This window comes from Cheilinus undulatus, linkage group 6 (assembly GCF_018320785.1).
Source record: "Cheilinus undulatus linkage group 6, ASM1832078v1, whole genome shotgun sequence".
Classification (NCBI taxonomy): Eukaryota; Metazoa; Chordata; class Actinopteri; order Labriformes; family Labridae; genus Cheilinus; species Cheilinus undulatus.
Window position 1 is genome coordinate 38,602,604 of NC_054870.1, and position 60,948 is coordinate 38,663,551.

The 60,948-nt window shown below is 39.1% G+C and overlaps 1 protein-coding gene across 1 annotated transcript; it reads left to right on the forward strand.

Annotated features, from left to right (window-relative positions):
- Positions 1 to 21,675: 21,675 nt before the first annotated feature.
- On the forward strand, positions 21,676 to 48,525 carry golga7bb (golgin A7 family, member Bb). Its single transcript, XM_041790197.1, has 5 exons — positions 21,676 to 21,749; positions 32,253 to 32,378; positions 34,784 to 34,936; positions 45,195 to 45,296; positions 48,184 to 48,525. Exons 1-5 carry the CDS (start codon positions 21,738 to 21,740, stop codon positions 48,265 to 48,267), a joined length of 477 nt encoding a protein of 158 aa, XP_041646131.1. The 5' UTR covers positions 21,676 to 21,737; the 3' UTR covers positions 48,268 to 48,525.
- Positions 48,526 to 60,948: the final 12,423 nt, after the last annotated feature.

The window sequence follows — 60,948 nt, forward strand, 5'->3', positions numbered from 1 at the left end:
CATGGCCCCCCAAACCATGGAAACTCAAAACACTGGACTTCAAGCACCTTGGATTCTGCGGCTCTCTGATCTTCCTCAGACTCTAGCACCTTGATTTCCAAATGAAATGCAAAATTTAGTTTCATCTGAAAACAGAACTTTGGACCACTGAGCATCGGTCCACTTCTTTTTCTCTTTAGCCCACGTGAGGCGTTATAAAGTTGTCTTTGGTTCCTGATTGTCTTGATACTAAGAGCATGTCCATTTCCTGGACCTGTCTGTGTATGGTGGCTCTGGATCCACTGACTCCAACCCCAGTCCTAAAGAAGCTCTCCTAAGTTCTTGAATTTGCTTTGTTTGACAGTCCTCTGAAAGCTCTTAACTGTTGCTTGTGTTCCTTTTCTTGCCACACTTTTCCCTCCCAGTCAGCTTTCCATGAATATGCTTTGATTTTGAGAACAGCCTGTCCTTTCAGCAATGACCATCTGTGGCTTAACCTCCTTGTTGAGGGTGTTAATGAATGTCCTCTGGACAAGAGTCAAGCCAGCAGTCTTCCCCATGATTGTGGCTGTGTGTACTGAACCAGAGTGAGAGAATGAAGCCTCAGGAACTAGTCGCAAATTGGACTTTTCCACAATATTCTGATATTTTGAGATAGAGGATTTTTGATCTTCATGAGGTGTAAGCCATAGTCATCCAGATTAAAACACAAAAGGCTAGATATGTTCAGTTTGTATGAGATAAATCTAGAATATATGGAAATATAACTTTTTGGAGTAAATCACAGGAAAGAACAAACTTCAACACGATTGTCCAACTTTTTTGAGATGCACCATATGTTAATGAAACGGTGCAAGGAAGCTGATCTCCTTATCTTTACATCAAATGAGATGCTGTCTAAAGGCTTGGTTATGCTTCCCGCATGGACAGCCCACAGAGAGAAACTAGATGCGGAACAGTGATGCAGAAACCCCTGGTACATTTATACAGAGCATCAGCTTCCTCCTCACCGCGAACAGATATTCTCCCAAAAGCTAGAGGGCAAATCACATCTGTAGCAAGGTTTGGCATTTGGCGTGTCCACGTCAGATGTCACGTTTGATGCGTGGACCCTTGTGACTCTATGGATGCATCACGCATAAATCAGGCTTAAAGTGTTTTGTGAATGATTTGGTATGTTTTGTCTTTAAAGATTCTCCTAACTTTACAAAAGGTTATTATATCTCTCTTTCTCTCTCTCTTTCTTCGTATCTCTTTCTTTTATCTGTCTTCAAGACAGCTGGAGAGACTGAAAATATGGAGATGAAAGGCTGGGAGATGTCATGCTCCGCATGGTTGCAGGCTGAAAACAAACCTGATTATATTTCAAAATGTTTGTCTCTGTATATTTTGAGCCTGCTCTCTAGACTACGCTCAGCCAATGCCCTTATTTGCTGAATTTTGAAATGAAAACTCTCGTCATAATTCTCATACTTGCAGTTATTTTTGTTTTTAGGTCACAAAAGTTAATTTCCTTTTTCAACATTCTTCAAAAGTCTGCACAAAACAGGGTTAATGCATGGAAAAGTGAACTTTTAATCCATCACACAGTGGCAGTTTTGAGCATTGCATCTTAAAATGTGTAAGATGGCACTGTTCCTTTAGTAGGAAAACAACAGCAGAGCCAGCGCAGAAAGGGTTTACTGCTGTAAGCAGCCCAAGTCTGATAACACAAATGTGCCGACTTGTCAGACGAAGAACTCAGTATTCTTGGCCCTCATGCTGAGAACTGAGGCGCTGTTTTCCTTTAATCGTTCCAAATGTGTGTTTTGATTGAACCATTAAAGCATTAATTGTGGCTCTGAAACAAAAGATGGTGGTTTATTAGAAACAGGCAAAAACAACCCAGCTAGATTTATTAAGTTCCTTCTGCATTTTTGCCCAGATGATAGAATAATACGAGCCCTTCTGTTCTTTCCGTTATTAGTCTCCAGTTTTGCTCCTTTTATGTTTCTCATTCCCAAAAAGCTGAAGCATGGAAAAAAAAATGCAGATACGATGCATCAGGTTTAAGTCACTGATCAAGTTTCTCTTTATAAGAGCAGTTAGCTGAACAAAAACCTGAACCACGCTACTAAATATTAGAGCAACTCCATGGAGATAGGGCTCAACTGTGGGACAACTGTCATTTATCTTTTCCTCTTGTCCTCATTTCTGCCAACTTTTGCTTGATTCATTATTCCTTTTATTTGTCCTCTAGAGGAAGCCGTGAAAAGTTTGATCTTTGGCTGCTGGTTGACCTCATCAACTTGGAAGACCCTGCCAAAGGGTGGCAATGCAAAATTATTAGGATCCCTCTGGAAATATGATAAGAATCTACTTGCCACAGGTGCATGTGTTTTTTAAATCAGAAATGCCTTGCTGGTCAAACATTGCTAAGTCATACTGGCTTTCACTAGAAAATGGCTAAAGGAGTTCTGCTGACAGAGAGCTGGATGACGAGCTGAAACATCAGCCCTCAGGACGGTGCCATCTGCTCAGCCATCTGAAGAAGGGAAATTGGTTGGCTTAATTTTAATGTCTACCATAGACTCCACCAGTCTGTTCTGTTCTTCAGCCACTGCTAGAAATGAGCTTCCCAACAGCCACAAATCCTGCTCCCTCTGTCGGGTGCAGCATGGCATTCTTGGTGTATAGCCTACCATCATTATGATATAATGAGAGTGAGAAAGGCATGGTTTACGAAGTTTTTCTGGAATCTGATTTCTTGAAGTGATAAGGCTAGTTTAAGGTTAAAATGTTAAATGTTGTGCCATTTTAGCTCAGTGGGTAGAGCTGTACATTTCAGATTCATTCCAAGAGTGTATGAACTTAAAATAATTGAAGATTAAAATACTTCTCAGCAGCTAGTGCTGTCAAACAATTCAAAATGTTTAATTGTGATTCATCTCAGAATTTCTGTAGTTTTTCATAAATGATCTTCCATTTAGTCACATTTTAAAAAATCAACTATTCGCCTATAAAAAATTTTTGTTTAATATCTGATATTGTTTTGTCTTTTACTAAGGGTAATTGACTTCCTGTTTGGATACAGAGATGTTTTTATTTTGGAAGAAGAAGAAAGAGACTTCAGGTAGATAAAAGATTGTGACATGAACTTAACCACAGAAAGAGGGATTTGTTATGGATTATCACTGATGTATCACTGTGGCTGCACACAGACATTGCAGTTGCTTAGCCCACTTGGGCAATAAATTATGAATCATAATTAGAAATTATAAATGGACTGATTATGAATCTTAATTGACAGTGAGTAATGCTGATAGTTGTATTAGAAACACACACAAAAAATAATCTCCTGGTAGGGCAGAATCACTCATTAATGTCATGTTTTGTTGTTATATAAGGTTTGTTCAGTTGGACTTGACCTCTGAAATTCTTAATTTAATAGTGTTTAATTCAGGGGTGTCAAACTCAGTCACAGCGAGGGTCAGATTCTGAATTTAGGTCTAACCTGAGAGCCCAACAGGGTCAACATTTACCCATAAACTGTCAACCTCATTTTCATCAGTAATGAATTATAGGGTGGGGGAAACTAAGCACTGATGGTAAATGATTTTGAGAATTGAAAATGTCAGAATTTTAAGTTTAAGGATCAAAATCTGAGATAAAAAGTCAAACTTATTGGTTCAAAAGGTCAAAACACAAAATTAAAAGTCAAAAGAATTTAAAGTCAAAAATATAAGCTAGAAGTTGATTACAAGTGTGTTAAAAGTCAAAATATGAGATATAATTTGAAATCATGAGTTTAAAAGGTCAAAATACGACTAATAAGTTTAATTTTTGCATCAAAATATGTGATAAAAAGTCAAAATTAAGAACTGAAAAGGGCAAAATTTTAAATGAAAAGTCAAAATCATAAGTAGAAGTTGTAATTGTGTGATTCACATCTGAATATATGGAATGAAAACAAATTAATTTCTTTTTCCACATTCCTTTTTTTATCTAATTATTTTTACTCTTGACTGAACAAGAATATTTTAAATCATCCTGGTTAAGTCTCCATTTTTATACTGGAGGAAATCTGCAGACCTCATACTGGTGGGCCAGTTAGAATAAAAATATGATATGATCTTGTTGGCCAGGTATGCGTAAGTGCATCACAGGCCATATTTGGCCTCCTTTGAGTTTGGCACCCCTGGTTTAAAGTAATTAACACAAATCTCTCATTAGAGTGGGTTTTACAATAAATCACTAATGTTTACCATGACCAAGTGAAAAATGTGAGATCAACTCCTGTAAAACTTTGAACTTCATGCATGAAGTAGTTACTTTTTATGGCTAATATTACTAAGTAACTCTGTTATCCTTTTACATAACCTTATTGTAGTTCTTTATAAAAATATTCACCAGATGGCAGGGAATTAAGTGTTGAGGGTCCGAGCTTTAGCTACTTTATGTCCACAGACTGACTCTATACTCCATACATCTGTGAAAGGAGAAATAATCACAGAAGTAGTAGTGAAATATTTTCTCACTAACAAATTTAGTCAGATTTATTCAGAAAATAAACTTTAAGAAGTCAACACAAATACACAATTAGTGAAGGTTAAAGTACACAGATGTCCTGTTGCATAAATACAGTATATAAATGTTTTAATAGCGAAATATATCAAATAGTCTAAAGTGGATGAGACAGAAAATATAAATGTAAAAGCAAAATATGCTTTAACACATTTAAATAAAAAATTCAGGCTCAGTGTAAAATGTTAAACTGCACTCATCACAGCTACAGGTTTAGATAAAAAGAATCAGGTTAATTAAGTTGGCTGTCAGCATAGCAGAAGTATAAAATGTTTCATTTTTTTAAATAAATCCAAGGCAGAGCATGTCTAATGAAAATGATGGTGGCCCTAATGTTCAGCTCTGAGGGATGCCACATTCAATGGAAGCAGGGATTGTAGGGTGACAGTTGACCACTAATATTATTTTAAATTTCCATACAATATATCCATCCCTGGGGTTACAAACTGCCTCAAACTGGCAGGAAATGGCATTACTTGTTTACTATAGTTATGATTTCCCTTCACACCTACAGTAAGTGCAGTAATTATAACTGTAAGTTACATAATATATACACAAATAGCATCATCTATTCTTTTAATTTTTCTTTGTTTATCCTCTTTCCATCTTTCTCCCTTGTCTTGCCTTGCTGTGAAACCTCAGTGAAGCTAAATCCTGCTTGAGTGGCAGTCTATTCTATGAAAGTTTAATATTTTAACCTGGTTATATTTAGTTACGTAAGTGCAGACAATGCATATTGCTACTTTGAAACCTGTAATTAACTATATACTTGTATAAAATGTGTGTTTTCTTTTAGTTTGTCCATATCTCACTTCTCCTGCAGAATGATCTGGATCCTTCCAGCTTGTAAACAAACAGCAGCAATGCAGATACCTGGCAGGCTGCTCTGCTGGATGTTTGATAGAATAAATGCATTTTAATCTGAGCAGAGTCTTGGCTGTGAAAAGCAGATCTGAAGCCAAACAGCACATCAGAACTTTGTGGGGGGATTTTTTTTTTTCACTCTCTCTTCCTCTGTCTTTTTCTTTTCTCTCCCATGACAGGCTCATTTTTCTCCTCTCAGTGGGACGGCTGCTGGTGCTGGTATCATTACACCGCACTACATTACAAAGCACTCTATCATGGGGCTCAATCCAGCAGCTTTCACACTCGCTGCTGTCAGTATAACTGACAGGGCTCCACTGAGCAAAGTCCTGAGAGCTCATAAATTCTGTATGTTTAACAAGTCGCCCCTTTGTGTCTGCTGTCTCACTGTGCTGCCAATGTTTTCAGAGCACCATGCAGGGACCAGGAGCTCAATGTACACAAAATGCTTAAAGCTGCGACTGTCATCAACTCAGTGAGAACTCTCTTAGTTCAGTTTTTCTTGTCCTCTGCTCACCCCAGTGTTGCTTCAAGATCCAGTGGACACGGGAGTCTTAATTCTCTCAAAATCAATTATTATGTAAGAAGAACAGTCCTCTTTCTTTTTTATCCCGCTCCCTTTCTCCCTCATCTCTCCTTCCTGGCAGTTAATACTAATGCAGCATCATCTCCCTCCTGGCAGGACCCTCACTCTTATTTAAGATCTGATCCTGATTATTGGAATGAGGCCCTCTTTTACCGTAATGTTCTTTTTTTCAGCATAAGTGGAGTTGCATGCGAATTTCTTAGCATTTGTGCAATGTATCCGAATAATTTACCCACTTGTCCTCATTATTATCAGTACTGCAGAGCATATTCTAGGAGAAAACCCACATAGGGTCAGTAGATACAGCTCACAATGACACTATGACACAATGACACTTTAATGATTGTTTTAATTGGACATATTCACAGTATCAGTGAAGAAGTCAGGAGTGCATGCTGGCAAGGAGAAAAGAGTATGAAGCAGCTTCGTAGAGGTTGCAGTACACTTTAAAAAGTCAAATTTAAGAATTTTTAAGAACCACACAAAGGAGAAACTATTGAAAAAAAATGGCATCACGTCACGTTGGTGCTTTTTGGTCTTCATATGTGACTCAGCAGCATTGATTCCTGTGTCCTTGTATTTTAATGTCTCTGCCAAAGCTGGAACCATTATGATTTTGGCTTGTCTGTCTGTTTGTGCATCCCAGCCATTTATGTGAATTTGATATATCAGGAATACTGTGAAGGAATTTATTCAAATATGCACAAATGGTCAGCCTAACTCAAAGATGAAATGAGTTAGGCCAGAGGTCAATGCTGCTGGGCCTCATGCGGATCCCATTCCTGTGAATGGAATAGTTAATAACCCACTGAGAGATTTTTTTCAAACTTTGCATAAATGATTTGTGATGGCTAAAGGATGATAATATATGGGACAGGATAGTATTGCATTGTTCCGTTTTCTATCAATCATGACTATTATTGCTAATTCTTCACATATTGCTACCATCATTATTGACGTTATACCCATATCCTACAAAATGGAAGATACGTTTATGGCCATGATTATAGCCATAGATTTGTGTTTCATTTATTTTTTTATTTTTTGTTTCTTTTTTTTCTATTCCTGCTCCCTTCTCTTGTCTCTTGCTGTTCTCCACCTACTTCCTTCCCCTTTCTAACCCCAGCATGGATTCAGTGAATGGCTGTCAACGTGAGCCTGGCTTTTAAAAGGAATGTTTTTCTTGCCATTATAATGAGGCTGTGGACTTTTTGATAACAGGTCCCATCAGAGTATGGTCTAGACCTGCCCTCTTTGTAAAGTGTCTTCAGATAACTTGGGTTATGAATTGGCACTATACAAACAAAGATTGACTGGTTTTTCATCCCTTTCTTGTTAAAACATCTCGAGTGCTTTAAGAGATTTTCATCAAACTTTCAGTTTTAGTTCATCATAAGGCCAAATATTATCAAACCTCCATCATCCCTTCTTTTTCTCTGTTTGTCTCCCAATGTCAGTTTGAGAACTTGAATATAACACTATTAAACCTACAGTAAATTTTATGAATTGTCACATGAAGTCCACAAAAATGGGTGCCAGTTTAGTTCAGTTGGTGGAGCAGGTACCCAAATGTAGAGGCTACAGTCCTCATGCACTGGTTGCTGTATCAATTCCCAGTCTCAGCACGTTTGGTGCATATCTTCCTCCACTTTCTCTCACCACATTTCCTGTCTTTCTTTGACTGTTCTAACTAATAGAGTTTTAAGAAATAGTCTAACAAATAATCTTTAAAAGAATAAAAAGTAGTACAAAAATACTATCTGGACAGTATAGATTAAACAAAGCATTATTAAGGATGTTCCATATTGAATCTAAAATTAAGTACCTCTCAAGAGTGAAATAAGGCTTGAAGATATTTTATGGCCTTAAATTTATTTGATGATTTTTCTCACCTTTATGTAGCCTGGTTTTCCTTTTAACTCCTTTGACAATTTCTCAAAAGATCAAGTTAGTTCCATATTGGTCGAGTGATATAAACACCTTCAATCCTGATTGCTCTCAGCAGATGAATTTTCTTAAATGCTTCCTGCTGTATCCACACATCCACTATCTGGCAGAAAAAAAGCCAGAGCAAAGTAGAGATGAAAATTATTTGTTAGCATTCACATATGCAGCTCAGCCTTGAATTTTCAGGAAGTTTACAGGAGTTGTGTGCATGTGTGAAACAGTGATATGGTCTTATTTTTCTAATCCTGAATAAACAGCAAAGAAATCCAAACATTTCCACACAAACCAATGTGAGTTCAAAGGATTTCATGGACTGCACAGCCTTGTAAATATGAAGTATACTTGACAGCGTCATCCATTAAGCGAAATAAAAAAGCCAAAGTTGCAGAATCCCCTCACGAAAGCATGAAATCACATCATTGCATTACAGCCATTAATGTGGTTTTCTGTGAGCCCATGGCTGCTGTTTAATAATCGTGCACAGTGGCTTTGATGCCTGGCTCTGAGGGATGTTGGTGTTGCATTTGATCAGACCTCACTACACGAGCAAAGACAGCGCAGACACAAAACCGTTATTTTTAGTTCCTATGGCTCAAATCAAACGGTGCTGAAAATAGTGCAACTAAACGGACAAAAAGATAGAGACACTGTCATGCAAAGCCGCAGTGAAACACCACAGAGAATGCTCTCTAAAAAGTTAGCTCATTAATTATTCATGAGTATATTTCCACTGCACTGTGTTAAAAAGAAAAACACCTCTAGTCTTATTTTTGGAACTTTTTGTTACATGGCACAAAAGCAGATGCTACCCTGAGTGAATCCATGGCAACAAAGCGCATGTATTTGCATCTAAGTGTGCTGTGAGTTCCACTAATTCAGTGGAAAGGTGGGTACAAGTGCCTCAGCACAGCACCGGTGTCATCAAAGCTTTTCCACATAGGTCCATCTTGAACCTGCATGAGCCAAGAGACCTGATTTTACTTGGCAGTTCTTTGAAAAATGTCAAACAAGAGAAAAAAAGTCTTCTCATCCCTGCAGCCACGGCAAGTTCATCATTTAATTGGAATCTAAAGTGAGAAAACAAGCCCTGAGGATTTGGGGCTTTCACTGCTCTGCGTGCTTGTTTACAAATCTAGCTTCATTATTTTACAAAGCTCCAGATTAAAGCCGGATAAACATAGACACCGAATGAAGATGAGCCAAGGCGTGTATGTTCACATTGTGACTGTGTTTCATTGGGGAATGACGGCTTTCCTCTGTGTGTATCTTTAAACAAAGCAGATTGTGTCTTTATATGGCAGTGCAGCAGCGCACATATGAGCCCTCTAGGCTGGAATCTTCCTGGTTCATCTCTCTCATCCTCTTTTCCTCTGGCTGTGGGTACACTGAAGGACCACAGTTGTCACTGAGGCATACAGAGGGATTATTATCATCCAGTTAGACAGTGAAAGTCTGTGAAACATCATTTTAATGGGACTGCAAGGATGTTATGGTTTGCATCTCAAGTGGTTGGGTCTGTATCAAAATATGGAGTCAAATCCGTTGCTCCAGTCTTGTCATTTATCATATTTAGCAAGAATGCCAGGCTTGCAAATCACACATTCACAGTGCAGAAGCACATCCAAAGGAAAATTTGTATGGTTTTACTTGAAGTCAGTTCATTACAAAAGCATTACAATCAGGTCACGTCTCTCCAATTGTACATCCATCCATTCATTGATTGTCTTCTGCTTATCCGGGGTCGGGTCACAGTGGCAGCAGGTGAAGCAAGTCAACCCAGACATCCCTCTGCCCAGCAACATTTTCCAGTTTCTCCTGAGGGATTCTGATGCACTCCCAGGGCAGACTGGATATGTAATCCCTCCAGTGAGTTCTGGGTGTATACCCTGGGGTCTCCTCCCAGTTGGACATGCCTGGAAGACTTCCACCGGGAGTCCACCAAGAGGCATCCTGATCAGATTCCCAAACCACCTCAGCTGGCACCTTTCGATGAGGAGCAGACCCTCCTGAGGATTTTCTTTTCCACTGCTTGTATCGGCGATCTCATTCTTTTGGTCATTACCCAGAATTCATGACCATACGGGAGGGTTGGACCGGTAAATTGAAAGCTTTGCCTTCCAGCTCAGCTCCCTCTTCATGTCAACAGTCTGGTACAGCGCCTGCAACACTGCAGATGCTGCACCACTCCACCTGCCAATCTCACGGTCCATTCTGCCTTCACTCATGAACAAAACCCCAGCATACTTGAACTCCATCACTTGGGGCAAAAACTTAACCCCCACCTGACAAAGCAATCCAACATTTTCCAGCCGAGAACCATGGCCTCAGACTTGGAGGTGCTAATTCTCATACTGCACTTGGCTATAAAGCTCCACAGTGCCTGCTGAAGCAACAGAATCACATCATCTGCAAACAGCAGAGATGAAATTCTGAAGTTCCTAAACCAGAAACCCTTCTCCCCTCTGTGCCTCCTGTCCATGAAAATCACAAACACAATCACTGACAAGGAGCAGCCCTGGCAAGGGAGGGTCCAGACAAAGAGCGATTCAACAAAAGTCCAGACTTTACGTAAACTCATTGCTCTTATATTTGAGCCCCCAACAACCATTGAGCTGCATGATTTTCAGTTTTATTAAGGGCTGTATTTCTAATATTAGAGCAAAGGTAGAGCATGTAGAATAAAAACAGTAGAGGCCCTAACAAAGAGCCCTTGAGGATGCCTCATTTGATGAGAGTAGAGGAATGATGAGCAACAGTGCAATCCCACAGTGTGCCTTCAATCAGGTATAATAAGTATAAACCAGTCCCCTGGAGTCAATGCAGTCTAGCAGGGGAATTTCATCTCTTGCTGCTTATTATCTCCCTCACTGCTTAATTAACACCTTTCTTACTCATGAGGGATTGCACGTGTACATCCTCACATCCTCTCATCTCTCTATTTTTCTGTTTTCATCTCAATTTTTTTCCTTTCTCCTCTTTTTCTTCCCTTGCAACCCCCTGCCTGTGGTTCCTCAGATGAGCTAAATCCTGCTGAGGTCTCTCCCTTGATCGGAAGTCTATTAGAGGAAGATCTGTTTGCCTTCAGGGGTGTCACTCTGCTTTCTCCAGCTGCTTGATTCTGTTCTATTGTGATATTTTTAGGTTGCTTAGTTGGAATAAACACAGACACATGCAGTACCCATGCAGATTAATATACAGTTGAGCTCTTCCCTGTGAGTTTTTTCCCTGTGTCAGCTGATGTTGACTGGAGTCATGAAATTCTATTTGGATTACTAATAAAGGATCCGTTTCTCGCTTCTGATTGTGTGTTAGACCATGTAAGACAGGACTGGGAGTAGAATTAGCTGAAGGTCACTTTGTAATTCCTTAAAATTTTCACTTTTTCTTTTTAAATAAGTCTTACACATAGGTGTACCTTGGTACTCATGGGCATCCTTGGTGTTGCCCTTTTTTGCACCATTTATCTCCACTATTAATTAACTCCCATCCTCAAGTATAAAACCATCCATCCATCTTTTTCTTTGATATAGACATCTTTATCCACAGAGATCTTCCTCCCCTTGGCCAGAGTGTCTATACTCTCCCTTGGGAGTCCTGGGTTTACCCTGGGGTCTCCTCCCAGCTGGGCATGCCCAGACATCTCCAAAGGGAGGCAGTCAGGAAGCATCCCAATCAAATGACCAAACAATCTAAACTGGCTCCTTTTGATGCAAATGAGAAGTGGCTCTAAGTCCAAATTCCCTTCAAAAGTTCAAGCTTCTCACCCTAACTCTTAGGCTGGGCCTGGCCACCCTTCAGAGGAAACTCAGTTGTCACTTGTATCTGCATCTCATTCTTTCAGTCACTACCAAAACTCCTGACTATTGTTGGAACATAGATCCACTGCTTAGTTGAAAGTTGAGACTTTCAGCTAAACTCCATCTTCATTATGGTGACCAGCACAATGTCTGCAGTACTGCAGATGAGTCACCGATTTGTCTGTCAATCTTTTTCTCCATTTCACTCTTGCTTGGGAACAAGACCCTGAGACCCTTGAGCAAGGGCTCAGTCAACACCTGCCCACAGGGTAGACTGGGCCCCCTCCAGTTTTAATTTATATTTATCATTGTATGTGTGTGGGGTCAGTAGAATAGGTGGTCGTGTCCTAGCTAATGGTTCTGCTGTTTCAATTATTTATCAATGCTGATTTTTAACTCTTTTATCGCTGTTCCCACCCATTTTTGCCAAATTTGTCTCCCCACTAAACCCAATTTTGTCTCTTTTAACAAATATTTTCTACTTTTAAACCCCTTCTACACTACTTAAGACACCAATTTTTGCCTCTTTTAACCCATTTTTTCCACTGTTAACCAGTTTTGCCACTTCTGAACCGCTTTTCACAATTTTATGCACATATTTGCCCTTTTTGCCTGTTGTAACCCACATATGGAGCTTTTATATATATTCTCTCCTTTTTTATCTCTTTTAACCAATTCTTGCCAATTTAAACCATTTTTCTACTCTTTAACCACTTTTCACCATCTATTTCTGCCAATTTCAGCCACTGATAAACCACTTTGCCAATTTCTGCCTTTATATGCATTGCATTATCTAATTATCTTTCCCTTGAAGTTGTTTCAATACCTTCTACTTTATTCTCAGGTATCCTGACATTTGTGAACACTTGATGGCTTAGCTATGAAGTCTGATATTTTTTCCAAATGGTTTTAACAATGTGTCCATCCATATTGTTAACATGACAAACATAAAGGTAATTCTGTTTTAAGAAAAGTGTTTTACATTTTGAAAATGCTGTATATGTAGCAATACAGCATAAACAGATAAAATTCTTTTTTTTTTTTTTTTTTTTTGTTCCTCTGATAAGAGTGGTTATTACTCAGGTTAAATATAAGTAAGGCTGTCACAGCCAAACTCAGTGGTTCCTAAACTTATCTTTACGGGCCCCCCCTTTGGCAGATAAAATATTTTCAGCCCCCCTCACCCCTCACTGTACATATCAACACGTAAAAACATGTAAATGTATGACAGGCCACACAAATGCCAAATAATTTAGTCTTTGTATATTAAACACAGAGAAGGTGTTGCAAATAGTTCCAAATTCAGACTCTGTGAAAACCAGTAGAGCCTTATTTAGTTAGACTTTAGTATCCAAATTGTTGAAGGCATTTGAGGAGATGTTTATTTGCTTTGAAAGATTCCAATTTAGAATATGTTTTTGGTCTTGGGGTTCTCATTTCCTGCCATGTTCTTGGAGAACAAGATCTCTTTCAATGTGCTCCTCTGACAGTATCTGCATATTTGTGTGTGTGAGAGATTCTCAACTTGTGGTTAAGTCAATAGGAGAAGGGTGTTTGCTGTGGCACGCCGCCCAGACATCTTGGAGATAGAAAACACGCCGGTACGCCTGAGTACAAATCCCATGCATCAGTCTCTTGTACAGGTAGCATATGCATGCAAACAGAGACGCTGATGACCCTGTGAGACATACACAAGCTGCACTACATAAACAAATCTGCTCCAGGGCTGCCATCTCAGCGGTAGAGGATAATTTATACTGTCTATGTTAGGAATGCAAACCTCCAGAGAAATACGATCTTGTCTTTGCAGCTCTGATTCGATTGCCAGCAAGAAGACAGGTCAGCATATCAGGCAGCAGAGTCGCACACAAATAGACACAAATGAAACCAAGATGACAAACACATAAACAGATTTGTAATTTTTTTCACAAGGCTGAATATCTTACATACAGTCATATCAAGTTACATACTGTAAGCATAATGGAATTCCTTTCCCTACTTTTTGTCCCCACTGTTTTTTTTTTTCTAAAAATATAAGGGGTGTGTTTTACAATCTAACTATCCAAAACTACAGAAAAAACTGATGCTGACAATAAACAGATAATATTGCTTCATGTTATTAGCTCATGTGGATCTATTTGTTAAAGTTTCCAGCCCACAACAAAAGCAGAGCAACTTTAAAGTTCGTAACAGTATTTTTTTGTAATTATCCATCTTTAATGAAACACTTAGCAAAGTCTGGAAGAAGTTAAAATAATGCATCCATGCCTGTGACAGCCTGGGATGCAGGCATTATGTTTTTATGTTGTGTTGGTGATTTTTACCCTTGGTTGTGACCTCAGTAGCTCCAGAACCACATTTGTGAATTTCTTCAGATTTGGCATTTAAAAAATCCATCAGACTCAGGACAAACTGGTAGTCAAAGATCAAGGTCACTGCAATCTCATAAAATGTTTTTGCATTAACTCAAACATGGATAAGCTAGTTATAGAATAAGAAATGGAGTGATGATATTTCTTGCACAAAAAAAAAAAAATCTAATGTCAACTTTACTGGCCCATAGTGTTCCTGTAAAATGGTTTCTGGCCATTATTAACATTCTGGTCTTGTAAATTGTTCTCCAGGAACACCTAGAGACATTTTCTTAAAATATCTTGAGATACTTGAGTTTTTGTTGGCTGAGGTCCTTGTGACCTCATGGTTGTTATATTCTCATCAACACCTTAGCTCATGCTATAGGAGGTGATAATATCTTTTTAACAGCTTTTAGTCTTTATTCAGCTAGAACAGTGGAGCGAGAGAGTAAGGAAGGTCATACAAGAAAGGAGCTGCAGTTTGGACTGGAACCCAGGGTGCTCATTAGGAAAATTTAGCCTCCATTCATGGGAAGAGACCAAACCCCTGTGCCTCTAGCTTTTCTTTCTTTAACTATCTTTAACTATTTACAGTTTATTTATCAAATATATTTGATTAGGACACACAAATCAGTTAACATATCAGGAATTAACACCAATAAATTTGATGGCATTAGCACAATAGCTGAATTTCATCTGGAGTCCCAGAGTATAGAGTATCTTCAACAGTTATGGAGAGATTTCATGAGAAAGTTCGGCACACAGGTAAAATCACAAACAGTTTTGTAAACAAAATGAACAAGTAAGTCCTGTGATAAGTACTATCCCCTCAAAAAATTGCTGCAGGATGAGCCAGTGAGCCACACCTCTTATACTCCTATGGTAACCAAGACTCAACGCAAGCCACAAACTGTACACTTTAACAGAAAAACAAATCAAAATGTGTCTCCATTAGTCATAATAAATACATTCTCAATTTTATTCACTTTCTACACATCGCTAAAGCAGTAAGATAAACCTGAATGTCCTTTTCCATAGGAAATAATCTTAAGATGTCAGAGTTTAAGGGGGCTGTCATACCTGTGTTGTTTGTTCCAGACTTTCAGTCTTTCAGTTTTATCCATACCTAAATGACAGGTGTGAAACCTCCCCTGGACCATTGTCGGACCAAACTGCCATACCTTTGTCAGACCAAAAGAGGTGGTCTCACCCGGGACCAAAATGAACCACAGTCCAGCTGTGAAAGCATTATTTTGAAGGGTCTGGACATCCATTTCAATGGCAGGAAAATATGGCATGAAAACCAGAAAAAGGAAATCTGACACCAAAATGAAACGAGCTGCGGGAGCACATGGCTGTCTTCCCTTTTCCTGTTGACAACGATAGCATTGTCATCTAATGAGGAAGCTCAAGGGGAACTCTGGCTAGCCATCTGTAATGCTTTTCGAGTTGGCACTGTTGCTGGTAGTAGTAAATCAACAATAATATGGTGGTGTAATTGACTATTTCATTATTTTTTATCTAAACAAAAGCCACACGCATTATTCAATATGCTGACATCAGACACCAGCCAGCCAGCTAACCAATCAATGTGAACTACAAAGAAACACAACCCTGATGATGACGCTGATGACAATATCTTTAGATTTGTCATGTACAGTCAGTCTGTTTGCAATAATTACAGTGTGAAACCAAAACCAACTCAACCAAATATATACGATATAGCATAAAGACAGAGCTGAATTTACAGCTACAGAGAACAAGAGGCTGTACCTTTACTTAGTCATGTTTCTTAGTGATGTAACACACAGCTGCCACCTGATAACTGCTTGGGGAACTCAGTAAGATGAAACAGAAGAGTCAAAGTAGCATTGAAACAAGGTAACCATACAAGGAGATATGTCAACACTTCACGACCCATTTCAATTGTAAGTGAGGTAAAAATGTCTTTAGGACTTTATTTATTCCTGTTTACACAGTGGATCGATCTGCCGATCAAATTTGACCTGAACCGCACCAGCTAATCCAAACAGATTAGCTGTGATCAGTATCAACATCAACATCACTAGCCTTAAATGCTTTGTAAATGATCTTCCCTCTGGCGTCTGCTCTCTCTGCTAGTGAAAGGAGAATCCATGGACAATCACATGCTGTGCAGTGAAACAGAGAGAGACACTTTTAGGGTCTTCTTATGCAGTCTTGTTTTGATGGTAATGTACTCTTTCACATGCTGTAAATATAAAAAATATACCCCTGACCTGGAACCGTGATCTGTCATTGTTTAGGTCACTTTGATGGGTAACCTTGACTTGGGCTTACAGCTATGACACAGCAGTTCGACTTTTTATTTTTGCCCACTCTCAGTGAAACACCTGACAGATTATAACAAGATTAACGTCAGTCAAACCTTTTTTTTTTCTTTTGTAAAGTAGGGGCTGGTCAGTGATCTTTCCTTCACAGCCAAGGCACTGGTTTGATTGATTCAACATGTCAAAACCAAATCAACCGGGAAACCTCGAGAAAGTGCTTAATGCTACGTTAACACTGCGAGTCTCCCAACACAAGAGAGGAGAAACCGCAGTAATTGTGTTTTCTTTTCTCCTTTTTTTTCTTTTCTTTGCAGGGTCAATATCAGCGTCTTCAACATCTCACAGCACGAGCTTCAAATAGAAAATGACAGTTTTGGAGTAAAACGGAAACCAAGAATGTTTTGCTGAAATAAATATTTCATGAAGTATGATATTTGAAAGTGGCGATTTTGTGTGTGGTTGTTTGTGTGATCCCGTGTCTATATGTGTGTTAGTGTGGTGGTGTACAGTGGTATGGGTCATTATGATAATTTAGGGCTGCGGCAGAGTTATTATTTTCTGCTGAGGTGCAGATTCAGACATAGTGGAAGACCAGAATGAGATGTATTATGAAGGCTTCTTCTTTCATTTCCTCAATATGAATAGGAATGCATATGTTCAGCCATAATGGAGAAATTAACATGATAAGCCAGTCATTTTCTTCCTGTCCACTTCCATCTGCTGCTTAACCAGAAGAAAATCAACCCCAAACCATGACCAAATAGATAATATAACAAAATATACATTGATGTGTCAATCTTGTGACTTAGTATGAAATTTCTCTAACAATCCCAGACATAATAACACAAACATAATTACACTAACTGACAAACAACCACACTGTTCAACTTTATGGCAGACCTCTGCCCCTAATACACTTCCCTCTTATCCATTTGAACAGCTAGGATTCAGAGTTGGCAATGGTAGTTCAAGATTATGGTTGGAACAGTTATTCAATGGATGGATGGAAAATAACAGAATTCAGCACAGACATTAATAGTCCCCTGAGGTAATATCCTAATATCTTTTAGAACTGCAGTTATGACTTCTTAAATGAATAATTTCATGCTTGTCAGGTCTGACTGCTTGGAGATGACCTTAAACATAGTATGCTCATTGTAATGTGAGAATGATAACTTATGAACAGAGGAGAAAAGGTGTAAGTTGTGGTTATTCCAAGAGAATCCATAACTCAAGACGTTTTTCATGTGAACTATTAGTCCATCTATCAGTAGCAGGAGCAGATGTAGCATGGCATTGAACATGAAAAGAATCTTAAAGGAAGTTTAAGATGGACTTTGAGGGCAAACTTAGTATCCTTAGATGTTATATTACTTATTTGACTTCCTTAACCTGCAGTCAAAAATGTGTTTCCTTTACCATTAACAAATTGCAGTTCGGCGCTGTAATTAACCTTCAATTTACCTTTGTACACATATGCTACAGCCTAAAATTGGTGTCCCAGTGTGCATCTTTGCTTTGTGTAATGGCTCTGGGGAAGTGTAAGATAAATGAGGTGTAAGCAAAATAGAAACATACTCAGACATGCACATGCACACAGCGCTGTCCTCATATAACACATTGCCACCATTTCTATGTCTGTCTCTACGTCAGATAGCAGATCAGGGCAGCACATCTCCCCACACCATTCTGCCTCTATTGGTGTTTTCACCACCATGGTTTGTGTTTTTGGTTCAGTTGTTTTCGCACTGCAATTATTGCAAACGGACTAACAGAATTTAGAACACAAACCTACAAGGGTGCTATTGTGTAAATCAGTGGGTTAGCTGGCCAGTGGGTGTCTGATGTCAGCATGTTGAATAATGCATATAGCTTGTATGCCAAATAAAATGAATGAAATAGTCATTTCACCATCATATTGTTGTTTGTGTACTACTACCAACAGTGCCAACTCAGCGAGCAGTACACATGGCTATTCTGATTTTGCCTTGTGAGCTTTCTCATTCAGTGACAACTTTATCCTCGTAGACGGTAAAGAAGAAGACTGTGTGCAATCCTGTGAGCCATGGCATCACTGACTTGGGACTTTCATCCTCTTGAAAACCAATTGGAAAGCTTCTGTAATTTATGTGCTTACGTGAAGTTCTCATGCCATAATTTCCTTTCACTGATACACACGAAGGTCAGATCAAACTGAAAAGTCAGTCTCACCCACACAGCAGATTAGACATAACAGGCCTGTATATCCTGCCTTGAAGTAACAATATATATACCCGGAGAAGACCCACACATGCACAGGGAGAACATGCAAACTCCACACACAAAGGCCCTGACCGGGAAGCGAACCAGCGGACCATCTCTATGTGAGGCAACAGCGCTAACCCCTGCAGTGCCTTTCAGCCTAATCTAACAGTATAATAACTATCAACAGGGAGAAACTATTCATAACGGTACTGAGACTAGCTAGCAAGCTTCTTGTAAGCCAAAGACTGGTGTATGAAATAGTGCCTTAAGGCTTTACACAATTCTTACAGGACAACTTCCATGAGCTACTGAGTTACAAAGCGCTTAAAATCAGACAACCAGCGTACTCTGTGGAAATGTTCGATTCAGAGAGGACGGTGATAGATGAAGCTAAGAAGAGAAAAACAGAGAGTGACCAAGCAAGAGTGACCTTGTCAGTGGACATGGTTATTTGGCCTCTCACATCTTTGTAGGTTCACCACTCTGTCAACAAAAGCACATTGTTTTTTTAGGGGGTGGCAGGTTTTTGTGTTTTACACCTGAGCAGTTGCACCCACAGACCTCTGATGGGTGCAAAAGTGCACCAAACTGCATTCCTACATATTCTCGCTTTAACTACTACACTGATACAGTACTTTAATATTTCAGTTTAGTGATGTTTTCTGAACCCAAATTGTTGCTGTAGTCCAGCACTGCCAGATTTCTGAGAAGCATTTCCAGTTAACCAAAAGGCCTCTTGTTGTGCTGTCTACTGACTGTATTAAGCTCAACATAAACCAAATCTTGCCAGATACTGTTTCACCCAAAGCTCTGAATCCCATTACTTGTTCTTTTGGAAAAGGTTCACAGCTGTGTTTGTTGAATATTATCATAAAATCAAACACAATAGATTGTTTTCCATCAACAGCGACTGCCATGGTTGTTTGGTGTTACAGATTAGTTTTCTCAGTCTCTTCAGTTATTTCGCCCCTCCCATGTTATCGGCCAGAAAAAAAAATCCTTTTATCTCAACATCTATCTAAATAGGAGTGGAAACAAACATACAGTGCCAGAGAAGATATAAAAGTTCTTGCCCAAACCTAACCAGGGTTAAACCTTTTAGCAGAAGAACAAAAAAGCCCATTTTTATCTCTTCTGTGGCATTGCCTGAAGCATTTATGGGGAACAAAACTAGCTGAAAACCTTACCCTGTTAGTACAGGTGTCAGATTAGAAAACATACTAGTTTATATGTTTGCATAGAAATGACTCATTTTGTTTTTAAGACTGCCTTGGCCCTAAAAGGATCTGGGCATCCTGCTTAACATTGATCCAAACTATGTAGGACTCCATGGTTGAACTTCCTTCACATTATGCACATTCAGTCTAATATGCTCTCATAATGAGATATTTCTGCTGTATAGGGGAACATCTCAGGCTTTTGTTTATGTAATGCAGTCAGTGTTTGTGTGTATGTGTGTGCATGCATGTGCCTGAAAGCCTTGAGGAGAAAACACTCTCGAGATTGCCAAATGGGGAATACACACACTTACACTAACATGTGCGCACTCATTCAAATTGACATGCATACAGAAATACGTTGATGTGAACATTTACACACACACACCCCAAAGGAGTGTGTGCCAGTGCATGATTAGATACGGATCTTTTCAAGCAATCTGGAGCAAGCAGCAGGATCCTGGCAAATAATATTAGTTCTGCATAACTCTTATTTTGTTTAAGCTCTTCCGTCTTATTTTTGGATTCTGTTTCCATTCATAAAGATGGAGGTTGCCACTTCTTTGTGGATGTATTGATGTGTATTTATTCGCCAGTTTGTGAACGGATCCAAGCCTGCCTGAGGCGGTGTGTATTACTGGGGAGACATTTCTGTACATCGTGTCTCATGACTCTCAAAGAGGAAAGGTTTACCTCAAAAATACCCTTGTCAATGTAAGTTAGCTCATCATCTTTTATGAGGTTTTTTTTTTATAATCAAAGCCATTTTTTGTCCTTGGGAGAGTCAAGAGAGAAAAAACATGACCCTTTTTTTATCTGCCTGCCACTTAAATTTCATTGTGAATTTCAGTCTGACCTTGTAAAACATTAAAACCCAGTAAAACCTCGATATGTTCATGACCTGGAAGAATTCATGAAAGGAGAGAAAAGGGGAAGTATAGATCAGCCAAGTGGGCTGTGATAAATGTTTAATATGAGCTTTTTCTAATGGTGCATTAAACATATGGGCTCCAGTGTGAGTCATCGCTGCATGACCGCTTTGCACCAGAACCAACCTGCCTTTAAAGGATATCAGTGTTGGCCGCAGTGAACACCTACAGGATGACTACACAGCACTGGCTGAATATGTACACAGGCATTTTATGAGAAGAAAAGCCTGACTAAATGCTGACGGTAACAAGTGATTCACTGTAATATTTCCCTTGGGACTTATGATCTAATCTTAATCTCGTGGGCATCGGAAGAACACTTTGGGGAACTTATGGTGCTGAAGAAGCAGCATGCAGTTGCTTTGGTACAACTTTCACTCAAGTTATTTATCCCTCAAGATAAGTCATTATCCTTAGACAGCTCAAAATTAAGTTGTGTTGTACTAAAATATTTCTAAAGGATATATACGTATACCGAAGATCCACGTATCCATGCCTAAAGAAGCAGATTTTAAAGACTTTGAGTGAATGTTTGGTCGTCATTCTAGGCTAGACTGACAGAAAAGAGACTGAAACTGGTGCACTTTTGAATTATTTATCTTCTCAATAAAATTGTATAATAATAAAAGACATAAAGACAACAAACAACAAACTAAAATAAATCTTCCCAGTACTTTTTTCAAATGACATTGAATGCCTAATCTTGAAGCTAATTATTCTTAGCTTTAAAAGGGAAGGAAATCCCCAATAATTAGCATGTCCCTCTCTCATAGTCCAGCGATAACGCTGGCAGGCGCGCGCGTAAGCTCGCACACGCATACGCTGGTACACGCTCCCTCGTGCCTCCAGTTTCCCTGCCAAGCTGTGTAGTCGCGTTGTCCCACACAGCACGAGCAAACGGTAGTCGATATCGGCACGGGGCATATTCTTCATCTTGTTAACTTCAATATGGCGACAGAGGTAAGAAATTTGAACCTTCCGCTGCCTTTTCTGCTCATATTATGTCAACAAAAACCGAAACACGAGTCCGCACCTGTTTATTGAGGAACTGCAGCCCGAGAAGCGCAGTGTTAAGTGTATGTCTTGTTTACTGAACCTCCAGCAAGTGGAGTTTACTGTAGTTATGCCAAATGTCACCATTTATCAGTCGAGTTAACATTGTTTCTTGCTAAAACTGTCGCAGAGTGTCACGTAACGTCTTCTCAGGCAAGGAAATGTTTCTCATTCAGGAGCTTGACTTACTTTCAGCATTGTTTATGAGCTGTTACTGCGGGCACATATCACCACGTAGACATTTTTGTCCTCTTCTCTCCCCTTTTATACTTTCCAATGCTATTTCTAGTGAGAACACTGGACTAAAGTCATGTAGAAAGAGCACACTGAGCCTGGGCAAAGCTCAGGAGACTAATGAGAGTGATGATGAAGAGGGAGCAGTCAGCACCATGGACAGGGACACTCTCCCTCTCTCTGTCATACTGTTAAATTAGCTTGACAAGGCTTAGTCCTTGTCTCTCAAATGAGCTGTTTTCTCCATACTGTTCTCCCTGGGGACTCTTCATGCCTGTTATAAATGTAATTAGCATGATTAGGAACTTCACAGAGCTCTGTGAGACAGAGTGCTGTGAGTGAGGTAGTCTCACATAGTGCAGTTTTCTAGTTCCTTTAGCATCAACAGTGTTGCTAATGTATTCTTAGCCTCAGTAATGCCTGTGGGCTCTCAGGCCAGCAGCACCTCTCCCTCACCCCCCTCTATGTGTCCTTGGCGATGTCACCATAATGCTGAAGCCATTACTGCCTTAGTTACCATAATAATGATATCAGCAGAGGAGACAGCTATTAACTTTGGAGCAAGTTTGGAGACTCTCATGCATGCAAAATATGCTTGCAGTTAAACTCATACAGCATCTGAGCATTTATATGTGTATTTGGGTGCAAAATGAAATCCAAGGTATCTAATTTGTGAATGATTGAAGTTGTAATCAAAGCATCAGTTACGGTATAGCAGTCAGTTTTTAAGTGTGGTGCAAGTTTTGGGGATTCATGCATTCAAAGTATGCATCCAGCTGGATTCATACAGTCCATGTGTGCTTATATGTGTATTTGGATGCACATGAAAGCATCCAATTTATGAGTGAGTGGTCCTTTAATTCAAGCATATTGGTGCATCAGGTAAAGGTGCAGCAGATAGAGTGCCAGGCAGGATTTGTGAGTTCTTTTTTTCTTCCACAGCCTGCAAGGCATTGGCAGAGCAACCCTGATTTTCCTCTGGTGAGCTGCCAGTATCCCTGTCCAAGCCCCATCAATTTTACACGCACACATACATGCACTCTCACAGAAACACGTAGAGTGTGTGGAAGCAGGACAGATTTTATGTCCAAGGTCCATCAATTATCCATGGCATATTTAATGCTGACAGGCTGCTGCAGTTTGTAACCGTCAGTGATTGGAGTATGAGATGAGCGGCACAGTTTGCTTCCTGTTCATGCCTTTATCCATCTGTCGCTCACTCTGTTGCTCTCTCCCCCTGTCTCCTTTAATATGAAAGCTCATCCTGTGATGTTTATTGAATGCAGACTCAGCAAATGTTAAGTGACCAAGTAATCTGCTCATACTGCTGACTGTTTGTGCAGTGTGATCGCTCTCTGGATCCTGCACATCCACTCCCTGCCAGATCTTTCTTCCTTCTTCTCAGTATAAAAGCTAGCTTTAGTTGGAGTATGACTCTGTTGATGAATAATGTGTGGAAGCTCAGGAATCATCTCAGACGTTGGCACAGGATTAGCCCACTCCTTAAACAACACACCACTTATATCCAAAATAAATTTCCTCTTCCAGCATTGTCCCCACAGTCACTAATCTTCCATCTAAATGTCAGGAAATTTGACTGTTTAGTCAACACTGTGTAATCTCAATGATTTATAGACCTCTGGGTACCTCAGCTTGGCAGTGAACATTACTAACTCTGGTCCCAGTGGCAGAAAACCAGTTATATTACAAAGAGTTGAAAAGAGAGAACTGACAGTAAGAAAAAGGAAGGGGAAAGAAACATCTAACTTTGAGTGCATTCACTGTGCGTGCTGTAATTGTGTGTGTGCCCTTTGCAGCTGCTGCCCACTGGCAGCACTCACCCGTGTTGTCGTTATGCGTTCCTTAAGCTGGAGTGACTAAAGTAGGAAACATGTCAGAGCAATAATAGTCAAACAGACCTACAGATCCAAGCTGGATGGATCCAACCACCATGGGGAAAGGGGAGTGTAGGAAATAACAGAGAAAAAATCATTACAAGATGTGCTTTTAATCAGTTACCAACAGGTTTGAGATGCATTAGCGCTTATCTTACAGATTTGATTGAAAATGACTCAGCAGAGTTGAGGTAATCAGGTTTGTCTGCGTTGCCAGTGTTTTTTCATTGATAGAATATTCTTTAAAACTTTTGTGCACCTCTGGAATTTTTTAGGATGGTCCATCATGCCAAAACTTACTCTTAACCAGTGGTTTCCAAACGTCTGCTGCCAGAAAATAAAAAAGAACATTTTTAGCGCTTTGCCCCTCCACCATACAGACATAAACATACTGAATATTGATATTCACCTAATACACTGTAACTGTGTGTGACAAAAACTAGGCCTATACCTTATAAGAAGCTCTACAAAGGAGCAGTTCAAAGTGATATTGCAATAGTCTTCTAATTTTTGAAAATGTAACAACAGTCTTTGCTTTCAACAGACTTCTTTAATAATGTGGAAAATGTAAGATTTATACTAACAGTCCTGTAATACTGTTCATGATGAGTTTGGCCTTGATTTAGGCTTCAGATCTTAAGTCTGGGGTGCAGCTGTGGGACTACCACTACTGCATTTTTAATGCTCAGCTTTCATCTGTACTGTGTCTTAACCTTCTGAGACCCTTCTGTTTATTAGAATGCACTTTTAGTTTCTCCCACTTATTCGGAATAACTAAGAGCTGATAGTGAAGACCTCAGCCTTGTCTTTGAACAGGATAATGTTTTGACCTAAAATGATGTCCACAAATCTCCCAATGGACATCTTGGACATTCATTGGACATTTTGGACAATAATCTAAAAAAACTATGTTAATATAATGTCCTCACATGTGCAGGCAGGGTCTTACGAAGTTAAACGAAGGGAGGCAGAGTCAAGCAAAGCTCAGAGGGGAGAGAAAGTTGACAGTCTGCTAACATTATTACATTTGGGGCTTCTGTTAAATTGTTTGGGGCTCACATTGCACCTCTTTGAGTGCATGGAGCCCCTATACCCAATAGTACAGCTGCACATATTTTCCAACATTTAAGCCTTATATATGATAAATGCTGCCATTATGTAGGGCTGGTATATTGGCTGTACATATCAGCAGAAATTTACATATCTGCCAATAACAAAATTGAACTTCAGAAGCTAATATCTGATGATACTGATTTCATTCCAATGACATTGTACATCTTTAATCTCTTTTTACAGGTGAAGCAGATGGTGAGACATGACTTGTCATACTTTTTGTCTTTGTTTTAAAAGTCATGATGTCTGTAAAATCATTGTTGCAGTGATTGTATTACTACAATACAGTTTACACGTTACACTATACAGTATACTGCATATTTCTACACTTCCCCATTGAATTCATTTTTCAACCTAGATGTTGCTGCTTGATTGAATCCCTATTATGATACAGGATCTTAGACTTGATGAAAATATTTAGACTTATTAGAGCATTGTCCTACTGTTAGATTAACAGACTTTGCACACGTTTTTTTTACTGTAGCCCATTTGAACATGGACATACATTAGTCTCAGTGAGGTCAGCCATTGGTTTCTGAAGCAGAGTTTTGAAGCCCATCCATGATGGTCGCCATATTGGAAAGGCAGACAAACTAACTTTACATTTACCTAAGAATGGGCAAAGAGGTGGCGCTGAGGCAGGCCTTAAGACTTCTAACAAACAGCTGCCGAACAGTCAGATCAGCCACAGCCATTATCATAAAAAACTGTTAGACTTCATGAAAGGCTATGTTTATTTATTTCTGCTGTTTAAAACTAACATATAAGAAAGCTTGTAAAATGGACCTGTTAGGCTTTTGCATCAAGCTTCAGGTGCAGCTTTATTGCACTTCTGCATTGGCTTTTTTTTTTCTCAGATTTTTGCCTTTTGACACTGGAGGTTGTTGCATATTTTTTTTCCTTCTTAAAGTCTCCATAATTTTATCACGCTACAACTGCAAACCCCTGCAACTCCAGTCCAAAGACTATTATTCCAGATTGTATTACTATAAACTTTGGAGATATCCAAATGGTTGTGTTGACTTGAGCAAGATCCTGTTTGTATTTAAGTCTGCTTGTTGCTCCTTTTTTAATCTTTGCGATGCTATCATGTTTGTCTAAACTTGTGATAAGTCTCCTTCTGTAACTTATTCTCTCTTTTATTTATTCCATCCATCTCTGTTTTTAAAATGTGCAAACAATTCAAAACTTAACTAGAAAGACAACTGTGTGGGTGGTGAAATGTCAGACAGCGCAGCAACAAGCAGGGCTTCTTAATAGAGTCCTATGTGATCTCTATGACACTTTAACATTGCTGTCTGCTCATGTGCTATATTTAGAAACAGTAATAGATAGACTGGATGTGATCCTTGCTCTCCCAACCAGGAAAGTAAACAGCAGCACTCTGCCAACAGAAAACATTTATCTTAAAGGCTCAAATGAACACTGACAAGCCCACTCTGCCAGTAACATCAACAATGCGTGACTAAAGAAATATTTCAAGAAGTCCACGAGTATAAAACAGGACAGATGTGGGAGGACTTTAGATGTTGTGAGTGATGTTTAAATGGATACAAGCTTTCATTTGAATCAGAAAGAGATACTAGAAGAGGGTTTAGTGGAGTGTTTAATTCATATTAAGTTGCAGGAAAGAACAAATCATATACAGTCATGGACGAAAGTATTGGCGCCCCTGGAATTTTTCCAGAAAATACACGTCTCCCAGAAATTGTTGCAATTACAAATGTTTTTGGTACACACATGTTTATTTTATTAAAAAGAAAAGCCCAAATTATGTCAATTTTGGCTTTTTTCTTCTGTTTCTGTGTTGTTCCAATGCACATAAATGAAATAAACATGTGTATATCAACATTTGTAATTATAACAGTTTCTGGGAGACATGGTGTATTTTCCAGGGGTGCCAATACTATTGTCCATGACTGTAGGACTCTGCTTCCACTGGCACATTATAAAAATGGGAAATGTAACGGGAAATTTAATCATGGATGCCCTGATTCTATTTGTTGAGACATGTTCTAAGTCAAATATAGGTCTAAAATAATCTGCACAGTCAGTCCAGAAAGTTCACACCGGTATTGGATCAGTACTCGGTATCGGCTGATACCCAACACAAAAATGGTATCAGAGCATCTTTATACTGAAAGGAGCATGTCCACCTCAGCTACAGTAAGTAGCAACAAGCCCCTTTTCAGTTGGTGGTGGACCTTCTCCCTGTTCTAACAGGATAACAAGCTGACCAGTTGTGTGTTAAACACATGGATAACATGGAAAACATGAATGGCTTTGTCCATTTCGTACACTGTGCTTTGCTCTCCTCACCTGTGGACAGTAGCTATGTTTACATGGGTAACTTGTAATCAGAATAAATGCCTGATCTAGGTAGAAATACTTCATATAAACACTTCATTTGGGAAACAGATTCTCTGATCAAGGGTGTGTTTAAAAAGTGTCTAAAACGAGTGAGAATTTTAATGGTAAGGCTAAAGCTAGATTTAAAATAGCTGCAGATATTAGCACTGATGTACAAGAGAAAAATCAGTCTCGAAATGCATTATCTAGGTGTGCTATTCTAAAATTTGATAGTAGTTAGCTAGTAGAAATTTGATTTATAATTCAGTTGGACTGACATGCTTAAATACGTTTTAAAAGTCCAGTTTTAGTCAGACTAACACAATACTTTAATAATTTGACCAATTTTAAAGGCATGTAAACATACTGACTGTTTAACTTTAAAACAGACACCGCATCACCTCGATCTGTTTTAACCTCTGGAACCAAAGTTTGAGATTCAGTTCAATGAAGGAGATCCTCTGAGAGCCTGCTTTCAACAAAGTAAATGAGCTCAGGGTTGACTGGCAGCTTCACAGACATCCTGGTCTCCCTGGAAAAGAGATTTCTGATCTCAGTGGGACTAACCTGGTTGGATGAAGGTTAAATAAAAATCTCACCCTTCCCTGAAGAGACAGAGCATCATAGTATAAGGCCTAGATTAGTAGGTCAATATCAGACCAGAACCCACCAAGTCTCACTAACCCACATCAGCTTCAACATCAGCTTTCCTCTGTCTTCCTCCTTTTCTTTTTCATGTGGTCCTTTCTTTGGTGGATTCCTTATTTTTTTTTTTTTTTGTAAATCATTTTTTCCTACTCTTTCCCTTTTCCTTTCCCATGTCTATATCTAATTTTCCCCCATTTTCCTGGCATGTTAAGTCTTTTTTTTCTATTTTTTAAAATTACTGGTGCTTTTTATCCATTCTACTCTCAGTCTCTTCTTTCCATTTCTGTTCTCTCCTTCCCTTTTTTACTAAACTTCTAAGTATGAACATTTTGAGAGTTGAGCTTTGCATTTGGACAATGAAAATTATTTCTGCATATATCTATTATACTAAGTAAACCAGATGCACTCAAGTGAAAATTGAAAATGGGTTACCTGAAAAAAGAGTATTTTTCCTCTGTGTGTTGCTCTAAAAAGAAGCATCTTATTGGTCCTAAACTCTGAAATTAAGGTTCATACAGCCCTGGTGCTGCTGCACCTCACACTTTCATAGATGATATCTTAATGAACCTGACTCTTGGCCATCTGATTCTAACTTGGATTAGATGCTCGATCATGTGCTGATAATTGCTTCTATTTATAGAGTGACTTGTTGTTCATCATGATGGCCTGAAGATAGTGCAGAGAGAGGAGGGGTGGGGGGAGAGGATATAAAAAGCTCTGGAAGAGAGAGAGATCCAGTACCTGTGAGATGAGTTTGGCTTTTAGCTGACAAATATAGCAGCTTGGATGTTATTCCTGGTTGTGCGTGATATACCCTATATAGAGATGAAAGCCTGGCACTGTACTATATCTGCTCACATAGAAATGACTCTCATGGGCTTATACTGTACATTCAGGTAACCTCATAGCCAGAACGCCTGCTTGCTGTAATCATAATAACAACACTGCTGAAGGAGGTAGGCCGGTGGGACTTCAAGGGGACAAAATGCAATATGTGATTCCATTGGTCAATATTGCAATAAAAATCTTAAGTGCAGCAAATAAATAGGGTTCAATTAGTCATGCTGTACTTTGATTATAAAAAAATTCACCCCCTTGGATGTTTTACCCTTTTTGATTTTTAAGATAAAAATGGTCAATGTAATTTTGCTTTTTTTGACAAAGTAAATGTTACCAAAAACTCTTTAATGTCAACATGAAAACAGATTACTACAAAGCAATTTCAATTAAATAAAAATAAGTAAGGTAAAATATGTGAATGCATAAATATTCACCCCCCTTAACTCAGTATTTAGTAGATGCACCTTTGGCTGCAGTCACAGCACTGAGTCTGTGTTCAATAAGGCTTTCACTTCTGGACACTGCAGTTTAAAGACATTCTTCTTTGCTAAACTGCTCAAGCTCTGCCAGGTGTGGTCTGGGTTTTGACTTGGTCACTCCACAACATTCACCTTGTTGTCGTTAAACCATTTCTGTGCAGCTTTAGCTGTATGCTTCAGCAATGTACTGACCTGAGCCTCATCTGCTCAATTAAACTTGTATAAAAAGCATCATCATTATACTCATACAGTCGCAAGAAAAAGTCTGTGAACCCTTTTGGGATTTCTTGGATTTCTGCATAAATTGGTCAGAAAATGTGTTCTGATCTTCATCTAAGTCACAACAATAGACAGACACAGTCTGCTTAAACTAATATCGCACAGAAAATGATAGCCTATGTTTTCATGGTTTTTTAGTGAACAAAACATGTAGCTAAACATTCACAGTACATGGTGGAAAAAGTATGTGAACCCCTAGGCTAATGACTACTCCAAGAGCTAATTAGAGCCAGGAGTCAGCCAACCTGGAGTCCAATCAGTTTGATGAGATTGCTGCCCTGCCCTATAAAAAACACACACCAGTTTTGAGTTTGCTGTTCTCAAGAAGCATTGCCTGATGTGAACCATGCCTGGCACAAAAGAGCTCTCAGAAGACCTACGATCAAGAATTGTTGACTTGCATGAAGCTGGAAAGGGTTACAAAAGTATCTCTAAAAGCCTTAATGTTCATGTGTCCACGGTAAGACAGACTGTCTACAAATGGAGAAAGTTCAGCACTGTTGCTACTCTCCCTAGGCGTGGTCGTCCTGTAAAGACGACTGCAAGAGCACAGTGCAGAATGCTCAATGAGGTGAAGAAGAATCCCAGAGTGTCAGCTAAAGACTTACAGAAATCTCTGGCACATGCTAACATTTGTGTTGACAAATCTACAATAAGTAAAACATTAAACAAGAATGGAGTTCATGGGAGGACACCACGGAGGAAACCACTGCTGTCCAAAAAAAACATTTCTGCACGTTTGAAGTTTGCAAAAGAGCACCTGGATGTTCCACAGCACTACTGGCAAAATATTCTGTGGACAGATGAAACCAAAATTGAGTTGTTTGGAAGGAACACACAATGCTATGTGTGGAGAAAAAAAAGGCACAGCACACCAACATCAAAACCTCATCCCAACTGTGAAATATGGTGGAGGGGCCATCATGGTTTGGGGCTGCTTTGCTGCCTCAGGGCCTGGACGGATTGCTGTCATTGATGGAAAAATGAATTCCCAAGTTTATCAAGACATTTTACAGGAAAACATAAGACCATCTGTGCACCAACTGAAGCTTAACAGAGGATGGGTGATGCAACAGGACCACGACCCAAAGCATAGAAGTAAATCAACAACAGAATGGCTTCAACAGAAGAAAATACGCCTTCTGGAGTGGCCCAGTCAGAGTCCTGACCTCAACCCGATTGAGATGCTGTGGCATGACATCAAGAGAGCGATTCACACCGGACATCCCAAGAACACTGCTGAACTGAAACAGTTTTGTGAAGAGGAATGGTCCAAAATTCCTCCTGACCGTTGTTCAGGTCTGATCTGCAACTACAGAAAATGTTTGGTTGAGGTTATTGCTGCCAAAGGAGGGTCAACCAGTTATTAAATCAAGAGGCTCACATACTTTTTCCACCCTGCACTGTGAATGTTTTACATGTTTTGTTCAATAAAAACATGAAAACATATCATTTTTTGTGTGGTATTAGTTTAAGCAGACTGGGTTTGTTTATTGTTGTGACTTAGATGTAGATCAGAACACATTTTCTGACCAATTTATGCAGAAATCCAAGAAATCCCAGAGGGTTCACATACTTATTCTTGCAACTGTAGGTCCATCCAGTGTGAAACATCTATAAACACTAAGTAAGAGAGCTTTGTTTGTAATCATAAAACATTTTTTGTTTTACTGTGATCAATTCAGAATACCTATATTGTTATAGTAATGCTGTGATTAATTTTGCAGCCCTAATCGCACGCCAAACTTTTGTGATGATACTAAACGAAAATACAAGTGAGTAAATATTAATGTGAAAAGACAACTGTGCAAATGCTGCTCTCATTTAGTAAAATCCAGATTTGTATATAGGCTTTAAAACAGAGCTTCATGCCTCTCACTGTATTTTCCTTCCCCTTTTTGTTCGTGTCTTAATCTCCCTCCACGCTCCCACTCCATCTCTAATTGCCGTCCTCTTGAGTGGAGTAATTTAGAGCAGCAGGGGACAAGTTACACTGGCCCACTTGCTTGCTGCTGTTTTCTCCTCAGGGGAAGCCTGTTTGGGTGTAAAACACAGCACTCAGCACCAAAGTGCTGTGAAGAGGAGTCTTTTAAAGTGCTTGTTATTACCGCTATTGGGCCTGTTGATGTAGGAGGAATGCATTGAGAGCACTAACTAGGACTGTGCTGCTGTTGATGTAGTAATTTGGTACAACACCCTCTCTGTGAGCCCTCTTGCACCAGTGCAGAAGAGAAGTCTTGGACATGTCAGACATTTAAGATAACTTAATACTTCTGCTGACAAGTTGATTTTAAATGAATATGATTCAGTAATTAGATATCCCTGAACTCAAGTCTGACTGAGCAGAATATTAGCAGAATCTGTGCAAAAGGGCGAAAAATTGTCAGAAACAATTAGTGAGATGATTTTTGCTCAGACTGGACTTCTGTGTAAAGAAAATTTACAGTATTCAGTATCCATTATGGAGCCAAAATATACCCTTCAACAAAACTGCTTTTCTGTACCAACAAGAACAAAAATGTGCATTTTTTTATTTATATAACCTGTTCGCTTTCTCTTATTTCTCTGCTTAGTTCCATAACCTGCAGGAGCTGAGGCACAATGCATCTCTAGTAACGAAGGTATTCATACAGAGAGACTACAGTGAGGGAACCGTGTGCCGCTTTCAGAACAAGTTCCCCTCAGAGCTCGACAACAGGGTGAGCACAAACACAGACACTCACTTAAACACAGCAAAGCAACAGTAACTTGTCGGCAAAATCCCAAATCACCTAAAGCAACTTTCACAATCTACAAGACTGAGACTGTGATGATACAATATAGCTAAATAGCATCACAACAAAGGTGCATCCCAGATCGAATGTATGTGATTGATGGGTATTTGTGCAGGGAGATTCACACAAATATGTAGAAACACATTCAGAGGTGTCAAATGCACACATCATTTACTGAAGCAGAAGTATACATAAAGGAGGAGTTAACACTTCTGATCATAAAAGTAAAAGAAGGGGTCCCGGTATTCTAGTGGTTATATTCACATGCCCCATGTATAAAGGTTGTTGTCGTCATAGCAGGTAGCCTGGGTTCAGCTCTTGACGTTTTACCATTTTGAACAGGAATGAGGGATTTCAAACTGAATTCACCCAAATTTGAGCTGGCTCACTGGGCTTCTCTGAGAAGTCAGAAATTAATCAAGCACAACATCCAACCACTAAAACTAATTTTTCTGTTCAGGAATGCAAGTAAATAACTATAATTTGACATATTAATCAATAAATATTAATGTGCTTTACTATTTTTTCTTTTTTTTTTTGTAAATCAGTAAATTTGAAAATTCATGGATAACAAAAATAATTATATTTTAGCATAAAAAATTTCATTTGGGTTAAAGAGCTTCTACATATTGGTGTATTAACCATTGCAGAAACATAAATCATGGTTTTGGTAATTACCAATGCTGTTAATTTAGGGCAGCTGTGTCATAAACCTCACTTTGGTTAGGGTTAGGGTGGTCTAATAAATTTTTTAAGCACTGTATATGTAGCTGAGTACTTACATTAACCCAATTATTCCCAACAGTTTTCAAAGCCAGAAGAATCCTTAGTTTTCAGAATTCTAACAGTCCATTTCTAAGACTAAGTAAGTCTGAACTACTGCTGGAGTAGCAATTCAGTTGCAGTATCTCCTTTGTGTATTGTGCTACTTCCTTGAGACGGATCATGTTTATTCTCTGCCATGCGTACCTCTTTCGTCCGAGCTTCCCCTTTAACAGCTAACTCCATACCCCCATCCCCAAACTCCATTTTAACGTTGTCCTGTTAGATATTTCCAAGTTGAATAGAGATGCAGTACCTTTCCCTATTCCACCCACCCCAGTTCTCACTGATTTTTTTTTTTAATTTCAAAGAAAGTGCACTCCAAAAGATATATTTGTTAAACACTTAACCACTGTTTTGGATTCATTAATGTATTTCACAAATCAAAAGAGAGAAGCTGTTAAACGTTCCCTTCCTGGCTTGTAATCTGAATGATCCTAGACAGCCTTGTAACTAGCTTGCAGTGGGAACAAGGAAGGCCAATTTTAAACAGCCTTTCCCTCAGTATGTAAAATTCATACATCAAATAAAAGCAGTGTTTTACAGTTAAGTAAATATTCCCAATGAAGTGAAATTTTAGTTGAATAGTGTTCACAATCCAAAACATGAAGTAGTGGAGGTGGGTAGAGGTGGGCGGAGTTGAGAGGTGCATGTCCTTGTGTCATCTTTTGTTATTGTTTTGATTGATTGTACCCGGCAGCAGAATATTCATACTTTCCTTTTATTAAGGTACCTTTAAAACTCTACTTGAGTGAAGTAACACGAAAATGTTCTTTGATACTCGAAAACGTATGCAGATGGAGGCAGATTTTGCAGTATGACCTCTAAGTTCTAACTCAGCAGACAAGCACAGAATAACTACATAAGCTTTACATCTTTATTTAAATTATATTCAATGTATTCTGTTTGCTGTCTGAAGATAGAAAAAGCAAAGAAGAAACCCCAGTGCTTTTATTTTCACACTTAATTTGGGCACTGGGAGGGAATGTGCTTTTTATTTGAGGTGCAAATTTGCTCTTTTTGCCTTGATGTATCGGCATCTGTGGAGGTGTTTTATAGGGTTTTTTTTTTTTGTTTTAAGTTTTTCTAGAAATTAGCATCCAAAGCAGACAGACCACACACACAGAGCGAAAAAGAAGCACAGAGGGAGTCAGTCAAAGAGGGCCAGAAGAAAACATTCTTTAAAATCTACATTTCACTAAAATTGGTCTCTGTCAGACATTCATACTGCTGCACATTTCTGACACAACTTTTGTCTAATTTTTCATTTAAGTATCAAGTTTCTTCATACTCTGCAGATGAAGTGTGTTTCTGAGTTGTTTGACCAAGAAGGAATGTTTTGGGTTGAGCAGAATGCAGCTGGTATGTTTGGCAGGCTGTATTAAAGTGAACAGCTTTCTCCCACACTGATGCCAGAGCTCTTTTCACTCCTTCAGCCCTTATCATGTATGAGTTTCTGTGCATGCCTCCATATCTCTACCTGGACATGTGTTTGTGTCTGTAAGTAGATTGAGCGAACCTTACTGGAGGAAACGGTGAAGACCTTGAACTCTTACTATGTGGAGGCTGAAAAAATTGGAGGCCAGTCGTACCTGGAGGGATGTCTGGCATGTGCAACAGCGTATATCATCTTTCTCTGCATGGAGACGCGCTATGAAAAGGTAATCACAAGCACGCAACTACCTACATGCTAACACACGCAATAACTATGTATCACATAGAATGAATGAATATTCTGGAATGAATATTCACCAATACAAAAAGGTTTTACATATTATGCAGTGATGCCTGTGCATGAGAAATACAACCAGACTTGTTCCCTTTTTTGGGGGGTTGTGGGGGTTTGTTTATTTCCTTTTCAGAGCTGGATGAGATTTTAGCACTCTCATATTTTGCATTCTGCAGGAAAACAGAGCCAGCCTAGCATAAAAACTCAAATGTGCTGGGAAGCAGCAAGCGTGACTCTCATATTTACCTGCTTCTTTCTTAGTTGCTTATTTTCTACTCAAACAGATTGAACTCACATGACAAGTCCAAATAAACAGATGATTTCAAGATATAAATCACAAAATATCAGGCTTGATCATTAGTAGTTATTTGCCAGACTGCTAATGGGGCAAGCAAATTTGACCTGAGGGTCTACAATTCAGAGGGAACTAATTAAGTTACTAATACTTAACTAATTTGAAAAGTTAATTTAATTTCAAGACAATTTACAAGCAAAATGGCTTGTCCCATAACTACATGTGCATTTATTACAAGCAATTCAGGCCTGGGAAATCTTGACATAAGATATTTATCAGGATTTGTCATGTCAGTGTGGCTTAAAATAAATTTTGTCACATTTAGATACATTTGTTTTTGTTCGTTTGTTGTTGTTTTTTATGAGGCCCGCTCTCTGTTATATGATGGGCTATTGACTTTGGATTCCTTCTAACTTTATTTTGTGAAAAAAATGGCAGCCAACTAAGGCTATTTTTTGTTGTGGTTATTTTGGGGTTTGAATAGTTTTTTGAGATGCTTGCATATTTTTTGCGCATCCCCTCAATAGGTAATACAATAGAGCATGCCTTCTTTATGTTTAAGAGCTCTAGGCTTTCAAAGGGTGAAAATAAATAAATCATTGAGAAAAACACTCATTAGTTACCTGTTTTTGTTGTATAGGGAAATGTTATACATATATATACTGTATATGCCCATGTATGTATGTTTTTATGCATACATAATGAATAATCAATTAATTGATCGTTAACATTATAGATGCTCGAGTTGGCAGCTTTCTTCCGAACGCCAATCCCTAAAATACACTTAGTAGGATTTCACTTTTGCAGTGTAATGAGCCAGATTATTCTCCTTGCTTCTAGTCTTTAAACATGTAGGTTCTCATGGAAGCCATTTTAGCATGTCACTGTAAAAAAACGCAAATGGAAATAATAATAATAATAATAATAATAATTAATCAGACTTATATAGTGCTTTTCTAGGAAACTCAAAGACACTTTACAGAACAAACTAAAACAAAAACACAACACAAATGGGACGAGGAAAAACATGAACGGTTAAGAGTCATATGCATTGTTAAACAGGTAAGTTTTGAGTGATTGTTTGAAATATCAGAGAGTCAGAATTTCTGATGGGGGGGGGGGTTGAGTTCCAGAGGGTGGGGGCAGTGATGGCAAAAGCTTGATCCCCCAAGGGATGTTTTACCCTTTTACCGATTTTATAAATCAATCACGGTCAATAAAATTTTGCTTTTCATTTACAAAAAGTAAAACAAATCCTTTTAATGTCAAAGTGAAAACAGATTTCTATGGTATGAAGTCAATTAAACAAAAATATGTGTTCTAAAATAAGTGATTGCATACATATTCCCTACCAATTGGTTCTAGCAGTCTCACAATCAGTGAAATGGGGATTACCTGAGTGCAGTGAATGTGTCTCAAGTGATTGTAGTATAAAGACGCCTGTGTCTGGAAGGTCCAGTCACTTGTTAATCAGTATTCCTGGCTACCATTACACCATGAAGACAAAATACTGCTCCAAACAACTCAGAGAAAAGGTTATTGACAAGTTTAAGTCAGGGTATGAAGGCAAAACAAATTCCAAGGCACTGAACATCCCCCTGGAAATCTATAATATGACACAGAAGGAATATGGTGCATGTGTAAATCTGCCTAGATCAGGCCGTCCTCTCAAACTGAGAGACCATGCAAGAAGGAGAGTAGTGAGAGAGGCCACCAAGACTCCTATGACTACTCTGAAGGACTTACAAGCTTCATTAGCTGAGAGACTCTGAATACAACAACTGTTGCCCAGATTCTTCACCAGTCAAAGCTTTATGGGAGAGTGGAAAAGAGAAAGCCACTGTTGAAGAATACTCATTAAATCTTGATTAGAGTTCACCAAAATTAATGTGGGAGACTTCATGTTCAAGTGGAAGATAGTTCTGTGGTCTGATGACACCAAAATGGTGCTTTTTGGCCATCAGACAGTATTTGGCAGACACCCAACACTGCACATCACCACAAACACACCATCCCCACTGTAAAGCACTGTGATGGCAACATCATGCTGTAGGGATGCTTCTTGGCAGCTGGCCCTGGATGGCTTGAAAAGGCAGAGGGTTGAATATAGGAAAATCTTCTAGGACAATCTTATTCAGTCTGCAAGAGAACTACAGCTTAGGAGAAGATTTATTTTCCAGCAAGACAATGACCCAAATCAATCAGTGAAAGCTACACAGAAATGGTTTTAAAACGGCAAGGTGAATGTTCTGGAGGGGCCGAGTCAAAGCACAGACCTCAATCCAAAAGAGAATTTGTGGCTGGACTTGAAAAGGGCTGATCAAGCCCAATCCCTGTGCAACCTGGCAGAGCTTGAGCAGTTTTGCAAAGAAGAAGTAAAATTGCAGTTTTTTGGATTAAAAAAGCCAAACTATGTTGACCATGATTGATTTATAAAATCAATAAAAAGTTAAAACATCCAAGGGGGTGAATACTTTATATAGACACTGTATGTTTATATGGCTTTAATGTCTCACTGAAGGTTCAGGAAAACATCTTGAGATTTAAAATCTCACTTGTTTGATAGAAGGTTGGCGATGATAGTAAATGGGAAGCATGACGTTAAATGGATGTCAGAAATCATTGACCTGCATTTATACAATGTGCTGTGTAAAACACCACAAACAATCTGAAAAAACAAGAACCTGATCTGGATTTCGGGTTTTGAGAATGGAGACTGGCTGTTGGTGAATGAATCTGTTAGTGTGTGTTGTGCTGTGTTGGTGGTCTCATTGCACACCACACATTATAAGAACTTAACTATAAAATCTGTCTTTGTCATCATGTGTGGGGTCTCTTGCATTGTCAAATCAGTTAAGATCTTAAAATCTTTCACTGTGTGCCAGGCTTCATACAAAAAGAGAACTGTAAAACCCACAGACAAGTTACTTAAAGCTCATTCATGATTCATATAAAGCTGCTTTTAGAAACTCAAATGCCTATCTTCTAGATATATTTTTTCAAAATTTTTAGGATGCAGGCCTTCTCACACAACAGCACTCAATTGTGTTTTTTGCAATGCACAATGGGTCTCTGAGGTCAGAACACACAGGGCAGCTGAGCCAAAAAACAAGAGATAAAAACCCACTCTGAAGCCCACACCTGTGCACTGGTGGGTATGGCATGCCAACTGTAACACCACATTTGCCTAAAACACAACAAAGATGTCCGTGTTCAGAGAAGACAGGTGGTTCAACCTTTTGCATGACTGTACTGCAAGATTGTGCAAGAACAGAGGCACACATTACACAATCACATACACAGAGACTCACACTGAGTCAGATAATTTGCTTTGTGACTACTTGGGTACCTACCAGTGTAGATGAAACTAAAGTGTAGCGTGAAGTCCCAGCATGCCTCATTGTTCTGATATCTGTCACCCACAACCTTCATCTCCCTGCTCTTGTTGCATTTTGCAAACATTCCATTATCAAATCAGCACAGAGGGACTGGGACCTTAACCAAGAGGCACAAAAGGACTTATTGCTGTGTTGAAGCCATGCAGAAATGTCCCAATCTAAGGCTCCTTTCATCTCTCTGTCAGCTGGGTGCTGCTCCATTGAGAGTTGAGATGCTATCAGCCCCACAGGAGAGCTGTTTATTTACCTGTTTAACTGACTCACATCTTGGCTGAATGACATTGTGACTGACGATGATCAAATACACCCACCCAAGTTGATGCTGTTTGCACACACTAGTGAGCATGGACCTGTGTGCAGATTCAGTGGAGCACCCCGAGCCTTGATGCTTATATCTCACCCTATCAAAGGACACTGATTGCTCCCAGCATGTCAGAACAGATCCATGCGCACAAAGCATTCGTAAAGCTTCCCTCACGCAATAGCATGTGCCTACCTCCTATTTCCTTCTTCTATTATTCACAAGAGGTTATAGCTCCACTCAAGCATATGTATAAACACATTTGTACCTCTATGTTGCATTTTCTGGCGTGAAACCTCTCATTCTAGCAGATGATTACAAACCTGAGACATGCATGTGAAAGAGACAGTGACACCTTTGCTTCTTAGCTGAAATGCACACACACTCACAAAGCTTGTGCGCTCGCTCCCAGGGGGGCAAGCACACACAAATGTCAGCAGAACTGAGGCACAGCTTGTGTACTTGACTGTCATATTGTTACGCTGAAGAGGATTGAGCTGCCCTCAGAGCTTGCTAGCAGCCAAACGTTTGGCCTTTTTCCTTGCACAACAATAACCCCATTAGTCAGGGCTCTGCTCTGTGAGTCTCTGCTTCCTCTCTGCGATATTTGGTTCCCTTTGATGGAGTTTTTAACAAAAGACACTGTTTGTATTGTATAAAGGAATTTCTTCATACACTGTCACTGTTCCAAGCCAAATGCTGATTGTGTTCTGCTTACTTGGCATAGATCTGACTGATTCAAAGCGGCGCATCGAAGCAAACCACTTCCTTTTAACGGCCTCTTAAATTGCTTTACACTGAGGAACTTCTTGTCTGATTGTAACATTATCCAGACATTTCATTTCAAAAGTCTCCTCTGTCTCTTACAATTGGAGATAGAAAGAAGTATTCTTCTGTGGTTTAGTCTCCACTAGCAGGGGTCACTATTTAGCAGCTGTGCCTGCAGCTGTAACAGGCCTCTGACCTCCTGGAGGAGTACTGCTCAGTGTGTTGCTCACTCTCTATTGTTTTAATCTCTGAAGACAGAGGGTGCTCTGCTTACCTTGAATGAACTCTGAGAAGTGGATGCAAGCCTCTTCATGTTGAATGAGTTAAGTTTAGGAAATCACACAAAAGTTGTTATATCCCAAATAAAGCATACTAAAAACATTTAATGCACCCTAAAGGTAGAATTTTGTTGCTTTTTGCTCCTAACAGAACACTGTAGAAACTCTACATTTTACCCCCTGCAGCTACAGCACTACTTAAAAGAGCTAACACAAGATGATGCACTTTAAAAATATAATGATCTGATATGATCAATGACATTTTGTTTTAATGTATTCTGTCAGGACAACCTTTGAACTATTTTTCAGATTATTTTGGGAGGTTCATGCCGTTATTAGATAGGACAGGCAAAGAAAGAGAGGAGTTATGCGGTGGGAGAATGGGGAATCCATGCACCAAACAGCAGGTTATGATTCAAATCTACGCACAGTGCAGTGAGGACTACAGCTTCTTTATATGGGTACCTGCTCTACCTGCTGAGCTAAACAGGCACCCATGTATACATGTATGTGGCTGCATGTTAATGTCTGTCTTGCTGTTGCTGTTTTTATGCATCTTTGTGGTTGTTCATTTATGTCTACTGCCATTGTTAGTCTTTTATGTCCATTTTATTCTGTTGTATCATGTGTGTCATTTCTTAAAAGCCTAACCAGGGGCAAGGACTGCAAATTAGCCATGGCTAGAAGTCTTTTATGCAGCAGTGCTTATGTAGTGTCCCTAACAAATCAACGGATAAATAAATAGATCCTCTGAAATTAAAATTTTGTGTTACTATGACTTAATTTTATCTTTGGAATGTGGAGTCTTCTGTTTACCCTCATAGGTACTTCTTATCTTTGAATCTTGAATTCAGACAGACAGATGGACAGACAGGGTGGTTGCTTGGATGGATGAATGGATGGATGCCACCAGGGCCCATGTGATCTAACGTCATGTATTCTGTAGTCTGTAATATTTCCTTTTGTTTCCTTTCATTTTCAAATGACTCTTCTTCATTGTGGTTTGCTGCTCTGGCTTTAACTTTTGGCAACACTGCTTAACGTTGCTCCAATGGCTAAATGTGGTATTGCAACATTTGTTTCGTATCTGTAAGCTTCAAGAGAACATGTAGAAATACAAAAATGATTGCAGAGTGCACACAGAACCACTCAAGCATCGAAAAAAAGAACCTGTTATGAATCTTAAAGGAAATAAGAGAACAGTAAAAAGAAAAATGTTTGATTGTACAAGGTTCAGATGACTCCTAAATTATCCACCGAGCTGACTGTAAGTTTTTTAAAGTTAAATAAGACATTAAGGAGCAGTTGTAGACTTACTTTACATCACTGTAGCTGCAGGGAGGTGCTGACGTGGCTTAACCAAAGTGTTTTAAAAGGGACAATAGAGTGTAAGATTAACTGCGATAAAAAAAAATAGTGCATTAATTGTGGACCTATGTTTATCGCGATTAACTGAATGAATCTCGACAGCCCTATTAAATATATAACCAATTACGAACCGGATTATACTGTCCTACTCATATAATCTATATATACGATGTATAAATTTGCTGCTATAAAGTCTATACCTATCATTTAAATGTGTAGCAAGTGTAGTGTTTCAAAACATATGATGTTGAAAAAATGAAGAATTTTGACAACCCAAGTTACAATATATCTGTATCTTAATAACCTTGATGTCTTAATCTCAGTTGTAAAGTAGGCAAATAAAGAAAGGAGCACACTCCAACAATTAAACTTCTAAAGTGCACGACTAAAAAAGACTTATAAAAACTGAAGAGTCAGCACTCAGATATGTCCTTTAGGGTTGTTTTATTACTTGGCTAGGCAGTGTCCAAGCCACAACAAATGTATTTCCACTTGCGGTCTTCAACTCTGAAGAATACCACAAACTCGGTAATAAAAACAACCCACAAGGACTTTTCTGAGTGCTGACTCTTCAGGGGTTTTTTTTTGTTTGTTTGTTTATCTCAGCTGTAGAAATTCACACCTCATGTTACGTTCCCATAATGACTTAATTCTAGAAACCTGCCTCAGAGCTTTCAAATGCAAAACCAACTAAAGTAACAGACCTGCAAAATAAAAGGATTTGAGAAAGATTTTAAATGTGAGGGTTTTTGGTTTTGAAAAGATTTTGTCTTGTTTGACAAATGATATGTCTCATCCCTTCACTCATCACAAATTGAAAAAAGGAAACAAAGCTACCATCAGTCTGAAGGCTATTAATCACTTTGACAGAATGAAAAAATAATAATGAAAGTAACTGACAGTCATGATGCTGAAGGTAAAATTTTGCTTCCATTGTCCTTATACAGATATTTGTATCAAATAGAGCCATAACCAGTGGAAATAACTCAAATTAGATATACATTCCATTGCACAATATTTAACATATATGTTGTATAAAAGTCTTGTAATTTTCCATTTATGTGACATTGGTCTTTTTGTTTGTTTGTTTTATGCGTAGACAGAGATAAGCAGAAGAGCTTTCCTGTTCTCCTGCTGACAGCTCTCTGAGTGAGTCCCATTGGAGCGTGGTTAGACTGATTGACACGGTTAGGCAGACTTTAGGAGAGGCATGGCACATCAGCACTGTTGGTGTCCACAGAGGCATAGCTGAGGCTGAATAAGCTTCTCTAATGATGCCACTTTGGCGAACATCTGACTATTTAGCATCACCAGCCATCAGTCAGCAGTCATTTGGTTGCTATCGGCTGCAACCTGGGACAACATCACAGTGCTTTAGTTTTAATAAACACTCTTCAAACCTCCAGAGTAAACTGTGTGTGTAGTTGTAATGCTTGCTGAGTTTGTGTGCAGAAAGGCAGAGTTTGTTCTTGGTGCTTAGCTTCACTCCACTGCTGCTCTGAGGGGGTATTGCACAGTTGATGCATTACACACTTGCACAACTGAGAAATGAATTCTGTTCCAATTTAATCTAAATAAACCATCCACCTCACTTTTTCATGTGCCTCTAAATGGCCCAGACATTTAACCAAGGCATGACATTTAGCCTGAGACAGCCATGTTTGGAATTAGCAACCAAAGCCTCCAAATGGAAAACTTCAAAAAGAGAAAAGCTCCGGCTCGTCAGTTCTAGTAATTCAATTCATACAGCCTCGCTTGACATAAGTGGCTTGGATCTATGTATAAAAATAACTTTGAGTATAATGGAATTACTTGAGTTTAGACTGTAATCTTCAGGAAAAATAAAGACAGGCAATGACTAAAAAATAATATATATCACATGCTTCATTCTGATTATGCACAGAAGACCACAAAATTGTTTCTTCCATTTTTCATTTTTTCCAACCAGGATGTTATGCCAACAGTTACCCTCTTTTGGATTTACAATCCATGCAACCTGCACTTTGGCAACTAATATGCAGATAATGGATCTCCCGTTGGTTGTTGTTGAAATTATTTTCAGCTTGACCACAGGCTCTGCTCGTATTTCAAATTCACCTTTTTATCACACTCTGTTTTACTACAATCTGTTTTATCAGACCTCATATATATTGCCCATTTTTTTGGCTGCTCAGGTTCTTGAAGTAAATTTCCCTTATTTCAGGTGTTTGATCCAGACACTAAGCCAGCTATAGCTACTTAAATACTTGTGACTACTAAACAGTTGATTAGAGTTACAGAGTTACAGGACTGTATACATATTTTATCCCAGGGTGACATGACAACACATCCCACAAACCATTACAATTCCTTTAATTATGTCCTTTTTTTACATTTTTATTGATTAAAGTTTTATATTATTTATGAAAATATTAACATATAGTTGTTGTAAGTAGTTGAATATGGTGAGGTTTAACTTTAGGCCCTCCTTGGGGTTTCTACCTCATCTGAACAATCCTGTATTTTGTTTTTTACTCTTTCCTTGTGAAAGATGTACCAACATATTGAAATAATTAATGTGTAACATATGTGCAAACTAATAGATAAATGACACATAAATAAATTGTTTGCATGTATAGGTCCTGTAAACCAGTATTAATTTCATTTACTAAAACTATGACTAAAAATGTTCATCAACAGCCTTTTTTTTCATGACAAAAACTAGACTAAGACTAACAAAATAGTTCTGTGATGACTAAAACTGACAAAAAGTAAGTTTAGTTTTTGTCAAGATGACTAAAACTAGACTAAAATGTTTTGTAGTTTTCATTGGACATTCAAAATCTGTGATATTTTTCCACTGTGGGTAAATCTGTCAAAAAACAGTGCACCTATAGCTGCTCTGCCTCTCAGTTGTAGAAAGCAGGGACCCCAGGTTTGGCAGAGTGCATAGAACACAGTACCATGACTTGGTAACAGGTTTAGGCAAGAAAATAGATGCTTGGACTAAAAGTAAAGACTAAAATATGAGGACTTTTAATGGACTAAAACTAAAAAGGATAGAAATGACTAAAATGGGACTGAAACTAAAAGACATTTCATCCAAAGACTAAAACTAAGACTAAAATTAAAAAATAGCTGCCAAAATTAACACTGCTGTAAACATTTCCTTCATAACAGCGGGCTTCTACAGTGCATTCCACTAGAAAATTCTATTCTAGGTGTATTTAGGAGGATTTAAAGTAAGAGAAAGTATATGATCAAATGAGCCTACTTCATGCACATATCTCTGCCAAATAAAATAATTCACCACAAGCATGGAAATTTGTGAAGATTGGACTAAAAGAGTCATTTCTCTGCACACAAGCAGTGATTTTAAATCTTACAAAGGCCTTGATACCTACATAGATGTCCACATACATAGTTTATTGTTTCATTAGAATGTAAAGACTACACAAAGATGCATTTATGAGCATTCTGTTTTCAACATTGTATTAGGATAAAAGTCACCAGTAAGTGGGATCATGCTTCAAACTGTTGTTTGCAAGCATTAGCCCTTGCCCATTCAATGCTTCTATTGCAAATGAGATGCTGCTCTCGAAAGGCTATTTTTACTCTTTCGAAAATTTTTGGCAGGCATCTGATATGGACATTTCAAGCTTTCTTAACTTTATGCCTACAAAGTGTGCACTACATGGAATACAGGATAGGAGTAAATATGAGGGTCAGATGCAAGTGGCTTATATCTCCAATTGTCTCCAAGTCATCTTCTAACCCATCTTTATGTTCCTGTTTTATTCCAGGTGCTGAAGAAGATATCAAGCTATATCCAGGAGCAGAATGAGAAGATCTATGCTCCCAGAGGTCTGCTGCTCACAGACCCCATAGAGAGAGGAATGAGGGTTGTATCCTTTTGCCATCTGCTGCTGTTCTCTCTTTTCAAGTTTTTAATAAATAGTTGTAGATAAGGCCCAGATACTTGCAGAGGAAGAGTGTTTGGGGTAGCACTAGTTTAGAGCTTCAGGAAACCAGACTGTAAGACTTTGAAGTTACTAGTGGGTATCACTTGAACTGGTTAGATGCATCTGTGTTGAATTAATGAATAAGAAATACCTCCTCCTCTCTATAAAACACTATTAAGGTGCCCTTGAACAAAGAACTTAAACTCCAGCTGTGTCAGAGGAGCTGCTCATTGGCCAGCTGTTGTTCCCTGGAGAAAATATAAAGCAGGGCAGGGCTGAAAAAAAGCCTTCATGCTTTGTCAATGTCCTTTTAAAAAGGGTGAAAGAAACAGCTCATTGTGATGAATCAGAAGTCTAAGGTGTTTATTTACTTTGAGAGTTTTTACTGGCCAAGGCCATTTGTTTTGTTTAATTGTTACAAAATATGATTTTCTATCACAATCTCTCAAACATCTGTAAATCTTCACGCCGCTTATCCTACTTTCCATCAAAGTTGAGTTGCTAAGTTTTTATGATGCCAACAGAGGTTTCTCATGAGAGAGAGTATGTGTCCAGTAGACCATCACACAGGCCTGGCCCAGACTGGCTGAAAGAACTGGCTCCAAGTCAGAGGGCCAACATATTTCCAACACTTATTAGTCAGCACAGCTCTTCACAATATGCTCCCTGTTTGTGAAAACTAAAGTAAAGACAAATTTCTCCTGAAGACCCATAAATGCATGTGTCTTACTTTTATCAGTTGTTTTCATTATTTGTATGATCTCTCAGCCAGAACCATGAAAATGTTTTCAATTTCCAAGAAACAATTAATGAATTCTTGTACAGAGAGTGGTCCTGCTTTCAATCTTTGTAGGATCTTCAGCAAGGGCACCAGAAGGGAAGAAAAGTTAAGGTGGTTCTCACGGCCGGGGACTGACAGTTGCCCCTAAAAATACAGGAACATTTGTCACTTCTTTTACAACATTATAATTATTTTTTACAGGGATAAAACCTTGTGCTTCTCTGCTTACAGATCTCTCTAAGAAGAGAAGCACTAAATAGCATCAGAATTGAGAGTCAACTTTGCGACCAGTGAGCAATAATATATATATATGGTCATGTGTGTAAGTTTTAGGCATGTAGGGTGCTAAGGATTCATCACAGGGCCTGATGTGCTACAACCTGGGGCTGGAGAGGGCGTTGGAGGGCAGTCAAGGTCAAGCTCCTCTGCATTTCTTTTGACCCCTGGTTACACGCCCATAGACTGCCAGCAGTTTTTGGGTTCTTAAGGAATGACTTACATTTGACCTATTTTGACAGAAACCCACCTGTTATTATACATACTCATCATTCAAGTCCTCATTAAATCTGCAGGTTTTTTGTAACTCTCCACTTTAAGCTCTTGGAGAGCACAATTTCCATGCCTTAAAGGTAAAGGAAAAGATCTGTTTCTTGTACATGTTTCCCACTAGTCAGGACACCGCATAGTGGTGTCAAACCCAGTAATGGGCAATGTGTCAACCCCAGCAATATGGTGCTAAAATATCTTCTTTACCTTCTTGTGGGTGACTGTGTTACAGGCAGCAGGGGCTGATCTTATTGTTAATGCCTAAAAATTGAAGGAAATATAAATAATAATAATACAATAGTATGTTGATTACTTTATTTGAAAGTCTGCCCCCTATAAGTGTCTTTTAAAAACAAAATTTGTCCCACGTACAAATGTTGATGACCCCTGCTTTATACTCTCCATGTTGATGTACTTCATGTGTAGTTTTATACGACATTATGAGATTAAATCTGGTTCACATTGTGATGTAGTCAAGTATTTCCATTGTTGCTGTTTAAGTATGATCTTGATTTTGATAAATGGAGGGGTTAGAAGTTAGGACAAAGTTTAGTTTTAATAGACACAGAAAGAGAGAGAGGATAAAAAGAGCTGCTGTCCTGTTTAGATCACTTTGAGTTTGGGAAGCTCTTATTTTCATGCTTAATTTACCATGAGACATTGGATAACAATCAGTGCACCCAAGGAAGCATGCAACAGAGGACTTTCCCCTCTCTGTTTGGTGGCGAAGTCTGCATCAGACACCACTTAAACTACTTTTAGCTAGGGGTAGATAGTGTTTTCTGTTAGTTAAAGATGTTTTATTGCCGTCATATTCAGATAAAAAAATCCAAATGTAGTTGGATTTTTTTTTATAACTTTCTTGAAACAGCTACATTTCTGCTTAATTCTTATGGAGGCTAATGCTTTGTCTAACTGTTGCATACTGGTGAGCTTATTTGTATAATACAAGTCAAGATAGGCAGTGTGGAGGCCTTTGCTTTGCTTGAACTGGCATTAGAATGACTCTACCCATAAGGCCCCAGCAGATGGTACATCTTGTTTGCAAACACAGCCTGAAGCAAACAGAATGACTTCTGCTATCCTGTTTCACATTGATTTCGAGGAGTCAGTGAATGAATTCAAACATTTAGTTTGAGCATAGACGCATATTTTCAGTGTTTTATGAGCTGCTCCAGATGATAAAAACATTTCTAATCAACATGTTTGGTTTTATCACAGCCAAACAAGATGTTTTTGTAACTGGAACTCCTTGGAGATGAGTACAGGTTGAGAAATAAGCAGAATCCACTGAGAGGCAACAGGATACCAGAGGGAGAAGGAGAAAATATTCAAGCCATTTACTGATCTCTCCAAGTGCTCATGAGATTGACGTTCAGCCAAACGTTCAGAAAACAGAACTCTAGGATGAAAAATGGAGTGTGAAACTTGAAGAACTTTCTCAGTCTTGTGTTTTAAAGCTCTCTCTGCCATGATGATCCTTGACTCCCTCTGTGTCATCAGCTAGAGATCAGCGTGTTTGAAGACAGGGGCTCAGGCAGCTCCAGTCCCAGCAGCACCATGTCGTCGGCAGGCAGTGCTCGATGACTGGAGGGGCAGCGCCAGGCTTATGGGTACCACCACAGGGGCAGCGGGACTCTCACCAACATCCGCATGCTGAAACATGAGAGCACCAGGTTCTAAGAGGAGTGAGAACAAGGCGAGGAGGTGATCTACAGCATTCACACTTCCTGCCAACTGGAGAAAAGGAGCTGGCATACACAAACACACTGAATTTAAACAGAAACCCACACTAAACAGCAGAAGTCTTCATAAACCAACATCCAGAAAGTCTATGAGGGAATATCCTAAGTTTTCCTACAGAACATCATCATTTTTTTGTTTCAATTTTTCCATTCATGTTTCTCTCATTCCTTCATTCCTATTTCCATGACTCACTCCGTCTCTGTCTTGTAGCTGATTCGGTGGGCTTAGGCTTAATTAAAGTGGACATCAATGCTTGATTGTTTTCAGGGAGGTCACTGTCACTCTGCGTATCTACTGAGGCAGCCTTGAGTCTGTGCAGCGGCTCTAAATGTAGAAGGAGGAAAAGTACCAGCCTCCTGGGAGACAGAATGTTCTCCGGTCTCGCTGAATGATCGCATTCATGTCAGGTGGTTGAGGTCAAGCCGCTCTGAATGCTGGCAAATTGGGCCCGCTGAGGGACCGCTCGGCTCTACGCTCTGTTCACATGCATTTGGCTTCAGTATCAAACAGCTAACAGAGAGCACCTTGGATTGTTTATTCTTCTCATTCACAGCAGTGGATGCTGGTGATCCACATCACAGCTGTAGGTCACCACGCTCCTACGCTCTGTCTTTATCCTCTCTATTCAAGGCAATTCAATGGCATTGTTGGCAGGAGAGTTTTCTAACAAGCTTTTTTTGCCAAAGCGTGATGGCACAGTTTGATTAGAATGTTGATATCCATCCAAAACCACAACTTCAGAAGTAAGTGAACGATAACTAAAAGTAGAAAAAAAAGAAATTTCTGTAAAAGTTTATTTTTTTCTTATGATTTACATTTAGAAAGTTGAATTTCCATATATTCTAGAATAATTTCAAACAAAGCAAAACATTTCAAGACTTTTCTTGTGTAAATCTTGATGATTATAGCATACAGCCCACGCAAATCTAAAATCCTCTACTAGTGCTATACTAATGCTTAAGCAGTGTTTTTAATGGTGTAGTTATTGGTGTAAAAGTTTTTCCTTAAAGATGGATAAACCATGAACAAATACTACTTATTTTTGTCTCACTGTACTTTGTAAGGAAGGCCTCTCAAATGATATTTCTTAGCTTACAGACTAATTTGAACTATTTTCATTTTCTCCCTTTGACATTACGGTACTAAGACAATTTCTTCCAGTGACAGCTATTTAAGAACCTTTTCACATATTCATTCCATAAGACTTTTAGAAAATCTCAGGCAGGCTGACCTTAAAATGTTCCTGAGGTGCGTTGCCGACTGTCCTGTGTTAGCCAGGACGTCCAGTATTTTGAGTCAAAGTTGTTTGTCCTGAGCAGGACACCCCCCCGTCCCATATTTTGATGTTACTTCTCTATGATCACTAGAAGACACTTAAGTGATCTTGGATCAGGCAATCTGACAAAGCAAGTAATCCATCATGCACAGATCACGTCAACCTAGTGACGCCTTTGGATCAATCACAGCTGTTTCCTGCACATCAAAGACACAAATCCTGCTGAGATAAGTTTTGTTTCTGGATGGTTTTGTTCATTTCAGGCAAAAATGTGGGTTAAAAATACAGATAGACTCAAAAAAAGAAACAGCTTTACAGCAATAAAGATTCATACAACAAAGAGGTGGCTTAAGCCAGTCACTGACAACTTCAGAAAAGCTGTCTGCACTTGGTGCCATTTGTGAGTTTTAAAGGCCACAGAGATGAGGTGATGAACACAGTGTGCTGCTACAATGATGCACAGGAATATCATGCTTGCAAAAGAGCCAGCAATATTGGTGTATTTTTTGTGACAAAGAGAACTTCAGAAGATTAAAAAATGTAGCACAAGAGAAGCATCATGCTCCACACACACCTGGTGCAGGTGCAGCACAGAGCTGAACTCTCTGTATGAGATGTGACTCATCATGTACAGACTTTTCTCTAGTGTGCTAAAGTACTGAAGACTCATCAGAGCTGTTAAAAGCAACAAGAAATTTATCATGAAAAAGTGAACTTGGTGAGTCATGTCTTTCTTTTGGATTTAAAATATTTTTAAATTATCATAAGGCTCCAAGTTCTGGTTTTCTCACTGTTTATTTAAGGTTTATCTGAGCGGTTCTCAAGTGGAGTCCACAAACTGCCAAAGGTCAACAAGAGACTTTTAATGGCATCTGAAGTTAATGATCATCTTTAAATGACAGAATGTAAACATTTAGCAATGGTTTCATTAATTTTCCATCATAAATATATCTGAAATTCTTGTTAGACAGAGGTCTGCGGTTTAATTTTCAGAGTAGTGGCCATTTTTGGGAAAAAGTGGTTTGTTATGAATTACATGGGCTATTTGAGTTTTCATTCAACTACAGATCAAATACACAGTACTTGCTTACAATACAGTACAGCTCATACAGGCTGCCATGGCTCTGAGCTCAAAAGAAAATATCGTGTCCCTTATTTGGCACTGAAATACTTGGCAGCCCTAGCTGCTCCTTACAGCTGGAGACTACCTCATTTGGAAGCAAGGATCTCAGAAGTCAAGAGACAGTATAAAAAGAATGACGTCTCAATGACAGATGAAGCAGAAAAGCACATTTTTATAATGAAATTGTTTGTCTTAACATCAATGCAAACTGTTGTTTGACATATTTACAGAAAAGAACAAAGAAGAGTGTATTACCAAACAGAAAACATAATGAAGTAGTTTCAATATGCACTCAGTGTGTTTCCCTCTGGATTCTCACATTAGTGCACCCTGACTTTGCTCGGAAAATGTTCTTGCTTGCATAAGTATTCAACCCTTAAAGATTTTTTTCTAATTTACAGTTTAAATCTCAGGTTTCAGGAAGGGCCTTTTTCATTATTTAAAAAAAACTAGAGCAGTCCAAAAAGCAGACATCAGTTGGATGCACAAATTCACCCAAAAGCAATCAGTTGCATCTGGTCTGAAAGTGGGATTTCAAAGCAAAGTGCTTGAAGTGTTGCGTATTATTAATGGTGAGTAATTTTTAATATCCTCATTGCATGTTATAGACTTCTTTTGTTGCTCACTTGCATACAAACACATTGAAATACATTTTCAAAGTAACTGGCACACCATATGGATGTGAAACACATCCATCTGGAAAACCACTCATGCACAGCGTTTGGGAAAGGGCAGAGCCTTTGAAAAAACCTTGGAGGGAGATTGGGTGACCATTCTGTCTGTCACATCTTTACAGGAGAATCAGTGCAACAAAACACCAACGAAGCCGCCAGCGAGCTGCGCCCCCACCGAAGGAGTAAACTCCAAGTTGCATAGCACGAATCATGGTGACTGTAGACATGTCAGTGCATGACTTTTGTCATTTTTGAAAAGAGAACAACTTGAAATGTGGTCAAGTTCTGATTAAACTGGCGCTTTAGCAGTATCCACGCTAATGTCTTCCGCCATAATTGCTTGCTTACATCACGACTCAGCCGCGCCCGAAAGTACTGCCCCTCCACGCTGATTTGTCCTTTCACTTCCTAACCAGGCCCAAATGGTTCAAATGGGAGCTTTATAAGATGGATTACCAGTGAGAAACACCGAAACGGGCGTATCCATCTGCTTTGCAAGGTTACATCTTAAGCATTTTAAATGAAACAACACAAGTTCATTTAAAACACATGCATATGATTAAAAAGAAACAGGCCGTGAAAAATAACCTAAAATGACATGTAAGATATGTCAATAAAGAGCTAAAAGCAAGATAAACTTACTGTTTCTTCTTTAAATTACTATAAAACAGGTAGAAGAACAACAGAGCAGTGTTATCAAGACAAGTAAGAGTAGCTTTTCAGGCAGGTCTGTAAAATGTGTCTTGGGGGAATATTTAAAAACAGAAACATGCAGTTGTAACATGACAACATATGGAAAAGTTCAAGGGGGTTGAATACTTAAACAAGGCCCAGGATGCACACACACACACACCGTAGTGGCTACTGGCCATGTGTTGCTGCACATCCACACAGATTCTGGCAGACGTAGAGCTAGAGTCGACCAAACCAGACAATATTCTCTGTGGTTTCAGCTCGTTGGGAATACCAAAAACCCAGGATATGTAAGAGCGAGCCAGCTGGCCTGTATGCGTTCACATGAGTCTAATATGTGTGCATGTGTCCGTGCCATCAGTCGCAGCTTTATCTGGTGTGAGATGAAAGCATGCTGATCATCAAGGAGACGTCAAAGAGCAAGGATCAGTGTGCTTAATAAGATCTGAACACTCTGACACTTTTTTTCTGTGAAACTGAAACAGAGAGGGTTGTTATCCGTGCAGCTGTTTGATGTGTGCTATTCAGCGTGAGTGTTAATGACAAGAGTGTGGAGGAGCGTCTGCCTACACTTAGCCAAGCACCTAAACCTCAAATAGTTTGGGATATGGATCTCCTGGAGATCCAGACTACTTCAAGCAGAAAATTAAATCAGAAAAAATTCTAAAAGAAGTATGTAGACATGTGCATATATGTCATGCACAAAGTAATAATAAGAGACTGAAGATGTTAAATGTCTCTTTTACCCACAGATTTCACTTCTGTTGTGTTGTATTTCATTTTGGATTGGTGCAGTTTGTCATTTTGTCAATGTAGCACACCTATAGCTCCCTCTAGGGTCAAACTCAAGAAGTTGTGCACATTAGAAAAAAAAAAGACAAAAATGGCATGATTCAAAGCATTTTCCCTTAAGAAAGCTAATGTCTATATGACATCAATTATTCATATTTCTTTTTCTATTCTGCAGGCACCTTTCTCACACAAACATCTTCAAAACAGAGCAGCCTGCAGAGCCATATCTGTCTGTCTTTGTGGGAAACACTACTTCCTGTCTGAAATTCTTGTCTGTGTGGAGGCTGACGAGACAAAAGATGATCATTATGTAGCAAAAATGTTGATGCCAGTAGACGGCACACCCACACATTGTCTAACAAAAGACAAGACCTCCTGAAAAAAAAAGAAACTTGAGCCCTGTCTCAGTGTCTGCATGCTCTATTTCTGTTGTCATACTACTCCCTTTTTTTCCTTTTAACATTTTTAGTTTTATGTTCTATATTCACATCCCATTTCATAGCGTTTGCATTAACTCTTCAGCCACACAGAGAGGGACCCTGCATCCTACCAAGCTGAGATGAAACATTTATACCGTCTACCGGAAAGTCCCGAGGATAGCTCATTTTATCAGGCCATTTTACATCCCCGATAATAAAGAGGAATCAACAGAGACTTTTCTCCACAGCAGTCGTGTTTGTGCTCAGTCTCCTGTTCTTTTGATGCCTTCATGTTTCATCCCAGTGGAATGGATACCCAACCTGGGGCTGATGGACTGACAAAAACTGACTCTAAAAAAGACTCTAAACACTGCCAATAAGCAAATAAAGGAGCTCATTGGACAATGTATAAGATAAACAATGAGTCTGTATGAACTGTACAGGAGAAGAACAGTATTGTACATGCTTGTCAATGATTATCCATGCTGAGTTTACAGGCTGTAGAGAGGTGGGCGGGAATGCCATTATGCTATTTTGTTCCAGATACTGTTGCCCAACATTAAACCCTTGATATGTTTTTAATATTTTTACATCGTCTCACAGACAGAGCAGCAGTGAAGCGTATCGTACAGCTTTAAGCTGCTGTTTCCTGTGTAAAACAAAGACGTTTTCTTTATTTTTGTCCAAATTGAGGAAGGACTAGTGATGTAGCTAAGGATATTGTTAGTAATAATAACAATATCAGTTATTATTGTGGAGTTCTTAGTAAAGGATTTATAAAAAATGGTGATAATAGTCATGATAAAACTCAGGGGGAATGTGCCAAATGCATAGGTGAAAGTTCTTAAAGGATAAGTTCACATATTTTGCCATGCAAGCCACTACAGAGATGCTAAGGTTGTTTGATTAATTGGTTGTTGCATTGCTACAAAAACTAAAATGGCATGACAATATTTGGAAATGTGCATGGTGTCCAAAGGTTTAATTCATCTGTCTCTAACTGTTCCCAAACTTTTCTTTTAGCTCCACTATAGGTTTACCCTTAAGTACATATTTTGTTGTAGATTTTTGTTGCAAGAACTGCTGAATGGATGCCATGGACTTTAGTCCGACCAGTAATGTTTACTTCTGAATATATGTAATAACTTCCTCTTCCTCCACTACACATGCAACACAGTCATCAAGCCAAAACTAGTATTACCGCAAAATCTGGAATTTAAGACACATTTTTTTATACCTATTTTTCTATTAAAAAACCCCAACAAACTCTACATGCTAAAAACAGACAATATTACCACTCAGCTGCACAGCCAAACTGAGCTAAATTAAACAGAAATGGTCATACGGAATGACAGTTTAAAATTATATTTTCGGGGCATTCTGTGCCTTTGTTCACAGAGGCAGATGGTTATAGCCATGCCCTACAAAATGGGAGATAGGTATATGGCCACAACTGCCATAAATTTGTCTGTCATTTATTTTGTTGATTCAACTGTCCCTTTCTTCTTCCTGTTTTTCTCCCACCCCCACCCCCCTACTAGCCCCTTCCAACCCCAGAGCAGCTTTGGCAAAAGGCGTCAACATGAGTGTGGTTTGTTCAAAATTCCTGCCCACTAAGGGAAAGGTTTTTGTTTTCACTGTAACGGGGCTAAATACTGCTAAGGCTGTGCTCATGGTGATCAAGGCTGGTCTTTGTTACAATAGGCCACATCAGAGGGTATGGTCTAGACTTGCCCTCTTTATAAAGTGTCTTGCGATAACCTCTATCATGAATAGGTGCTATAGAAAAAAAAGATTATTGATAGATTGATTGCTTGTATAGAGTCAAAAACAGGAATAAGAGAGTTGTAAAGAAGCCATAGGCCAGACTTGAACCTATGCGCTTTAACCATTAGGCCATTTTCACCCCAGGAAGACAGTGTAAAACTTTCTCCCTCTGGGGGACCCCCAGAAGATCAGAATGCGTCTTATTTACTGGTGGAACTATAATCCTGATTTTGCAGTATTTTGAAACCTTTCTTGATGATGTATCTGCAAAAAAAGACATTCCCCAAAGGCATTAGCTATACTTCTTAAAATTTCCAACTTTAATGTGAAGATGCAACATTAGAACAAGTCAGGGCTTTCGGACTGCCTGCATACGTGCCATTCTTTGTGTGCGTGATATGAGAGCCTCATGCACTGAGAATCTTAAGAATAGAAGGCTCGCCTGATTGTACCACGAGTCATGTGCATCATTTGGCCAAAATAGTTGCGCCGTATTTACCTTTCTTTCACAGATGTTTACATCCACATTAGTAGAGCATGACACAGTCAACATAGTCACAGTACTGTTACACTTCCATTTTTTTGATTTTCACAGTAAAAGCCCGGTTTTGACATTTATGTGGAAAAAAATCATCCAGTATCTACTGAAAGCTTTTATTTTTTCCAGCTCAGTTAGGCAAACCATGTCACCTGTAGGGAGTTTACTGAGGCAAAACTGTTGAAGAAAGACAGGGCCGTGACACTACAAGTCGGAACTGACACGTTCCATGGCAGTCACGCAGCCAACATGCACTCACTCTCAAACAGCCATTAGCATCTGAGTCAAGTTTAAAGTATGTTTGTTTAATACCCCTTTGCCATCTGCACATGAAAGAGATTACCAAAATTGCTGATAACTTAAAACTAATTACACCTAGTTTGCACTAAGATTAATGTAACACAATGTGACACTGAACCTATTTTTTAAGACTGATGTTAAAATGGAGCACTGTGTGAGATAATGTAAGGCAATAATGTAGCTTGTTCTAATGATATATGAGGGCAAGGGAATAAAGGTTATTAAGTATTATTAAATACATGTATTTTCTATCAAAAGATGTGCATTGAGATATGAACACATTATCACAGAGCAGATTAAACTCTGGGTTCTTGATCCTTTATCATGCTGACAGTTCAGATAACCATTGTGCCAGCACATCTTTGGAAGAGAAGCAGAGATATAAATCACCCTTTACAAATGATAATGTGTTTTCTATATCAGCGTGAAGATGTCATATATATATATCCTGAACTGTATTTGAGAGCAAGTCCAGATATGCATCCCAGTTTGTATGTTATGCTGTTACAAGTGAGAGAGTATTCATTGTTCAATATGGTGTCTTCCTAAAGTGTAAAGATGATGTTTAGAGTTTGGTACCAGCCATTTTTGAGTTGCTCCAAGTCACTCTGGCTTGAAGGAGACTAAATCTGCATTGATGTTTAATGCTGCATGATGTTTGTGTAAACAAAGCGAGCACCATGACAGGATGCGAACTCCCCGATCAACAGTGTCCCTCGGCTGTGCTGCAGAAAGAGAAGAGTTTATATCTTATCTTGATGTTATTTATGTGTTTGCATCAGATTATTTATATATTAATTGATTCATGTATTTTTTCTCAAAGCTGATTATTATTCAAAGCCTGGGGAGAAGAGATCCAACTGTCACCAAAACATGAATAAAGTGTCTAATGAAGCCGATTTGAAAGAGAATTATTTTGACTGACTTCAGGCTGCTGTCATTTCTGCAATCTTCAATTCATGAGGTGAAGGCTGGGGCTGTCTCTCTTTCTCATGATGTTTAAGAGAATTCCCACTCATATTACCAGATGACAGTATATAACTGCATACTAACGATGCAATTTAAAAATGAAGCTAAACAAAAGCGATAAAGAGCAGAGACAGTGGTAATCACAACTTGTGACTGAAGGTCATGGAGTTTGTGTGACAATTACAAAAAATATGATGAAAAATATGACGAGATAAAAGTAGGTCTAGAATTATTTTAAGACACCAGCATGCATCTCTTCTTGGCTTCAGCTGCCACTGTCTTCTTCCATCTTTTAGCCTCAGCCATTTTACCAGATAATGCAGAGATCTAACTCGGGGATGACTGGCTTCTTTTTAGCTGAAAGCTGATAAGTGAACTAGTGCATGCACTTTCAGTGAGAGAACCACAGCCCACTGCCAGAGTTAGATGGTGCTGAAAAAATGTGACTGTGCTCTGTTGGAAAGAAAGACCCCAATCTCCCAGTCAAAAGTGACTGAACTGTTAGATTGACTTCAAAACTACAGTTGCAAGGTGGAAATGTCACACATTGTTGCTTGAATGGAAGAACTTGTTTTAGACTGTGTGTTTAAAAAACACTTTCTCAGACCTGACTGATCTGTGTGTGTATGTGAGAGCATGTGGGTGTGCACGTATGTTTTTTATTTAAGAGAACAGTAGATCAATCATGACCTGCTCATAAGGCCAGTAATTAGTGATAAAGTTCTGGCTCATATTAAGGCTTAGTGAAGATCACAGGAGTGGAGACGGGGAGAGTGAGCTGATATTTTCTTAAAGACGGCAGAGGAGTGAAGAAACAACTCAACACCTGTGGAGAAAGGTCACTTTTACCCTAACAAGCTATTCTCTCCCTCTACACAGACCTCCTTTGTTCATAAAGCTTTTCCCTTACCCCCCGTTAGCGCTTGTTGCTGCAATTGTTTTTGATTTCAAAGTTTAAAATTCCTCATTTTAGCCTGTAGACATTTATTCTTGCCCTTCTGCCTTCATGCCTTTCCTGCTCTTTCATTCCCTGTGCTTCAAACATGAGAAAATGTCTTAACCTTTCCAGAAAAGTCACTTTCTGGTATTTAATAGTTAAAATGTTTATTCCTACAAATGACAGAAAATCACTGCCCCACTGCTGCCTCCATGCTCCAAAATACTTTGGCCAGCTGCAGTGTCTGGCAAATACAGAGCAGTCATTATGGTGAAGTTTACATTGTGAGCTTCATGTAATGCATCAAACAGCCCCCCTCCAGGGGTTTAGTTGGCATCGGAGAGAAGTCAGGCTTGTAGTCACAGTAGAGGAGGATGTTCACGTTTGTATTTTGACTGAGTTCAAACACACACATTAACTTCTGTTCCCTGTACACATAGTAACAGGAATTCAGTCAAATTAAAGTGTTAACTCTGGCTGTTAAAAACAGGGTCTCATGAGGCATGTGCTCACTCAGCCCCTCCAAACATTTATCCGCATTTGCCCAAATTCAAGCTTATGCTGAGCTCTGATTGGGTATTGAACAAAATTAAACCAAAAATAAAGACTTCTGGGTCATGCATGCATTTGAATGTCGTACTTATTTTTTAACCTTTTTAATTAACTTCCACCAAGAGAACCTCAGTGCTGAGTTGTGCTTTGAGAAAAAAAATGCCGCAAAATGCAGGATTTCTGTTTTCACCACACTTAATTTAATGTGCTTAGCCCAGTTTCTGAGACTTCCTGCTTGATGCCTCATCTGTTGTTAATGGCATGAAGTTTATTTAACCTCAGTGTGATTGACGGCTCATGTGTTACGTTTTGCTGTTGAACGTCTCCTAGACACTGGCTGAATGCAGCATAAAAACACAGTATCAAATATTTTTACAGGAAACGTGTGTTTTGTGTTAAAATCAGTCCTGATCACCGGTTAATTTATGAGACAAAAGGTTTTTGGTGTTTTTCTTGGATCTTTGAGTAGATGGTGCTGTGTCAGTCATTGCTCTAGTAATTGCCCTTAAAGGTTGAACAGAAACAAAGGGAGATGATTCTGCACAGTGAGTTAACACAAGGCTGACAGAAGAAGGTACAACTATGGTGGCATGCCAGTTGGTTTCACTATTTACTTAAGTAAATAGTGGACACTGAGCCAGTGGCTTTAATCTGGTGTGTTTACAGTGCATTCAGAAAGCATTCAGACCCCCTTTTTTCTTATTTTGCAGCCTGATGCAACAGTAAAAAAAAAAATATTTTTATTCTCATTAATCAGTACTCAGTAACCCTATGTGACAAAGTGAAAACAGAATTTTAGAAATTTTTGCAAATTTGTAAAAAATAAAAAGCTGAAATATCACATCGGCCTAAGTGTTCAGACCCTTTGCAACCCTTGACTGTGCTTCTTTAAGATGTTTCGCCTCTCCTCCAAGAGGCTTACTCTACAACTGTGGCTCAGTAGGTAGAGTCTGTTCTCCTGCAAAGGTTGTTGGTTCGATCCCCAGCTCCTGCGGTCAGATGTTCGATGTGTCCTTAACCCCACTGCTCTGGTGGTGAACAGGTATGGGTGCAGATGCATGGGTTTAGCTAATCTAATGGCCGATTCTCCATAGCAACCTCTGCCATCAGTGTGAGAGTGTGGAGTGAATGGAGTGAAAGGGTTTGAAAGAGTAGGTGTGACCTGCGTTGTAAAAGTGCTTTCAGTAGTCAGACAACTAGAAAATCACTCTACAAGCTTGAGTACAGTTTACCGTTTCTTCAGTTCCAATTTGACTAGAACCAAAGTTGTACGTTATAGTCTCAGTTGACCTGTTGTCCTCTGTTGGATCAAAAGCACCAATAACATGCATGTGACTGGTCAATAGAAGCTATAAATTCCAACTTTGGCCCCAGTCATGTAAGAACTAAACGAGGGGAGGCGAAACATCTTCAAGAACCTCAAACAAGTCCAGTAGCCCCTTTGATGAGGACCTGGACACTTGATATTTAGCTGAGGTGCCTCCTATTGCTCTTGATCCTTGCTGAGATGTTTCTACACCTTGATTGAAGTCCACCTGTGGTATATTAAATTGATTGGACATGATTTGGAAAGGCACACACCTCTCTATAGAAGGCCTCACAGCTGACAATGTATATTAGAGCCCTGAGGTCAGAGGAACTGCTGGCAGAGCTCAGAAAAAGGATTGTCAAATCCAGCAGTTTTCAAAGAGCTGGTCACCCATCCAAACTGAGCAGAACCGATGATCACTCTGAGCTCCAGATTCCTCTGTGGAGATGGGACAAAGTTCCAGAAGGACAGCAGTCTTTGACCGATCCGGGCTTATGGCAGAGGGCAGAGTGGAAGAGGGAAGCCTCTCCTCAGTGCAAAAAACATGAAAACCTGATTGGAGTTTGCAAAAACCTTCCTGTGAAAGCCAAGTGGGCTTTCATGTGTTTTGCACTGAGGAGAGGCTTCTATCTAGCCACTCTGCCATAGGCTCATTAGTTCTGTTTTCACTTTAGTCTTGTACTGTTGACTTAAAAAATTGAACCTGATAAAGTTATCTTTAATGCGCTCAAGAAATGGCGTAACGTGGCGTAACGTATTCCCATTTACAGTAACTTACGGGGGGTTCTGGGCTATGTTGTTAGGCTTTAAATAATGAAAACAGTTCAAATTGATGTTTACTTTTGACAGCAATATGTCACTTTTTTGCATGGGACCTGGGGGGTCGCAACTCTTCGATATGTGAAAGTGCGGCTAAAGGAACAGAAGGTTGGAAACCACTGCTATGGAGGATATGGTACTGTTACGATGCAAGCTAACGTTTGCATCTGCTAGCTAGCGAACATGTGACCAGCAACAGCAGCACATTTAATCAAGCAAATGGCATTAAAGTTGAAATAAGTTAAATTTTTAGGGAGTAAAAGTTGTGAAATTTCAGTGGTTGTTGTCTAATGTCTGTTTGCGATTTACTGTTAAAATGTAAGTAGAAGAAGAAAACAGTCAGTGTGCAATCTG

Excerpts from the sequence above, each read along its gene's own strand:
- golga7bb (XM_041790197.1), top strand. Across the intron at positions 32,379-34,783 it reads CCTCAGAGCTCGACAACAGG|ATTGAGCGAACCTTACTGGA; the intron begins GTGAGCACAAAC and ends GTCTGTAAGTAG. Across the intron at positions 45,297-48,183 it reads TAGAGAGAGGAATGAGGGTT|CTAGAGATCAGCGTGTTTGA; the intron begins GTATCCTTTTGC and ends CTGTGTCATCAG.